Here is a 72089-nt window from a genome sequence, read left to right on the forward strand (position 1 = left end):
TATCTCTACTGGGAATAAAGTGAGTGTTATAAGTGTGGGAAAAAGGAAGTGCCCTAAATATATTGAGATATAATAACACTATTGAAAAATTTTTCAGATAAATATGTAGATAGGAAACTTTGCAAATTTTGTAATCATTGTTAACTATTCTGTATCCAAACACATTGAACATTAGGTAGTAATCAACATAGACATAAGACATTCTTAAATCCAGCATGGATTTGGTACTATAATATTACACATTAATTATTTTTAAACATCTTATGTAATTTTCTCCCATTTTGAATTATAGTCATTTAACTCTGCCTAGATTCTTTTGCAAAAAAAAAAAAAAAAAAAAAAAAAGTAAAGGTAAAATAAAAAGACAAAAGGACCTTAATTTGTTGTTCAGATCCTACCAATCCTGCCATTTAAAATGCTTTTCTTCTTTTATCTATATATCAAGTAAGAAAAACAAAATTGAAGTAAGATATATAAAAGACTTATTAGGGTTATAAACATATTACATATTTTGCTACTACTATTTTTATGAAGTTAAAAAAGCACCAATAAAATATGTTTCTGTTATTAACATTTTTAAAATGACTCTTTTTTTTTTTTTCCCTTTACCAGTCAGAATGAATTGTTTTCCTACTTCGGTTATATTTGGTCTTATGTTTCCCAGTGGCTATTTAATTCCTTAGTCAGGTATTTGATTTATATGAAATTGTTGTTTATGTCTCTAATGCCCTCATGTTATTAGGGATGAATGACTTGAAATAGCAAACAAATTAGGAAGATTTCTCAAGAGGTATTTAACTCTGGCAAAAACAAAATAATTAAAAATATTAAGGCAATCTATAAATTAAAAATATTAAGATGATTCTGAAAATTTATTTTGCTACCAAGCCAAATTGGATTCACCTTTTCATCCTGTAAGTATTAAAAAAAAAAAAAAAGAAGAAAGAAAGAAAATCAGAAGAGCCATTGCTCACCACACATAATAATGTTCACCAGACTGGAAATGCCTTGAATTCTGAAGTTAATTACAGTAGGATGTCAGTGTGGATAGGTTTATATTATGATTTTATCCATATCCACCACTGAGGATATCACTCTTTTCAGTAGGATGCTAATTATATAGCAACAAAATTATCACACACCACAGTCAGTATGCATAACAGATTTTTTAAATCTCCCAGATTTTTTTGTTCCCACCTCGATATGTATGTGCATTATAAATCTTATGTAATGAATGCAATAACCTTATGAGATAGGTATTATTATCCCCCTGTTACAGTAGAGGAAGTTGATGTACCAAGAGATTAGTAATCACCTTGTTCTCATTTTCTGTTTCTGTTTAAAATCTCTCCCTCAAACTAGTGGCTTAAAACAACCTTTTATTTTCCTCATGAATTTGTGGATCAGGAGATTAGAACAGTCTTGAGAGGGCAGTTCTCTCACAGATACAGGATGGGCAAATAACTAGGGCTGGAGAAACCACCCCAAACCCAAGGTGGCTTCTTCACTTACATGTCTGTTGCCTTGCTGCTGCATTGTCTCTTTCTCTTTCTATGGCATATCTGCCTCCAGGCCTTTCTACGTGACTTGCACTTGTTGAATTGTGGTGATCTTATTAATAAGAGTGTAGAGTGAGAAGCCAGTGAAGCCCACACGTACCACCATTCAAGGAAAGCATCAGAAAATATAAGGACATAGAAGTCTTTATAACTTACCTAAGTTTGTTACTTTTTACTCCTGTTTTTCTAGTGACTAACAAAATAAATTTCAAATCAAAATTTCAAATAGAAACTTATTTTAAGGCTATGAAAGTAGAGGCGTACTAAGAGAAACTATGCCTCACTCTGTAAACTTTTCTGAGGGGGATTATAAATAGCAATAGGCTTAAGGGAAAGGAAAAAAAAAAAAAAGCTTTATTCATAGGATCTGTGGGGAGGTAGAAAAAGTTAGAAAATGAGAATCCCCAGCAGTCTTTCTGGGAATTTAGCGTTTGGGGTTTTATTGCAGATTTCCCATATATGCAAAAAAAAATTTGAATCGATGTTAATCTTAGGAAACATTTAGAAGTCCTTTCCTTAGGGTATCCCATATCCTGTACTACAGGCATACCTCATAGATACTGCAGACCACAGCAATAAAACGAATATTATAATGAAGAGAGTCCAATGAACTTTTTGGTTTTTCCAGTGCATACAGAAGTTATTTTAGTGCTGTATTATAGTCCATAACGTTTGCAGTAGAATGATGTCTAAAAATATAGACATACCTTAATTAAAAATGCTTCATTAGATGGGTACCTGGGTGGCTCAGTTGGTTAAGCGGATGCCTTCACCACAGGTCACGATCCCAAGGTCCTGGGATGAGGGCCGTGTCATGCTACCTGCTCCCTCTGCTTGCCTCTCTGCCTACTTGTGCTATCTCTCTGTCAAATAAATAAAGAAAATATTTTAAAAGTGTTTTATTACAAAAAATGCTAACCATTATCTGAGCTTTCAGTGAACTATAATCACAGATCACCAGGACAAATATAATAATAATGATGATGATGATTGAAATATTGCATGAATTACCAAACTGTGCCACAGAGACGTGAAGTGAGCAAACGCTGTTGGAAAACTGTCACCAGTAAATTTACTCAAGGCAAGGTTGCCTCAAACCTTTACTTTGTAAGAAACAGTATCTGTGAAGCACAGTAAAATGGTGAGCAATAAAAGGAGGTATGCTTGTATTTTTAAGGAAAAAGAAAGATTGCATAATACACATGGAAGTACTTCTCTTACCTATTTTTATACTTTCAATTTCAGTATTTTTAACGATGTTACTAGTTTCAGGTGCACAATATAATGATTCAGCAATTCTCTACATTATTCAATGCTCATCAGGATAAGTGTACTCTTTAATCCCCTTACCTATTTCCTACCTCTCCTCTGAGAACCGTCAGTTTGCTCTCTGTAGTTAAAAGTCTGTCTCTTGGTTTGTCTCATTTTTCCTTTGTTCATTTGTTTTGTTTCTTAAATTCCACACATGAGTGAAATCATATGGTATTTGTCTTTCTCAGACTAACTGACTTCCCTTAGCATTATACCCTCTAGATCCACCTTTGTTCTTGCAAATGGCAAGATTTCATTCTTTTTTTTTTTATGGCTGAGTAATATTTTATTGTTTTTATTAATCAATGATATAATTGTAGTATTATTATCTTCTTCATCTACTCATCTATCAATGGACAGTTAGGCTGCTTCCATAATTTGGCTGTTGTAAATAATGCTGCAATAAACATAGGGGTGTATGTATCTTTTTGAATTAGTGTTTTCATATTCTTTGTGTAAATACCCAGATGTGGAATTACTGGATCAGATCGTAATTCTATTTTTAACTTTTTGGGGAACCTCCATACTGTTGTCCCCAGTGAGTGCACTAGTTTGCACTCCCATCAACACAGCATGAAGGTTCCTTGTTCTCCACATCCTTGCCAACACTTATTGTTTCTTGTGTTTTTGTTTTAGCCATTATGACAGGTGTGAGATGATATCCCATTGTGGTTTTGATTGCATTCCCCCTGATGATGAGTGATGTTGAGCATCTTTTCATATGTCTGTTGGCCATCTGCATATTTTCTTTGGAAGAATCTCTGTTCATGTGTTCTGCCCATTTAATTTGGATTATTTATTGTTTTAATGTTGAGTTGTGTAAGTTCTTAATATGTTTTAGATACTAACCCTTTGTCAGACATGTCATTTCCAAATATCTCCTCCCATTGAGGAGACTGTCTTTTTTTAGTTTTGTTGATTTTTTTCCTTTGCTTTGCAGAAGATTTTTATTTTGATTAGCCTATTCATTCACATGAATGAATGTTGTACTTTGTCAAATGTTTTTCCTGTATTTTTTGAAGTGATCATATTATGGTTTTTATCCTTTCTCTTGTTAATGTGATGTATCCCATTGACCAATTTGCGAATACTGAACCACCCTTGCATCCTACTTGATTGAGATGAATGATTTTATTCAACTATTGTTAGAATCAAATTTGTAGCAACATGGATGAACCGAGAAGACATGCTAAGTGAAATAAGCCAGACACAGAAAGAAAAATACTGCATAATATTACTTATACGTAGAGTCTAAAAAAGATCAGATTCTAAAAATATCAAAATCTAAAATAGTAATAGCAGAATGTTGATTACCAGTGGCTATGTTAATTAGCCTGATTCACAATGTATACATATAGAAAACCATCATGTTGTACACTTCATATATATATATATATATATATATATATATGTATACACACACACACACATATATATGTATATATACATATTGATTACTTGTTAATATACTTCGGTAAAACTAGAAACCCAAAGAATTATATGGTTCCACATGATTATCAAAAACACTGAATAAAAATTGTAACTCTTCTGGTAGATGTGTCGTAATGTTTTATTGTGATTTTAATGTGCCTTTCCCTTTTGAGTAATGATGAGGCCATTTTTGTAATTTAGACATTTGGTTTTCCTGTTTTACAAAATGTGCACTTAAGTCTTTAACTATTTTTCCTTCTAATTATTGATATTTATTTATTTATTTTGAAGTGAACATAACCTCAAGATTTTATTGCCTTCGTAATATAACAACATGTGAAGCTTAGAACTGGATCATTCGCCCATCCTCCTCTTATCTCCTTCCAGCTGGGCTCAACACATTTAAGCCTCAGCACAATCTTCTTCGTGTTTTAGCCTTTTTCCAAAAGATCGGCTTAGTCAGCCCACCATAGCCACTCTGCTTCCTGTCATAACACCACTTTCCCTGGGCATAAATAGAATCTTTGCCTTTCTTGTATTCTGTCATTCTGTGTGGTTGGTGCTTGCCACACTTCGTGTGGATAGTTCGGCAGGTTTTAGGAACATTCACATGTTTGCAAGAAAGCTTTCTGTGTGGGAAGCTAATTAGTGATATTTAGATATTTCTTTTTGATACCGGTCACTTGTTACATGTATTATAAGTATCTGATCCCATCATGTGGCTTTTCTTCTTTTTCTTTTATTAAGGTACTTGAATAAAATAATTTGTGAAGTTGGATCTGGTTCAATTTATAATTTTTTTCCCTTATGCTTAGTGCTTTTTGAAAAATCTTTGTCTACACAGGGGTCATGAAGATATTTTATTTCACTCCTAGAAGCTTTAATTTTTGCTTCTCTCATTTAGAGTTCTACTTCATTTGGAATATATGTTTTTGTATGGTAGAAGGTACGATTTAGGATTCATTCGGTTACATATGGTTAGCTAGCTGACTCAACACATTTATTCAACAGACTGTTCTCTTACTTCCCTGCAGAGCCGCATTTGTCAATGCCCTTTGGTGGATATACACGGGTCTGTTTTTGGACTTTTATTCTGTTCTATTGGTCTGTTTCCTAATGCTTGTGGTAAGGCATACTGTCTTTATTACTATATTTTAAAATAAGTTTTGATAACTGTTGGCTAAGTTCCCTAATTTTTTTTTTCTTCCTTGGTATTGTCTTGGCTCTTTTTGGTTCTTTACATTTTCATATAAATATAAGAAACTACCTAGCAATTTTTATTCAAGATTAATAATAATACTAGTATTAATTATTACTACCAATAGTAATTATACAGTCATTCCCCTATTGATAGATGTGAGGATGATTTTATTTTTCTTACCAAAAGAAACAAAACATTTTGCATGTTAAACACTACTGTTTTTGATCAATTTCTTAAGGCACATATCAAGAAGTGCAGTTATCTAGTCAAAAGAATGAGTACTTTGATATGATGTGTTTGATATATTTTGTTATCTGCTATCAAATAGCTTTACTCACGGCACCAATAGCAGGATGCAAGACAATAGTTATTTCTGTATTCACACCATCTGTATGTAACACTATAATAAGTTTAACACTTAATATACAAACATATAATACATCCTTGGCTATGCCTTATTTTACTTGTGTTTATTTTGAACATATAAATATATTTGTGTTTACCAGTTTTATTTATTTTCTTATAAATCAAACAAGAGTCAGAGAGAAACCCTGACTAAATTTGTGCTTGTTGGCAATGTCACTGGTATTGCTTTAGGAAAAATAACTATTGGCTGAACAGTAAGCTTTATGTGTAGCATTTTGTGTGGGTGGCTGCTTATGTACACTGAAGGAAATAAGTCTACTTTAGATCTTTTGAATTTGAGAAGCTTCCAGAGGAAAAAAAAATTAAAGAAGTTATAATAGAGCTTCCCTCAGCTGTTCAGCTTCTCTGTAGAGCTTGGGTCCCACTATTTGCCATGGAAGTGATGATTCTGACCCCAACATCTAGAGTAAAGGGGACCTATGGGAACATGGGTTGAGTAGTATTTACAGTGGGAAATCTTCCTCAGTACTAAGTGCAGTGTTCCATTTTTCTCAGTAGGGTTGGTGTCATCAATGAACATTTTCAATGTGGGGTAGCACAGAGACTTCCTCTATTTCCCTGAACCACAGCATAACCCAAGAAAGTTCCTGCCTAAGTGTAATAGATTTTGTTTCTCAATGTCATCTCAAGAGGGGCAAGTGCTAATGACCCACTTGTGCCCTCTCTATGACAATAGCTCTTCACATATTTTATTTATTTATTTATTTTTTTGGATAATAAGCACTGTGTCTATTATCTCTTCATGTAAGTTATTCACAAGCAGGTACTCTCATATATACTCTCCCCTGTGTCTAGACATGATTAGGAAAACTCATGAGTGCCCTGTAATTTTGGAACTCAGAACTGATCTCTGATAAAAAACAGAACTGAAATTCTAGCAGCTCATCTCTTTGCCTTGTAAATACATGTCATTTTTTTTTCTTAAGAGAAATAGTTGACTCTTTCTTGATTACTGAGTAATATGTCCTTTGTAAAAACTTGTGCAACACAGAAAGTATAACAGTGAAAGTTCAAAGTCACCATTTATCTGGAGATAAGTGCTATTAACATTGCAGAGTAAATCCTTCCAAGTTTTTTTAGCTAGATAGACAGATGCATACATACACATACAGTATACTAGTCTTTGGTAATCTATATTTTTCACTTAGTAAAATGTTGGGTCTAAATGTTGTGATTTCTCCATATCGATAAATATCACCCTGCATCTCTGTTTTTAACAAGTAATTTTATAGAATTCCCTATATAGATGTATCATACTTTATGTAACCAGCCATCTACTGAGGAAGATTTGGTTGGGCTAACTTATATCCTAATATACTAACATAGTTGAGCAAAGGCAGCAGATGGCTAGAGGAAAGGACACACATCCTCCAGAGCGTTGAGAGTGTTGGACACACACACAGCAGTAGCACAGGCCCGATTCTCTTAGATCTTCATGGGGCTTTAGAAAATAGATATTGCCAGCAGAGCTATCTATCTCACTTTGCATTTGAACAGTCACTCCCCCTGTTTCTTTTCTTTTCTTTAAGATTTTATTTATTTATTTCTCAGAGAGAGAGCGAGAGAGCGAGAGCAGACGCACACAAGCAAGGAGGGCAGCAGGCAGAGGGAGAAGCAGGGTCCCCACTGAGCAGGGATCCTGATGAAGACTCCATCCCAGGATCGGAAGATAAGGACATGAGCCCAAAGCAAACCCTTACCCGACTTTGCCACCCAGGCCTCCTGCTCTCACCATTTCCATCTCTCAGGGACAGCACTCAGAACAGTTCTCTAAGAAGGCTGAGTGAAATCTACTCACTCCCCTCTCTCTTCCTGTTACTTCTACAATAAACCACTGTAACTATAACCCATGCCATCTGGCTGGGCTTGTATTTTACAGAAACCAAGGAAACATCACAGAAGGACCTGGAGGAGTCATCTGCTTCTCATCAAATATTCTTATTGCTTTTTCGTTAAATATTCTTGTAATTTTTTGGAAGATTTTTCCCCTATCCTATTCTTGTAAAAATATTTTCAAACTTTCTGCTCTTCACCTTATACATGTCTACATTTTATTTTTAAATTTTGTTTTATTTTGGAAAGTTTAGATTTAGAGAAAAGTTGCAAAGATAGTAGAGAGTTCCCATATGCCTTTAATACTGTTAGATTTCCCTCTAATACTATCATCTTATATAACTACAGCACATTTGTCAAATGTACTAAGAATCTAACATTGATACATTACTGTTTTTGGATTTCAGCATTTTTCTGTTAATTTCATTTTTCTATTCTAATTCCTTCAAATATTTTTAACAGTACTTTCTTATTTTTTTCAGACTTCCCTGTTTTTCCTGGTGAAGGTTTTTTTTTGAAATTTTTTTAACATCTTATTTATTTATTTGACAGAGAAATCACAAGTAGGCAGTGAGGCAGGCAAAGAGAGAGGGGGAAGTGGGCTCCCTGCTAAGCAGAGAGCCCGATGTGGGGCTAGATCCCAGGACCCTGGGATCATGACCTGAGCTGAAGGCAGAGGCTTTAACTCACTGAGCCACCCAGGTGCCCCCTGGTGAAGGTTTTTATGTGTCAAATCTATTTCAGTGCATGTGTGCCTAACACACATACACACACACACACACACACACACACCTCACACAGTTCTGATTCAGTGGATCTATATAGTTATTTTTGATCCATTTAACATGTCATTGCTCTTCATAAAATAATCATTTTGAAAGTCTATTCCTATCTTTTGTCATAACAGATTTCTCAGCTCCATTAAACTGTAATAAAACATGGTTCTACCTGTTTGAGTAGCTATTGTGCTTTAAAGCTTATTAAGATATAGTTTCTTGCCCTGATATTTGATAAAATTCTGTATATAGACACCATCCCTGCTATTTCCAGTATGTCTCCTTTCTCTATTTTGATTCCTTACTTTCTTCTTCATACACATAATAGAGCTTTCTCAGGGTTGCCTCAGTGAGTTGTAAGCTGGACCCTCGAGGGCAAGGAGACACAAATCAGTGAGGCAGAGAGATGTGAAGAGGTAGGTAATACTTCCAAATTGGAATCTGCTATAATGCAAATTTTAATAGTGCTTAAATTATAATTTGGAATCAAATTAACATAACAGATTACAGTAAAATATTATTACAATATTAGAACAGACCTCAGTCTTAAGGATTGGCATGTCTGCATGCCAATAATTGAATTATGCTAATGTCTGATCCAGGAGCCAGGTGGCAATATGGGTTGGTAAAGAGTATTTCTACAAGTTTATGAAAGCTTGCGAACATATAAAGCAAAGATGATGTCAAACACATAAAAAATAGATAGCATAACTAAAAATGAAACATGGCAATTTGCAAGTTAATACAGGCCTCCCCCCAAAAATGTATGTGAAAGATATGAAAATGCCCCGAAGCATTTAGCAAGAATGCAACATTTTCCTAAATTAAACAGATCCAACACTAAGCTTGTAATTGTCAGGCAGCATAGCACATAATGCAACTGCAAACATTTGGGAAACATAGGGGGTACTAGTGACAATTTTACTTTTTACTGGGGTTGCACCAGCTCCAGAAAGAGTAAGCAGTGTCAGATGTTTGGGAATTGCTCTCCAATTTCCGTTCACATGGGGTCAATATTTAGATGTTTGAAGGTGATTTGAGGCAAGTGGACGATTTACTTCTTGTTAAGTTAGGGTATGGGGGAAATTTACTCAGGGTTTCTAGTCACTATATCCAGGCTCTTATTTTACTTCAGCACACAGGTAGGAATCCCGCCTCTGGCATGTACCCTCCCCTCACGCACAAATAGTAGTAGCAGAGCTACACACAAGTAGAGTCTTCATCACTCTTGCAAACAATGCATCCTACAAGGTAACATTATGCCCTCTTCTCAGGAAAACTCACTTTTTCCTAGAATGTCCCATTCATGCCCTCTCCAGGTACATGAGCCCTTCTCTTGCTTGGACCAGGTACCGTTTCCCACCAAAACCAGAGAAAGATGAGATGGTAGTCTCATTGATAATGAAGCAATGTTTGTTTCCAGTATTGCAAACAAAAGCTGCTAATGCCATCCTGAGGCAAGAAAACTTAGATTTTGGGTTCAAATTGATAAATTCATGTTTTGGTAGGACAGGAGAAAAAAACCTCTGACTTATAGGATATTATCCAGTGCTGGCAGGGGAAAGAGAGAGAGAGAGAGAGAGAGAAACAAGAGACCAAGACCAAGAAGCATTTGCAGATGGACTTGTTGAGAACACTGTATTAAGATAAGGATATTCTGAAGAGATAGGAGATTATGCTCAGAAAAGTAAAAAGTGTGACCCAGTTCAGTATCAAAACCCTGCAAGCCAGGGATTCATAGCTCTTAACTGTTCTATAGCAGCAAAAATATGTGGAAGTGAATTTCGATAGTGCAACAGAGGAAAAGACTCTAATATAAAGACTTTTGAGGAGTAGGGGAAGGTCTTTAGGATTTTTTTTTGTCTTCCAGCTAGAGCTGGGTGATGCATAAAATGCCTCTTTCTGAAGAAGAGCCTGGGGAAGGCATCTGCAGAGATTTGATAGAACTTGTTCTCATTTGAACATCACCCAAGACAGTTCCTGAATTTTCATCAGTATCTACGCTGATAAAAAGGGAGAAAAGTATAGCAATAGGTTCATGACACATTATTTTAAATACTTCCCATTGAATAATTTGAGAAGAATGGGAATTCTTTGTAATTATTTTATCAATACTGATGCACAGAAAGCCAATCTTAAACTGATGAACCATAAACAAATGTAAGATAGAAACTATTGAATAAATATTTATGATAGGATATATATTGAGGAAGTGTTGGCAGGGTGAAAATCTACAAACTGGGAATATAGAAGTGTACAAAAAATGCAAAACCTCTGTATTTAGGAATTACACAGTCTATAGAGGGGAGGTGTTGGGCAATGATTTCATGATGATTTCATGAGATTAAATAGTGTAGCAATGCTCAGTGAGAAGCAAGTATGTGGCAGAGGGAAAAAGGAGTCATTCTCAGTTCAGGGTTTGACTATAGTGAGAAGAGACTGCCAGGTGATGTTATTGCTACAAGTGTATAATTTATAATTTGTGTACCTATACACAACTTAATGAAAATAATTATATTTAATCCAACCTGGGTAATTAATTTTCAAATTATCTCTAATAAAATTTTTAATGTCTTCAGAGAGTGAAATTTCTAGGTAATGTGATGATACAGCGAACAGACATGCTTACCTGTATTTGATGTATATATATTCTAGAGCTAGGGAAGGTGGGATCTTCATTACCTCCTATAACAAATTGTTGCGATCACCCTTGGTCACTTCTGGATGAATCTTCTTTTTCATATTAAATTAAAACTTGTCAATAAATATTGAACCATAAACATAAAGTCACTATAAATCTAAAATTTAAATTTCAAAATGCTCCTAAGCCTTTGTATCATAAGGCAGTTTATGCATACACATATCCAAAAGATGTACACTTTCTTCAAATATCTTATTACTTGAGTTGTCAGTTCTGAATAAATTATGATAAACATGACCTATCTGTGTGAGAAGAGATATGGCCTAGTGTACGATGTGAAAAAGTTAACATCTGCAAATGAAATTTAGTGATCTGTGGATAATTGGAATTCATTGTTTAATGGTTATGTGTTCAAAGTTCTCATTCCCTTAGTTACCTAGCCTTTATCATTTTTTCAGCAACTTGATGGTTTAAGAAAGTTCTTTGCTTCTGTGAGAAACACAGTCAGCATCTCTTTCTTCCAGAATGACCATTACTAAGGCAAAGGGGATGCCCATCATCCTTTGTTTCATACTTTTCTCTTCAATATTATTTATTCAAGAACTACTCACTGAGTATCTGCTTTGATCCAAGCTCTGTCTTCTCTATTTCTGGTGGAATGACATATGAAGTATGTTCCTAAATCCTTGAAAAATTCACAGAAGTAGGACTTTCAGGAAAGTCAATAAATAAAAATATCAAAATTGAAATGTGAGCAATGTCATATGCAATTGTTTGGGTGGCAAAGGGGAAAAGACTAGCATTATATAAAGGAACAAGACAACTGCCACCAATAAAACCCCAATATTTGACTTGAGTTTCAAAGGATTAGTAGAAGCTCACTGGGAGAATATGTGTGAAAGTAGGAAACTACAATAATTCTGGCAGAAAAAAAATGGTATAAAAATAGAAAATATGTCTACAATTGAGGATATGAGAAGGACAGTAGCAGGAAAGTGAAAATGTAAGAGATTTCCTAGGGCCCTGATTCTAACAGTATCAAGATTGGAAATTTTATCATCTAGTATCTGTCATTGAGATATACACAAATTGGTTTCTCAATATAGCATCTGTTAAAACAATCATTTATTTCTCTAGAAGTTTCAAGAACTCAGATTGAATTGGGCTTTCTTGTTTTTCTTTGTGATTTTATTGGGATGTTCTAATCCTTATTCATTAATTCGTACCACTGATCATTCCCTTACTTTTCCTTTAGTATTTGCGACTCTCTCTCAGCAGCCCCCTTACCCTCAAACCTGCTAATATTTTACGCCTACATTTCTTACTAATGTATGTAATCATTACATTTCTCATCTATATTCCTTTATTTCAACTTCTTAATTTCTTTATTTTTGTAACTGCACATGATCTCCCTTAGCAGACTCATTCATTCCAGAGGCTTCAGATATTGATAAATTCTTTTCTTGACCAAACCTTGTTAGGCTCTTTTGACTCTCTTCTTGCCCCAGCCTGAACTCTCTTCTTGGCCTGCTGCCCTGTCCTTGGCCTGCTGTGGCCAGCCTTAGGAAAGAATCCTGTTAAGTAAGTTTAGGAAGAATCCCCTACTTTTGGTATCTGATCAAGTTCTTCATCCCCTACCCTTGATATCAAAGTCCCTGGCCTGCCTCTAGCAAGAATTGTGTTATCTAGTTAGCAGGAATCCTTTCCTCCTTTATATCTAATCAAGTTTCTCCTCCTAATTTTCTATCCACTGACCTCCTCAGTTTGCCCTCTGTCTGTAAATATCCAGCTATCTTTGCTATATTAAGAAGCAAATTCAATCTGTCTCCTTTATTGCAATAGTCTTAAATAAAGATTTGTTTTTAACAACTGTCAGAATTTTTTTTTTTAATACAGTTTGACCTCTATGTTAAGAGCTACCAGATCACTATCTCAGGACTGCATTATTACCTGCTTTCTTTCTGATGCATAGCATCTAAGCCAGTCACCAAATGTTTTATCGTGTAAGTCTGGATCTCTCAGATGGGTTCTGTAATTGTTAGAGATAACATCCTTTTCATATTCTAGGCCGGGTATTTCAGAATCATTCTGGGCATCATAATTTCACTGCCCTCTCCCCTCATACTTCAGTCCAGAGTTATGGACATCCTTCATAATCCATGTCCTCTGCATTCATTCAACCTTATCTTTCTATCTTCTGCTTTTGTCAGTCCATGTTGGAATCCTTCATTGGCTTATTAATTGATCAGTCCTTTCCTACTCTTTCTCCCTTTTAATCCTCCTGTAAAGTACCATCAATTCATTTGGCACAAAGTAAAACTTTAATCCAATTACATCATGCTCAAATATTTCTTTTGCTGCCCAGTGCCTACGAATCTACTTCTCAAAGATGGTATGTGAGCTTCTAGTGATACCTGAAGTAACAACATAGGTAATGAGCACATATTTTTAGACATATTACTAAAACACATCATGTTAATTTTCATTTGTGTATTATAACAATTATAATAACAAGATAAAATAATGTTACTTTTTGTGTGCACCATTATACTTTTTTAGTAATTCACCAACTTACTCTAGTAGTTGACAGTTCTTTAGTATAAAGCGGAAATTATAATGCAGTATGTGAGAAATAAATCCCTGGCTCAGAACAGAAGTTCTGCTTTCTTCATCTATGTACCCTTTGCCAAATTACATAATATCTTATGCTTTAAAGGTCCAATTTGTAGGATGAAAATAATTATGGAATATACCTGAGATGGTTGTTATAAAGTATGATTGAGATAATTTGTGTTGAAGAATAACCAGCAACTTAGTGTTTGGTAAAAAGTAGTGTCAGTTACTAATATTGTTATTAATAATTATCCACAATTTTGGATTCAAATTTACATTGTGACCTGTTTTTTTTTTTAATTTTCTTTCTCTTGTTGAACCATCTTTAACCAGTACAGAAAAATGAAATTTAAAATTCTAATGTTAAAAGAAGTGATGGAAAACAATACATTTTAGCATATAGAGAAAGCATTTGCCACAGAATCACACATGAATTTAAGAAAAGTATTTAATGATACTACCATAATTGTCAACCATGTTAAGACTAGGGCAATAAATTTGGGACTATCCTTCAGCTTGGTAAAGAGATAGATAGTTCCTATACACTACTTCTATTTCCTCATGAAACTTGTTGGTTTTCATATAGAAAAATTCTCACTTGTCTATTAAGTTGGAGGAAAAACTTCATCATTCAAGATGAAATATTCAGCCTCTGATGTAGTGCACATAATTAGGGCTGGTTTTGCAAATTAGCAGAAGTCCTCTGAACCAACTAAATTTCTTCTCACAAAGCAAATTCATGTCAAGAATATATATAGGAGGAGGAATAAATGTGATGATTGCAAAACTCAAATTAGGTAGTTAATGCTTCAATAAGAGTGAGTTGCATGCATTATGTTATCTGAAATACATGCTTATAAATTTGTATGAAAATCATAGAAAATATTTTAAACATTATGAAAACCTTTTAAATTACCTTTCTCTAAAACCATAATTCACAGCTGATCAAAGTAGAAGAAGAATCCTTTTCTAATATTTTGTGACTATTTCCAAATAATTTAATATGTCTGTGGAAGTGTAGATTCTGGACACTCCTAATGGCTGTAACAAAACACATGCTTGTTGAAAAATAATTTATATAATGTGGGGGAGATTTTCTAGACTCAAACTTTATCAGAAAAGTTGATTAAGTATTTTTAATGTTTTATTTTGAAATAATTTTACTTTCAGAAGAGATATAGAGACAGTACAGAGTTCCAATATGCTTTTCATCCAGCTTCCGCTAGTATTAACATATTTTAGAACCATGGTAAAAATATCAAAGCTAAGCAATTAACATCAGTATAGTACTGTTAACTAAACTACAATTCCTTGGATTTCCTCAGTTGTTCTACTGACTATCCAATTTAGGGCAAAAATTTGCATTTAGTTTTATTATCCTTAAGTTTTTTCCACTCTATATCAATTGAACAACACATTCTTCATTTCATCTTACTTCTCCAGACTTACTGCTTTTTCTTAATTTGCATGCAGGAAAACCCACTTTTTAAACTACTAAGCTATAGGGAAAAAAATGTATTAAGCTGTAATGATTATGATGAATAATACATACAGAGCTCTGTCTACCACTACAATACACATGCAGAGTTATTCTGTTGCCTCCTGTATCCCCTAATACTGTCCTGCTCTCAACTGACCTGTTTTCTGTTCCTTTGTGTAACCTTCTCTAGGTTAGATGAATGGAGCCATGCATCAGGTAGCGTTTAGATTTGGCTGCTTTCACTTAACCCAGTGCATTTAAGATTCATCCATGTTGTTGCCGAATCAGCAGTTTGTCCTTTTTTACTGCTGAATAATATTCCATTGTGTGAGTATAACAGGGTTCATTTATCCCCTCATTTTAAAAAGCCTCTGGCTTGTTTCTAGTTTGAGGTTAGTCATGAATATTTTTTTTTTTAAATCTATAGACTTCATGATGAGAAAACAAGCATTTTTACTAAAAATATCCCAAGAATCTTCACATCTTACCAGAGAAGTTCTACTAAAGGCTACAAGCGTATTTAAATAGTCTCAACATCAATAGTAATGAGGGAAATTAAAATTAAAACCACAATGAGATACTACCACATATCTCCTTACTATGAATTAAAAAAAAAAAAAACCAGAACACCTGACTTTCTTAAGTGAATAAATACAATTTACTTCTGTATATTGGTCATGAATATTGTAACCTTGTTAAACTTTCTTAAGCAAATAGGCCTCCTTCAAGGAAAAACTGGGTTTTCAGTTTGTTGCCGTTATGCTGAGCTCTGAGTGCATAGCCATGTTAAATCCAAGTAAGTGCATCAAGAACTGTTTCTTAGTTTATTATAGTTCTGTGGACCTCATGTATGTGAGGCAAATAATTGGCTTGTGGAGCTAATGTTTTGGGGGTCTATCTCTCAGAATGAAGTCTTAAAAGTTAGGGAGCCAGATATGGGTTCCAACCCCTTTACTTCACAGGGGGAAGCAGAGACTTTTGAGTTCCCCATTGATTGTATGGCACTGTACTGGGGAAGGGTTTATGATGATTGTGTGTCTCAGCCTTTCCTACCTATTTTGATGTTGGTATTTTCTCAGTTGCCTAATATGTAGGAGTCACTGAGCTGGTTTCTGGATTTCTTTCAGAGGGAATTGCTCTATGTAGTTGTTCATTTGATGTGTTGTGGGAGGAGGTGAGTTCAGGAGCCTCCTATGTTGTCATCTTGAACTGAAACCTCAGAAATTCTTCTAATGGGAGTTAAGAGAGTTGACCTTTGGTCCTGGTTCAACTATTACTGCATGATTGCAACCATATCACTAAATTTCTCAGCCCATTTTATTATCCATAAAATGGGATTTGTGGAACCATACAATGTCTAATGCTAAAAATTCTGTGATTTTGAATTATAGAGTTTGAATCTAAGGGAAAAAAAATTGTGGGATGAAGGTATCTATCACTGTGAATAGGAGTTAGCTAAAATAATAAAATTGGAGAAACATAAAGTGCAAACTTAAGAAAAGCACAATTATCCATTTTTTAAGGTTAAAGTAGCCTTGGGGCACACAGGTGGCTCAGTCAGTTAGGTGTCTGCCTTCGGCTCATGTCATGATCTCAGGTCCTGGGATTGAGCTCCCAGTCGGGCTCCCTGCTCAGCAGGGGGTCTGCTTCTCCCTCTCCATTTGCCCCTCTCCCCCATTTGTGTTCTCTTCTTTCTGTCTCTCAAGTAAATAAATAAAATCTTAAAAGAATAATAAATTTAAAGTAGCCTTTAGAAACTATCAATAGAATGTGTACAGATTGATCTTTGAATTAAATAAGAAACTGCATTGATAAAAGGACTTCTATTAAAAATTGTGTGAGTTGTGATCAAAATTAGATGATTTTTTAATTCAATTAACTCAGTAGAAGTAATAAAAGTAAGAGGTTACTACACAAATTATAAAAAGAGGCTGTTATACAGACTTGCATTAAAAAGTTTTGATCAGGGCGCCTGGGTGGCTCAGTGGGTTAGAGCCTCTGCCTTCAGCTCAGGTCATGGTCTTGGGGTCCTGGGATCGAGCCCCACGTCGGGCTCTCTGCTCAGCGGGGAGCCTGCTTCCTCCCTCTCTCTCTGCCTGCCTCTCTGCCTGCTTGTGACTTCTGTCTGTCAAATAAATAGATGAAATCTTAAAAAAAAAATTTTTTTTTATCAAATCAAAGTAAAATTGACCAAGAACAAAACTTAGGAATGCCCAATTGACACACAAGGCACTAGATTTCAAGAAATTTAACTGTGAGGGGATGGTATGCTAGATGTGAAACATGGGGCATATATGTCCCATTAGTGTGGTTGGAGTTACTCCAATATTTATTGATTGTGGTCAAATCATCCTACAATTTACTTAGAACCATATCCTGGCTATAAAGCTTTGGTATTACTGAAATCTCGACAGAGCTGAGATGGAAATTTTCTCACCTTTGTTGACTAAAGAGCTGAACTTGAAATGAATTTAATTGCATTCAAATTAAATTGTGCTACTTTTAGAGATACTCTTTTAATTTGTATCCAGCTCATTTGTGTGCTTGTTGTGTTACTTAAGTTTTTTTGATCATGTAGGAGAATAGTATTTTAGCTCTTGTTCTTAATTTGAAATACTGAAGATAATTTGATTTTAAGTTTGAAATACTGTGGCAGTATTTAAGAACATTTGGTTTGTTGGATTATGTGATTAATTGTGCATTAATTAGAAACAGGTAGTAATAATTATTCTCATTCTTGAATAAGGAAGGGCACTAAAATACCATAATAATTAAATGCCATAATAACTGCTAATACAGCCAACATAGAAACAATACTATATACAGGCTGGATGACTTCAGAAGGATTATAGTGCATATGAAAACCGTATAAAAAGATCATTCACTATAAGAAAGAAAGACCTATTTGAGATTCCCCCTTAAATAAATGTGAAGAGGATAAAGAATGTTTTTAACTACTTTTTAAATCATCTATATAATTTTATTTCTAAGACTAAATAAAAGATGATATCAACTATCAATGCGTATAACATTTAAATAATTATTATTAATGTCTCCTTAAGAAATTTATGACAAAGTTGTTTGAGGAGGTCATTTAGACAATGTTTGAGAGGACATTTGGTAGAAAGAAGATATATTTTAATTGAATTTTTCCTAATTATTTTTTAGTCTTTATCTTTCAGTGATGACCAAAGTTCGATTTTCACATGTAGTTTGTCAACTGGCATACTTTTAAGTATGCCAGTTTTTCTTTTACAGAAAGAAGTTACTGTTGATGGTAATGATGATGATGATAATCATGTTGATCTGTAGTATTACTAGTTTAGGTCTTAGACTTTTCCGACTTAAGGTTAATGACACCCTTCCTCTAAGATATATATCCATGTTGGCACAGTTTGCTTTGTTTAGCTAAAGGCAAATAGCCAACCCTAAACATAAGTAGGATGAACTGAGGAATTACAAATCATCATTCTCAGGAACTGAGACATTTGTAATGGGCCACATGCATAGTAGGTATACAATAAATATTAAGAGGATTTTTCTTGGTACCACCAGCCATCTTTTATTGTCATTAACTGGTAATTTTTATTCCCCCCAGGGGCAATTTCCTTTCATACTGTCTTTCAAAGACCTCCTTTCTTTCATACCTTCTTTCCTCTCTTATATAGCTGGCTATGTTATTTTGGTAAATGTCAGCAAAAGTTTCTTGTAAATTATATAAAAGTGTGTACGCATGTTTGCATGCACACACATGTGAAAGCCTGTAGGTTTGTGTATGAGAGATTTATTTGTCTGGTTTAGGATGCTTATTCTTGGGATTGATTGGCCTCAGAGAAACCTGCTCAGATGTCAAATGTATCTTTGAGACATATCCTTGAAAGTGGGTATATGACCTGCATAAGCAAGTATGTTGTTTCTTTTCTTCCTGAGTGTCACAAAGCCTCTCCTACTCAGGTGTTCTCTTTCCATCTCATCTCTCATTCTTATCTTTTCTTGCTTCAGCACACATGATTCTATCTCCATCCTTGATTTCTCAGTTCACTGTGTATCAACAATCTCAGGTTCTGCCTATGTCCAATCCCTTGCAATGATCTTGGAATGTGAGTGTTAATGCATGCATAAAAAGCCTGCATTGATGACTAGTAACAATGAAGTAGTAGAAGATCTTACCAATATTGTGAAATCTTCCATCATTTGCAGAAACAGAATAAAGGGGGAACGAAGGGGGGATGACACTGGTGACTAAGAAAAATTATTTTAATTTCATTGCAATCTTAAACTCTTTTCAGGATTTTTAGTTTAGAACTTTACTAATCTTGATGATTTGCACTTACAAATTATAATAGCAAGGAGGGAGATGACTGGTAATTGGACTGAGAATAGGAACACAATCCAAAAATTCCCATAAGCACTGTGAGATTTCTAATGATTCACTTAAAAATTGATATGCATTTTATAGTCAACTCTCTTCTATGTATAGCAATATTTGTTATGATGACATTCCTTTAAAATTGCTCCTTTAAAATTGCTCATTCCTTTAAAATTTGATAAAATTGTCATTCCAGAAAAATCCTGCCAAGTTATTCTTCTATATTTATGTACTCATCAACAAATCCCTCCAGCCTGAGGGAGGATTCACTTCCCAGTTTGAGAAACATGGGCTTATTCCTATTAAGACTTTAAGCAATACTCTTAAAGATGGTACTTTAAGTTTTACCTCAAATATATGAACACCCAAATGATAAAACTGTAGGCATCTTGGCAGGGAGACCCTACCAATGCACCCATTTACAAAGGAAGGTCTCATTATTTTATTCACTTTTTTCTAAATAACTGAATACCTTAAATCCATCATCAGGTATCCAAATAGTGCTAAGTATGCAATTGTGTGTGCATGGCTCTCCAAGAATGGTTAAAAACCACATTGCCAGAAAAAAAAATGTAAGTAATAAGACATTTCAAAAAGCAGCTCTGAGACCAGAAAGAAGTAAACAAATCATTCAGTAACAATGTCTAATATTCTATATGAAAATATGCATCTGTTAAAGAAAATTAGAGTTAAGTTTTAATATACAACCTTAAGTGAATATTAAATGGTATGTGCTAAAAGAAGGTAAAACCTGAATTAAAAATATATACTTTCATTCCTTTTAGGTAAACAACTTAAATAGAAGTAGCATTACAAAACTAGTATTACAACACTTTTGGTCATATGTTCATGTTTGAGTATGAGCCCTTTAAAATACAAAATGAGAGGAAATAAGATGCAGCATGTTTTTAGCTGACTTGGCTAAAGTTTAGCTGACTAGGATAAAGTTTAAGTGAAGCATAGATGCTATTGAACATGCAGATCTGAAACTTAGATGGTTCACATTTCAAAGGTGCATAATCCAACCAGATAGTGGCAAAGAGGTGGAAAAATTGAGCTTGTTACACTTACCATTCACCAACCTGTGTATAGAACTTTGTTATTTTGTGTTATCTATCTATCTATCTGTCTATCTATATCTAGATATCTATATATGTATCTATATATTCTTTGAAGCTAAGGATACATAACATTATGTTTAGTATTAACAGAAGAAAAATTGCTTTCCCCAACAAACTCATGATGGAAGGATGGAAGGATGATGGAAATCAATCCCAAAAATGAATTACCCTTTGCAGCTAAGCTTGCACTCCTAGTTACAGCATTGCTATTGATGGTGAATACACTGCTTATAGCTGGTCATCATCTCTATGCCACCAGCACGCTCTGCTTTGTTTGTCACCCACAAATGTTCTATTGATTTAGATATAAATAAGAAATTTGCAACTGTATCTTCTCTCTTGAGTTCCAGAATTAGTTATGAGTACATTTACTTAATCAGGAAGAGAAAGAAATTTGCTCATCTACAAGTTTATTCACGTGATCAGCGAATCAACCAGAGGGAACAATGCAAGTTCCCATCCTACCCCGCGGGTTATGGAAAACCTGATGCAGTATCTGGAGAGATTAGCATGTGGATCTTTGCTCTCTAGTCCTCAGTTCATTTTATTAATATGCGATTGAGGTGACGCTGGGTTGAGTACCACGACCTCATACTGAAACATGAAAAGAACAGGATATGCTCCTTTAATTCACAAGAGAAACAAAGGATGGAGGTTTTGTCCATTTGCCTTATGATATTCGAGGTGCCTACCTGGGAAGCAAAATAGACTGGTCTAGTTCTGGTGGTAATACTGAAAAATATTTACAAGCTGATATTTTGTTAGAAGTTTGCATCCATACTTTAGTCTTTTTAACAAGTGACCAGTGGGAATGAGAAAATGAAAATAAATCACAAAGTATATACTTTTGAGGACAATGAACCATGGTCTTCCTGGCCTTTCCTTCCTGAAAATAGTTTAAAGAATATAACTTTAAAAACTTCCCAGAGAAGTCATACCCAATAATCATTGAGATAAGATTTATTTATTACATTTTAATTTTTAAATTAATAAATATAAAATTGAGCTCCTGGTGCTTTCTGATTATCAGGTTTTACATTGACAAATCACACCTACTCTTCCATATTATGTCAAAAATGCATATATCAGCATGTTGATGTACCTGCTATGCCTCAGCTTGTCCACAGGAAAATATGTCATCATCTTTGCAAATTACAGATTAGGATCTTCCTTTCTTTCTTTCTTTCTTTCTTTCTTTCTTTCTTTCTTTCTTTCTTTCTTTTTTTTAAGATTTTATTTATTTATTTGGCAGAGAGAGATCACAAGTAGGCAGAGAGGCAGGCAGAGAGAATGGGGGAAGCAGGCTTCCTGCTGAGCAGAGAGCCGATGCGGGGCTCCATCCCAGGACCCTGAGATCCTGACCTGAGCCAAAGGCAGAGACTTAACCCACTGAGCCACCCAGGCGCCTGCAGGACCTTTCATTTTTGATGTGCAGAATGAGAAGAATTCTTTTTTTTTTTTTTAAGATTTTATTTACTTATTTGACAGACAGAGATCACAAGTAGGCAGAGAGGCAGGCAGAGAGAAAGGGGGAAACAGGCTCCCCGCTGAGCAGGGAGTCTGATGTGGGGCTTGATCCCAGGACCCCGAGATCATGACCTGAGCCAAAGGCAGAGGCTTAACCCACTGAGCCACCCAGGTGCCCCGAGAAGAATTCTTAAATACATTCATTATACTCTATCATGAATAATACTGATTATTTAGGTAGTAATTTCTGAAGAAGAATAATAAAAATATATAGAATTGTATTTTTCCAAGGAAGAAAATATGTTTTTTTTTCCCGATCGATTCTGTTGGTGAGATTGTGTGACAACTGCAATTTTTTGTGATACTTGCCAAAATGGAAGCTGAAGATCCTCTGTGTGTTTAAAGTATAAGAACTCAGAGGGCATTTGGCAATCATTTGTTGCTGGATAAATGTCCTCTTACATGGTAATCCTATTCCTAGTATTCCTAATTGATATAATTTAAATCTTTATGTTTCTTAATAAAATGAAGAACTGTTTATTTATATACTTTAAAAAATTCTTCAAATCAGACGATTATCTGTCAGATTATCTAGCAAAAATTTTAGTGCAGAGATTTTGTACCTAGAGTATATAGATGTGATGAAATTTACTGCTTGCAGAGTCAAAGGCCACCGGAAGCACTGACCTCAGATCTGTTTGGAATTCACCCCAGTTCTTTTTGAAAGGACTGAAAAGTTTCTGAAGTGGTTTCTGCCTTGAAGATATCAAACTTACTTTCCAAACTGTTTAGTATTTGATAATCACACAAACTGCTCATTTTCCCAAAACTTCATCTGCAAAAGAAAGAATACCTGGACATTTTATTGAATGTCTAATTTTTCAAAGCATATAGAATATAGTGTTGCCTGGGTGGCTCAGTCAGTTAAGCGTCTGACTTGATTTCAGCTCAGGTCATGATCTCAGGATCTTGAGTGTGATCCCTGAGTCAGATTCTGTGCTGAGTGTGGAGCCTGCTTAAGATTCTCTCTCTCCCTCTCTTCCTCTACCCCTCGCCTACCCCTTGCTCACAGTCTCTCTCTCTTAAAAAAAAAAAAAGTGGAATATAATTGAATATTATTTATTAATTCTGATTGATATTTTTTTCAGTGTGACATTCACAATAAATAGTGCTAAGTGCCAGTGCTACAAAAATGAAAATATACATACATATGTAGATGAATATATAGATACATACATATGTAGATGAATATATAGATACATAACTCTGTATTTAAGATATATAGTTTACTTGGGATGGATTTATAAACATAATTTTAGTAGAATATGTATGGAGTAATACAGAGGACTCTGAAGAGTGATGATCTAATGACCCAGGTTAATTATATTACACAAAAACACACATATGACACGTTATGCACACACCCTACACCCATTCATTCATTCATTCAATAATACAATCATACGTTGATAAAATATTTGGACAGTGTTGTGACTTCTCTGGTTGTTAACCTTATAAATAGCATTAAAATTCCTGCCACTTGAGTTGCAGGAAAAGAAATCCAACACAAGTCTGAATGAAGGTTCGTATTTTGGTTTTAAAGGCAGGAAAGCAAGCTGCACTGCCTTACCTGAGAGCAGGTGACTTGTTCTGGGAATCCTTTCTTTACTAGTTTCAGATAGATGTTGGCACAAACGTTCACTAGACATCTTTAGAATCTCTTTTACTTCTTGGGTAATTTGCAGATGTCTTTTAAAACAGTAATGATAGGGGAGCCTGGGTGGCTCAGTGGGTTAAAGCTGCTGCCTTCGGCTCAGGTCATGATCCTAGGTTCCTGGAATCGAGCTCCACATCGGGCTCTCTGCTCTGCGAGGAGCCTGCTTCCTCCTCCTCTCTCTCTGCCTGCCTCTCTGCCTACTTGTGATCTCTGTCTGTCAAATAAATAAATAAAATCTTTAAATAAATAAATAAATAAATAAAACAGTAATGATAAACGGGGGTGTGTTTTACAATTGGCTGCAGTGCCTTGGAATCCCCAGAAGTGGATATCCGTGCTTTTTTTATAAGCAGTTGAGCCTTTGTTAAACAATGTCTGTAGATGTCAGGGTCCTCCTGACTCAGTAACTTCTTCCATATTGTCATTATAATAAAAAATCCAGATTCGTAAACCCAAGGGCATAATAGGGAGTCTCTTCACAATATTGTTGAAAATGTCTGCAGAGGTTGAGTGAGGTCATTTTCTTGGGATCACTAATCCATGAGTCACAACTAGCCTCAAGTGTAGATTTAGATTATGGCAAGTTTTACTCGATAAGGATTTTTATAACTCATACCCTTTAAAATCTCTATAACTGTCACATAACCTGGATACAAGGATGGTGGAAAACAGTTTACAGCACTTTCCTTCTAGCAAAACCAGCAGAGGACAAAACACTTCCTTTTGTCACCATGATTTTATTAAGAACTCTCCAAGGGTGCTTGTAATGTTAGAAGTGGCACTTCTCATGGCATTTATTTTCTTGAACAATAAGAGATGAATATAAATTTTGGAACTAAATCTCTCAAAAACATTCTTTCTTAGTAAGTACACATTGCATTTTTTTTTTTCATTTATGTTGCAAGAGTACAGTTATCCGTCTAAAAGAACAATGTAGGAGATTGCAATGGACTAGAAGAGATTTATAGGATGAGCTCACTTTAAAAGGACTCAGGTTTATGAGTTTTCTTGAGAGATGGAGTGCTTCCCTTATTTACTCCAAGGGACAAAAACAATCAAATACTCTATGTTACTAGACCAAGATCACCAATGGGAAAACAGTAGCTATAGTAAAAGATGCACTTTACTGCATCAAATAAAATGTCCATATATAATGAAAAAAATTATGTCTTAGGAAATGAAATTAGAAGCCCCAAGGGACTCAGAAATAAATACAGTAGAAATTGAATATTGCATTACATAGACCTTTAATTAGCCTTTGTTCACCAAAAAGTATCTTGCAATAGCAGTTTTATTAAAACACATTAAAATAAAATTATATTCTAAACATAAAATATAATAATAAATGCTACATGTGACTATATCTCAAAATAACACACTTTACTGACCAAGAAATAATTTATGACCTTTTTTCCCTTTTTTCCCCCTTTTTTTTCTCTTAAAGAAAATAAAATATATGCATCCCTGAGTGGCAAACAGCCCATATAAATAAAGATATTTCATATGTATTTTTAGCCTCTTATGAAAGTCAGTTCTGGCCCACAGGAAATCTATGTACTGTTAATACTGCTGTATGTGAGAGTTAGAAATGGAACAAATCCTGTATAGTGGTTTTTAAAACTAAATTCTAGTTCTGATATTTATCACTTACTGGCCGTTTAAGGCCACTGCTCATTGATTTAACCTCTAAGGGAATTATTTTCCTTATCCATTAGAAAATGGCCTATAACAACCACTTACCTGAAAATGTACTGGTGTGAATACCTGAAAAAAAGAAAACTCTATAAAAATTTGCTACTGTGTTGACAAAAAGTATTTTATATTTTTTCAAATATATTTATAATTAAAATTTAGTTTAATTATTTTCCCCTATTCTTTCCTCCATAACACAGACAATAACACCATAAAGTTGCATTTATTGCTGTAGATTTATTTTATAAAGCAAATTGAAAATACTGCAAGCTGTATTATAGGTGGGGAAAATAAAGTAGTGACTAGTGACAATCATCCAGGTGATTCATATTAAAACAAAATAACTCTTTTGAGTTCCTTAAAGAGCTATGAAATAAATGGATTATTTTTTACTAAGAATTCTCTATTAATTACCTATTATTCATATATGTTTTTACATATTAATATAGAAATATATAGATGTAGAATACGGCTTTCAAAAGTTATGGTGGGAGGTCTGTCTTCATCTTGCATAACTAGTCAGCCATTATAGGCTTCCAGTCTTGCAAATTTTTTTGAGTCCAATACCTACCATCGCCCCTCCTCCAAATTCACTGTGGCTCTGATTTTTGGCCCAAGGTTCTCTTACATCAACAGCTGAAATAAATTTCTAACTTGACTTCCAGATTCTGGCCTGGATTTCTTCTTATTTAATTTACCCTTAGAGTTCGTGTTAAGCATGATTACTTAAAAAGTGTGCTTACCATAAATTAAAAAAAAAAAATGCATGTACTTTTACTTTCACTATATGACTTCAAAAAATTTCCTAAGTATTTACCTAATAAGGTGGAACTTACATATTTCTGTGCTCCACATACTTACCAATACTAGGTACTGAAGACCATCTAGTATTTGGCAACTTGATGAATATAAAATGATATCCTTTTATGATTTTAATACAAAGAGACCAATAACTAGAAGTGAAAAGAATTCCAATTTGGAAACAAAATAATTTTTTAAATGTAAATCATCTAAAAAATGCTTGTTTTAAAAAAATCTTCTGAGGACATTGAGGAAAATGTTTAATGGCCCTAAATCAGTTCCATTAAAAATGTACTTTTCCAGCCTCAGGTATAAAATTTTTTATTTGTATCCTGAATGCAAGTTATATGAATTGTTCCTTCAACATGCATGCTTGTCTGAATTAATGTTCTTTACAGGAACAACCTTATCCATTTCACTACCTGGTGAAATCCAGCACATCATTCACGACCAAGTTCATTGTAACGTTCCCTTCTGAGTTCTTGCTAACTGTCAATAACCCTCTTCCTGCAGCAGATTTTATAGTTCTGCAGCTGATATTAAGGAACACCTCATTCAGAACTAGTTGGTATATAATTCTATCACACTGAAATACAGGAGATGTACATCATTTCCATTTTCAATTTGTGAGTTTATTTTTTAAATTAGGAACAATGTGCTGTACATTCATCTGTGTATTTTTAACCCTTAGCCCAGTGTCAAGAATAGTGGGTGCTCAGGACCTTCTGAACTGGATTCCTTTTCATGTCAGTCTTTCTTACTGAACCAATATGTAGTTAGGCAAAATGGGCCCTGGATAAACCTGTAAAGCATGCTTAGTTTTCAGTAACCACAGGTCTGCTTAAAAGTATAAAGGTTAAAAATTGCTTGTGTAGTATTACTTTAATTTTTCTATTGAGTGCAGTTTCCATAATGTAATAAACCAAGGGGTATTTTAAAGACAAATCCCTAAAGTTACCAAATAATTTAAAAACCATCAAGCATACTTTACAAAAATGTATTGACTACATATATCTAGTTAAATAGTTGGTATGACTATATACAGAAGTATGTTTATATTGATCTAGCGCTGTTTTACATAGAGATGCACTTTGTTTTTCACCAAATCTAAGACCCAGTATATTCTAGGAAGCTCCATTGTTGATCTATAACTAGGAACAGTAAAAAAAAAAAAAAAAAAAAAAAAAAAGGATACACCGTTTTTTTAATACTTACCAAATAAGCTATGCTATGCTTACTTAAATATAGACTTGGCTCACTTGAATGCAAACACAAGACCAGGAAAATACAAGCATAATAAATTAGATAAGATATTTCTAAAATCTTTTCACATCTAGAATCAGATTCTTCTGAAATACTTTGCTACTGAGAGTTCTTGATGTAACTTTTTCTTCCACATAAGACTGTACCATCAAAGACACTGGTGTTGGAATACTTTAAAGGAATCATAAAGAACTAGTAGCCATCAGTTCCAAGTTTTTAAGCACATTTGCACTTACATACACCAAGAGAATTTTTGAGTTCTGTCTTGAGAATATTTCTAGATATATTCCTAAATCATAACCTCTTCCCTCCTTTTCATAATACTTGTCTCCCTGGGATGGGTGCTCTGCTATTGTCTTTAAGATTTTGCTGAAAGCTACTCATACTCATTCTGTAAGTCTTGATGCTGATAATTTTCAGACCTTGTGTGATCATTGATAGCTACTCTATGACTGCTGCTTTAGATAGCTACTCTATGACTTAGATAGCTCTCTATGACTCTATGACTGCTGCTGTACTTAAACAAAAGTACCCACTGCAAGATGCTGTTGACTACGAGATGTATCTTAGTTTGTGATCTTAATATATGAAAAAATATTTGACATAAAATCAGAGGAATATAGCATAATATTTATCAGCATCAATCTACAAGATTTCACTTTCACAATGTATACATATATCCTTATGTTGTACACTTTAAATATCTTATAATTTTATTTGGCAATTATGCCTCACTGAAGCTAAAAAATCCTCAGGATTTTATGTTTTACAATGGTTTAGGTATCTTTTAAAATGTTCTTTTTTTTTTTTTTCATTTTTAAACAACTGAAAGTTATGAAGCATATACACAAATCTTACTTTTAAAACAAAGTTTTATTCTTTCTTACATGAATTAACCGTAACCCTATTCTTGTTCCAAATTGTTTTTTAGTTCAGTTATTGCCACTGAAAGTTTAAAGTTTGAAAGTTAAGAATCATTTATTCCTTTAAAAGGAAATGCAGATTTCATTTCACAAAAACAAGCTATCCCCTTAATCAAAAAAATAAGTTCTAAGGATCTACTTCCCTGTAAATGGAATTGTTGAAACCTAAGATGAACATTCAGTAACTTTACCAGAAGGACATTTCCAAGAATTAGTCAAAATCAGAGCCCTCGAAGTACAATGAAATCCCTAAAGTAAGCCACGTATTAGTTATTTGAAGGTATCTGTAGATGGCGTCCAGGACTTCACAGGTCAGTGCATTCACAATAAAAACAGATATATAGTCCTAAAATGCTACTATAATTTTCATGATAAAAATATGTTTTCTTTGGCCATTTTGCAATTCTTTCATTATTAGAACAATTCAGTGTCCAGATGTGATAAACCTGTAAATCAAAGAGTAGTTCATTATAAGGCAGCTGAGGCAGCTAAAACCTAGAGCCCTGTAGATCATGTCACTAGTTTGTACTTCTCTGCATAACAAAGCCTTTGTTTCCAGGTCCAGCAAGCTTACTACATCTTTTTATTTTTCCAACTTAAGTGGGCATGATTCTCAACTATGTTACATGTATAATATCCTTTAATTTTTGGAAAAGTCAAATCTGTATCTACTTTGAGCTCGTTTTTGTTGAGGTAGTGGCTAGAGGAGTGGGGAGGGGGGTTCTTACATCTAGTCTAACCCCAAAGCTCATAGAAGTAAACTCCAGAGCCTCATTTGCATCTCCTGGCTTTTTGTAGTCCATGCCTCTCCTGCTGCTTCTCTAACATATCTTTGGGATATAGTGACCTCTCTGCTGCTTTGATGTCATCCTAAGGTGTTGAAATCTATTGTATCCTATGCCTGGATAAAAAATATAAATTTCTTTTTTTTGGGGGGGAGGAGTAGGAAGTAGAGGTTGGCATGCTGCTTTTATATCACTTTGCCCCAAAAAACCAGAACAAGAACATCTAATGGATCCTATGATCTTGCTGTTTTCATCCTCTTTCATCTCTCCTGAAACTAAGTATCTATCATTATCTCCTTAAAGATCTTCCAGGCTCATTTCTCATTTCTGCCCTCCCTTTATTTCTGTCCCTCATCTCCTTTCTTCCCTGCTCTTCATCTTCCTCTCTCCCTTGCTCCCTCCCTTCTTCTCTTTTAATTTTTTGAATGGACACACTTCTTCTTAAGAAAAATAATATACAGCCTATGAGCAAATGGAATGAGGGGGATGAGAAGAATAGGAAACTTTAAGAAAAATGAGCCCTGGTTTCTTTCATCCAATTATTAGCCTACTGTATCTGCTGGGGGTATTACATAACCCAGAGTTAGAGTCTGAGTGAGAAGATTTGGGAATGATTCATAAAATAATGAAATTTATTCAAATGGACAAAGCTAAGAATTTCACTTTTGTTCTTTAGTCTTAGGGAAACACTTATGTCCATGGACCTAAGAAAGTTGTGTTTGGGAATAGAAGATGTGAAAAACAAAGGGAGGAAAAATATAAATAAGTGAACAGGTTAAAAAATTGAGGAGAAGAGTTGAAAGAGTATTAAATAGAATATGGACATTATGTGGCTGAGGAATTTGTTATATCTGCAGAACTTCAGCCATACTTTCTTCTAAGCCCCAAACCAACTGTGAATCTAAGCCACAAATCCTTGTCTTTAACTCCTCCAGTATATTCTCCAGGTGGCCTGAACTCTAACCAGTAAATGTATTATTCAGTGTGTTTTGCCATGTGGAGAGCAGAATTTTGAAAAGTTCACATTTTCATTCTGATTATTCTTTTTGGACTCTTCTTCCTTTGAATCCATTGAGACAATGCCATGTAAATGTCATTCCAGACATTTTAAAAACAAATAATGGTAACTCAAGTTCATCCAGAAGACAGAAGCCAAAAGACAGGCATTGTGGAATTTAGGGGAATAAAATGGAAATAAATAGATGAGTACTCTCCCTTCAAAATTATGGTGGAATATATATATTTAGTTAGTTTAGTAATTCATTAAATATATATTTATAACCTACCATGTGCTTAGTATGTTTTCAGATGCTAAAACTTGGAAACTTGGTCCTAGAAGTCAGAATAATCTGGGTCAATATATTAGAAGCTATGTAAATGCATGTAAGTGGTTCCTCATCCATAAGATGACAATGAAATCTCCCACCTTAGAGTTCTTTGAAGATTAAAATAATACACTTAATGCTTAGCAGAGTGCCTGGTTTATAAGAGATGCCTCGCAATAATTAGGTTCCATCTGTCATATCATGACAGATGAAAGACACTCATTCATTCGTCAGGGATATATGAATGACCAGAGAGATCAGAAATGGCTCAGTAAAATAAACAGCTGAATCTCTTTGGTTATTTTTTTTAGATTTTTTAAGTCAACTGAACTTTATATTTATAAAATAGCTTTTTGGTTATTAGAAAATGATATATGCCCTGTATAAAAAGTCAAGTATTCATACAAAGTAATAATAATAGTAAAAGAGTCAAGTGTTCATATAAAGTAATAATAATAGTAAGAGCTAATATCGATTGAGGGTAAATTAAGTGCTTGCTTTCATGTCTAACCTTTGCTGCAGTACCATGTTTTAAAATTGATGCTGTTATTGTATCTTTCAGATGCTATACACACACGTGTATATATACACACATACACATAAAAAAAAACCCATATGTTTTATATGTATTTATATGTATATAACCACACACAAAAACATTTTCTTTTAAGGTTTTTTGGTTTAACACTGAATTTGAATTTATGGAAAAATATGATATTTAAAATATTGAATCTTCTCAAATGTATTTGTTGTATTTTTCAAATTTATCCATAATTTCTTTAGTATTATTCAACAGAGTTTTGTCTTTCTGAAATAGAAATCTTATAATAAAATCCTTTTAAAAGAAGACCTTACTTACAAGTTTTATTACTGGGTATCTTTACATCATGCCACGATGGAAGGTAGGTTTGGAAATAGAACATTCTAAACTAAAGAAACAAACAGAACCATGTGCAAATTCATAGAAACAAAAACATTACATAGAAACAAAAACATTACGGTATGGTCCTAGACCATACCACCAATTGATTACCATGGTTGCTGGACTGGCCAGTTGAAGGGAACATTTATTTTTTCCTTTATAGGGATGTGATATTATGATTTATAATAGATAATATTTGGCCTTTGTCCCTTTTCTGGCAAAAAAACCCTCCTAAAACACTTATAATTTCCTAAGTGAGAGAGCTTAAAAGTGTCTTTTTAATTATGTGAATGAGGTAACATTGGGAACACACCTGAATATGGGGGTTAGTGGCCAGTGGACCAACCATGTGAATGGAAGCTTGGAATTTTCACTAGTACCACATTTCTACCTCTCTAGGAAGGGTGGTGGAGCTACAGCTTGACTCAATCACCAGTGGCCAGTGATTTAATAAACCGTGCCATATAATGTAGCCTCCATAAAACCCCAAGGAATGGGGTTCTGAGAAGTTCAGGCTTAGTGAATACTTGTGGGAGTGGCGAGAGAATTGCATGCTTGGAGAGGTCACCAAAGCTCCAGGCCATCTTCCCATACCTTGCTCTATCATCCCTCTCTTTGACGTGGCTATTTCTGAATTATGCCTTTTTATTATAAACTGATGATATTTAATAAGTAAATGTTTCTCTAAGTTCTGTGACCCATTCTAGCAAATTAATCAAACCTGAGGTGGAAATTGTTGGAAAATAGCTAGTCAGGGAAAAGTATAGGTAATGGTCTGGACTTGGAACTGGCATCTGAAGTGGAGTGGGGCCAGTCTTGTGGGATTGAGCCCTTAATCTGTGATATCTGACATTATCACTAGGTAGATAATGTCAGAACTAATTTGAATTTTAGGGCATTCAGCTGGTGTCTGGGGAATTGTTTGGTGGTATGAAGGAACACCACACACCCACATATACCCACATGCACACACACATATAGAACTGGATACAGAACGCAAATCGGGAACTTTAGGGTTGTTTTTTTTTTTTTAATTGCCCATCAGAATGATCGGATTGCTCATGTAATCCTAGATTGCTGTAATAATTAAGCTGATTCCATTTTTGATGTTTAAATGTTGACAGCTTTTCAATCCCCATCCCTCCCTCTTCCCAGACTGCCCCACATCTCAGTAGCCAAAAAGGCTCTCACATCTCTAGCTCCTGCTAAAGGGTGAGAATTTCAAAAATAGTCTGTAGCCTGAGGTATAAAAAACCCACTCTGGCTTCATCCCTCATCACAATAGCACCAAACCACCCCAACCTTTGCTCCCTTCTTCCACATCCCTGCTTGAGTTCTTCCCTAGCCGGGACTTCTTGCTGGTTGTGAGTACTAGATAAATGTACTTTATTCATAGTCATTGGGCTTTGTGTTGTGACATCTGTCTCCGCATCCAAGTACATTCCTGTCTGAGCAGTCATTTCTGCCTCTAGGTGAACTGATCAAACGTTGCTGATGTTAGAGGAGACAGTTAGTTAGGCTTTCACAGGATGCCTGGAAACCAGCAAAGAGGGAGTCAAGACCTGTTATCAGGAAAGTCAGCAACCGTCCTGGCAGCATGCCACAAACAGGCTACAGGAAGCTAGCTCAAACCACACAGGTGCAAGACAAAGATGGTTAGAGGCCCTGACCACGTAAGGAAGAAAAGGTGTGAAACCCAGCACCGAAAGAAATACCCACCTCAAGTAATAAATATCCCACCTCTTAGTTAACAACCGTCAATAAAAGATAGAGAAACTCCAGGTGCAACTCTCCCTTGAACTCTCCCGCTCTCACAGCTCCAGAGTGTACTCCCTCTGTAATAAACCCTTCACTTGCACTGCTCAACCACTGTCTAGTCTTTCCTTGAATTCTTGCAATGAGATTAAGAGCATTTGGCACTGACCCAAGGATGGCTGGGTAAGGCCTCAGGGCCAGAGGTCACCCCATTTCTCCCAGCAACACTTATAACACAAAAAGGGTAGTTGTTTCCTTTACCTCTGGATCCTGCTTTCATATGACAGAGTGGGAGCCAGTGGAGTATGAGGCAAACTGATACATTACACATCCAAATTGAGCCCAATCTTGGAAGCTCCATCTGTGAAGCACTCTTCCCATGTTTACTGGCTGGATGCTGATAGCACAGGTGTGTGGATGTGTTGATAACAGAGCTTCGGTAAACCTGGTTCTCCAAAATATGGTATTGAGCACAGCCCATTTCCTGCCTCTGCCACCAGTCCTTGGACTCTATCAATTTAAGCCTCTAAGAGTTTGGAGTTTATCTATTACAATAGTAGAAACTGTCCCCAGCTGATGATCATTCAACTTATGATTTTTTTGACTTGATGATGTGGCAAATCTGATACATATCAGTAGAAACCATACTTCAGATTTTGAATATTGATCTTTTCCTAGGCTACTGATAGGTGGTAACTTCCTCTCTCCTGATCCTGGGTGGGGCAGCAGCCATGGCTTGAGGTCCGTCATGTGATCACCAGGGTGAACAACAGATATGGTTACAATCGTTCTGTGTTTCAAAACAGTATTCAATAAATTACATGAGATATCTAACACTATTATAAAATAGGGTTTCTGTTAGATGATTTGCCCAACTGTAGGCTAATGTGAGCATGTTTAAGTAGTTTAAGGTAAGTTATGATATATGGTAAGTTAGGAATATTAAATGCATTTTTGACTTATATTTTCTACTTATGATGTAATCCCACCTTAACGCAAAGAAGATCTCTATACTGTTTATTCTGTGTTGTGATATGAATTATCATAATTTATCTAAGACAGTTATTTTGCATCTACATTTTACTGGGAACTTTCCGACATTAACAACAGAGCCCAAGGTCCCCAACTCAAGACAAGACTTGCAAGTAAGAAATATCAAATCAGGTTAAGCTATTTTAACTATTTGAAAGGATGTTTTTAGCACAAAATTATTTATGGATTATAGTCAAATTTATTTTTACTTGAATTATTTAAATCTTTAAAATTTAGACAGATACATTAATTGACTTTGAATATTTAAACCTATATTGAGAATACCAAGTGTCCTAAGCATGCCATCACAAATCATAGTCATGATGATTTCCAATGCCCACCCGGCCATTGTATTGATGGAAAAGTACAGAAAGAGTGACAATTGACAAGGAGATTGAGATCTTTCAAGAAGCAAACATTAATGACCATCTGTTCCTTTGGGATTAATTATTTTTCTATAAATGTTAATAGATTTAACAAAAGTATTCTTTATCAGAACACATGCACATAACAGGAAGAATGATAGTAAGAATAGGAAGACTAACAATAGGAAAAATAGTAACCAGGCGAGAATAATCTGTTTTACTGTATCTTGTTTCATGTTGAGTTTAAATGTAAACAACTAAGATAATTAAATTAATAATGCGTGAAAGTGTAGTTTAACAGAATTTTGTTTTGCTTTGTTTTCTGTTTAAAGATACATCCTGATGACTTTCTAATGTTTGTTTCCTGTTACATGACTTTGGGGTTATTTCCTGAAATGAGAGAGAACAAGTTGTAAAGACTTGATACTGAATACTTACTTGCTTATTCTCATATCACTAATTGTAATAGAACCTCATTTTTTAAAAAAGGGAATTTGAACAATGTTCAAATGAAGGGAGAAGAATGTAGTGGTAAGGTTTGAACTGGCACAAAATGTCTAAAGAGCTTGTGTTTGACTTGCCAAAAACTTCCTCTTATGTCTTACAAATTGTACTTTCAATTCCTGTGTTCCTTTTCTTTGTAGAGAACCTCTTCCAATTCTAAAGTTCTTTGATCCCTCAGATAATCTTTATTATCAGAAATAAATGAATAAATGTAGAAAAGTTTTACTGTTTTTCTAAGATTCACTTTCAGCTCTTTCTCTCTTTAATATTCCTCAAGAATGGTGAAATGAAGAATAATATTAAATGACTATTGTAAAGATGATAGTATACACAATGAAGCTGAAATTTTAAGAAATCCTTTAAAAAGAAACTAGATGCAGGCTTTTAAAGATAAGCACTTAAGATTCTTAAAACTGTAAGTAATATTGTATATGACTATGTATGAAATCTGGCATTATTTTAGCACATCTTTTGTGCTAAAAGACTTCAATGTGCAATGATGGCTCCTGGTAATAAATTCTGGGATAAATATAATTCTGGATACTTATATTTTTATCTTGCCAATGTCAACAAAAGTGGGAGAAATATTAGTAAGGCATTTTTTAATTGTTTTCCAAAAATCCCTTACTCAAAAATAAAACACTGCTAGAGGAATTTGAAAATAAAAAGTTTTCTTTTAAATTTAAAATGTAAGAATATATCTAAACCAAGAAAAATATGATAAAGTTATTCTGACCCATTCTCAGTCCAAACCTATTTCTAATCCAAAAGACTTCTTATTTTTTCAAGGTTAGCATAAATATGCATGAAATATGCAAAAGATCTTGATATTTCACAGATTTTGACCTTTTTGAGTTTGCCTTATGCATTTATTCCCACATCTTGCCATTTAACTTCATTTTCTCTTATCTTCAGTCCACATATTTACTGGCCATTTAAATTAGTTACCAACACCTCTCCATCAGAGGGTATTTATGTCTTTTTCTATAACTGACTTTGTAACTTCTTTTCCCCTTCTAGAATAAATTGTTAGTGATTCTCTGAGGATGCTTTTCTGTCTGGAGCATGCAGAAAACAATGTGTTAATGCTCCAAACCACGGAATATAGAACAGCCTTTCCTACACTCCAATATTATCCTGAAGTTGTGGTTGTCATATTGTTTTGTTTTTATTTTGCTTTTGGCTTTTTGTTTGTTGGTTTAACCAAGTCCTTTAGTATCAGGAAAAAAAAAATCTGTTTAAGTTTGGCCCTGTCACTTACCATTTTACAAAGTCAGGGAATTACAGGTTTTAAGAATTTCACAAAACCTTTCTTTATGAAAGCATAACAAAGGAAATAATCACAGCATAAGGTGTAATAGAACTCTGCTACAAATATAGGTAGCTATTATTTGTCATATGCTTATTCAATGATGTTATCATTAGAATTATTCCTCAATCAACAAGTTACATTACTAGGATTAATAACAAAAAAAAAAAACCTTAAAAGTCTGTAACATTGTAGTTTTAGAATGTACTTGGGAGCAGAAAACTGAAAATTTCACATGGGTGGTTAATGAATCCAACCATGGAAAACTCAGACAAAACTGGGTACTCTGAAGGAGACAGATGTCTTTAATCTTACATAATTAATATGTGTTTTTATGGTTTTGGTCATTGGCTTGTAAACCTGAACATTTTATTTCTGTGATATTCTTATTAATTTCATCCTCTTCCAAAGAACAATACCACTATCATGTTCAAATGGTCAAGATCCATATCAGTTTGAAGATATATCCTTACTAAAGTGCCAAAGAGGATACTTTCTTATTAATAAGCAGTAAATATGATTTTGTCACTCAAAAGAAAGACAGGAAGGAAGGAAGAAAGGAAAGGAGAAGGATGACAATGGGAAACTAACATGTGGTGAATATTTTATCTGTTTTGCTAGGCACTTCCACTTATATTACGTCATCCTCTCAGTAACCCTATTTCCCATGGTAATAATATATACTGAATTCACAATAAACCTGTGAAGCTTCAGAATAGCATTCCAGATAGTGAATCACAAGGGTGTCTTGCCTCATAAAACTGGTTTGTGATAGAGCCAAGTTCCCCTGCCTGTAAAGGCAATGCCATTTCCCCACATCATGTTGATAGGGAGACCTTGTCCTATCAGTCTTATTTCTGGAAATAAGTCTAAGGTAAATAATCAGTTATTATAGGAGTAACTCTTTCAGTGAAAATACTGTGGATGAAATTATCTTAATGTAATATGTTTATCTCTGTGTAGATAGTATTTCCTCACACCATTTTTAAATGATTTATTAAATAATTTTTAAAACTCATAGAAGACCCAAATATATGATTTTCAAATTATAGTAACACTCTTCACTCATGTTTTACGATTACTTCACATGGACAATATCATTTAAAAATTAAATAGATTTCTTGAATGACTAAGGACTTTTTGATAGTTTGTAAGAAAGAACACTAGATGAAGGTGGTAAAATACACACTATGTAAGTAGTCACCATGTTATACTATTTTTCAGGCGTTTAAAAATCCTGGAAAATATAAATTATTCTTTCCAATATTTTGAAAAATCATAAAAAAACTATTCTTTTCTGCAAGGGGGAATTGCATGAGATGGCCCTTGCTTTGTTCTAACACTATTACTTTCAAATTCCATATTAATCATTAGTAATATATTCCTGCATGCTCTTTTTCTGTATTCTCATATACAGCATTTTTTAGTCCATCATGAACTATGTTATTAAATTTAAGATATTTAAGGGACACCTGGTGGCTCAGTCAGTTAAGCATCTGCCTTCAGCTCTGGTCATGATCCAAGAGTCTTGGGATAGTGTCCAACATGAGGCTCCCTGCTGAGCAGGGAGCCTGCTTCTGCCTCTGCCTACCACTCTCCCTGACTATGCTCTCTCTCTCTCTGACAAATAAATAAATAAAATCTTTGAAAAAAATTCAGATATTTAAGAATAAAACAGTATGTTTGTGTGTGTTTTCAGTCCATGTGTATATATTAATGCATGATCAGACTGATAATAGGAGATAACATAAATTAATATTGAATTACTCCATTCATCTAACAAATTTTAATTTAGCTCTATAATATGCCATTTACTAGACTCATTAATTCATTCATACCAGAGGTCAGAATGGTGAATTAGATATTGGAGTCCTTGCTATATGAAGCTTAAAATCTAGCCTGGAAGGTGGTTGTGAAAGAAAAATCTGCACCAATACAAATAAAATCACAAATTTGATGTATTGTAAATACCATAAAGAAAAGGTGACTAACAGTTTGCTCAAGATAGACCTGGTTTATTTCTCGTGTGTGTGTGTGTGTGTGTGTGTGTGTGTGTGTGTGTGTTTATGAAAGAGTAACTCCTTTCATTTTAAAAATGTCTTGGTTTGACACTCTATATAGTCATGGTATAATAGTCATGGTAATTACTGTTGAAACATCCTTTTACTAGTGGGATGAGTCTTAATCATGATATATTTTTGTTGATACAGCATTATCTTCTGCTTGCTAGTATTTTTTTTTTTAATTTTTGCATCAGTGGTATGATTGCTAGGAATTATTTTGTGTGTGTGTGTGTGTGTAGTTTTAAATAAGGTATCAGCATTGTTGGACTTGCTTTCTCTATGCCTTTTCATATCTTTCTGATTCTTTGGATTTTAAACTTGACAATATTTAGCTATAAAATTATTTGGGGGATGCTCTTCAATAATATTACCTCTTTGTTTTCTATGGAAATACCTCTTAGAGTTTCCTTCCTTGGGTAATAATTGGTAAATTATAGTTTCCTTGAGAGTTATCAATTGCATTCAGATTTTCAAAAATATTTAAGTAAAGGTATGAAACTAATGTCCTAAGAGTTTTAAATTTTTTTCTTATGATGGTTATTATTCTTCCATTTCATGAAAATTTTGGAAAAATTTTGTGTTTTTCTACTTTTGTTTAAATTAGTTTAGCTGGTGGTTTGCATATGGTTTATTACTTATTTTTCTGAGTGTTTTGTTTTCTACTCATAAAATATATATTTTATACTTATGATATATTATATGTTATATTTTTCTGTATTATGTGAGGATTTTTTTCTGAGCACCACTGTGTAATCTGATTGTTAACTTTTAAATACGTAGAAATTTGAAGGTGTCATGAATCAAGTCATTGACTTCCCCTCTACAAAGCAACAACTGCTTACTTCACTCTTTAGAAGTTCTCTTTTCCAGGTGACATTGAAAATGTAACAAGACTTCACTTTGATAAATTTAGGTACCAAGAAAATCCATAATGTAATTCAGCAGCAGTGCTCAATAAATGGGAAATAGTATTTCCAAGCCAGACACTAAAAGTAAAACTTGCTTTGGAAATGCTAAGTCACATTTAAGCCTAAAAGATATGGTGAAATGTGATCCACTATATCATGATTTTCAATTTAAAATTTAGTCATGCTTATTCCTTCACAGTCTTTCATAATATATGGAATTAACCAGGATAGTAAAATAGAAGTCAATTTTGATGATCCGTTCTTCTTAGTCATCAATACTCATTCTATCAGTAAAACTTCCACTTTTCTCCTCTCATTAAATTTGAAGTAAATACACATGCCTTTCCTCCAATGTCATTTCCTTGGTATAAGTCACCATAATTTCTGGCCTGAATAGTTGCAGTAGACTCTTAGTTTATATCCCTGAATTCACATTTGTACTTCTCAAAAGATTTGTGGACAATAGCCAGTATGATCTTTATAAATACAAGTCTGATAATATCACTCCAAATTAAAATATTTCAATGGTAAAACTCAGAGAAGATCACATAGGAGAAAACCTAGGAGACGTTGGGTGAGACTATGACTTTTTAGACACAACACAAAAGTCATAGATTTATGACAGATGTAACTAACAAGCTGGGCTTCTTTAATTTAAAACTTCTATAAGAGACAATGTCAAGAGAATGAGAGGAAAAGCCACATACTAGGAAAAAAAAATAAGCAAACTATATGTCCGGTAAAGACCTGTCACAAAATATACAAAGAATTCTTAAAATTCCACAATTAGAAAACAAACAACCTGATTTGAAAGTAGGTCAAAGTCTGTCCTTGCAGATGCAAGTAATGGTTCTTTATGTTTTCAGTTATATGACATTCTGAAAAAGGCAAAACTGTGAAGATCGCAAAAGGTCAGTGATTGCTGATGGTTGGGGATGGGGCTGGGGAGCGAAATAGAGCACAGGATTTTTTTAAGGCAGTGAAAACACTCTGTATGATTTCCATAATAATCAATACATATTATTATACATATGTCCAAACTCAGAATGTACAATACCAATAGTGAACAGTAATGTAAACTGTAGATCTGGATAATTATGATGGGTCAGTGTAGGTTCATCAGTTAATAACAAATACACCACTGTGATGAGGGATGTTAATTATTGGGGAAGCTGCATGTGTGAGGAAAGGTTATTATGGGAAATCTCTGTACCTTCCTCCCAATCTTGTTATAAATCTAAAGCTGCTCTTCAAAACTGGTAAACAATATAGACTCTCAGTGGCTTTACATTCTCTTAGATACAAATCTGAAATAATCATCGTGGAATGCAAGGACTCATGATGAACAGAATTCCATCTGTGTATCTAATTTCTCCTTATTCCACCTTTGATCTCTCTTACTTTGGTCATTTTATCAAGTTTCACATATGCCAAACTCTTTTTCCATCTGAAAATTGTGTGCATTTGGTTCATTCTGCCTAGAATAGTCCTATATTTATCTTTTTCTCCTTTACTAGATATCAGTCTTTGTGTAATTTTTCTCAGAGAGGTACATTATAAACATTGAATCTGTAGTTGATTTTCTTCTTTCATATGATTTACCATGAATTGTAATTACATATTTGGTGATATATTTATGTCTTCACTGTAGTATTAGTCCCCGTTGTCAAGAACTGTGTCTGTTTGTCCACCAAAGCATAACTAGCATATTTAGCATAATGAGTAGCCCATAGTCACTCAGAAATGTTAGTTTTGACTGACTGATTTCACTGTTAAGTAAATTTCTTTTGCATCATTATATTATCTTGTCCTTATAGAAATCATAGCTGACAGGTTATTATTCATATGTTGCAGATAAGAAAGCAGAATATTAAAAAGCAAAAAAAAAGAATATTAAAAAGCATTCTAATTCTAAAGTAATATAAATTCAGAAAGTAAAACATGTTCAAATTCCCATTCCCATTTACTTAATATTTGTTTATTTTTATTCTTATGAAGATATATTAAATTGGGCAAATCAAGAAATCCATGGTGTTCAATGGTTGAGTTATCCAAAAATTATTATGTTAAACAGTATGGAGATTCCTCAAAAAGTTAAAAATTGAAATATCATACTATTCAGTAATTCCATTACTGGGTATTTACCCAAAGCAAATAAGAACACTAATTTGAAAAAAAAATAAATGGACTCCTATGTTTATGGCAGTATTATTTATACTAGCTGAGCTATGGAAGCCACTTAAGTGTGCAGACAGAAGAATGAACCAAAAAAAGGTAGTATGTATACACAACGAAATATTACTCAGCCTAGAAAAAAATGAGAGACTGTGGACTCTGAGATACAAACTGAGGATTTGGGAGGGGAGAGGGCTGAGGGGCTGGGTGAGCCTGGTGGTAGGTATTAAGGAGGGCACATATTGCATGGAGCACTGGATGTGGTGCATAAACAATGAATCTTGGAACACTGAAAAAAAATAAAATTAAATAAAAAAAAAAAAAGAATAAGATCTTGCCATTTGTGACAATATGGATGGACCTGGATAGTATGATGTTAAGTGAAGTATGACAGACAGGAAAATACAAATATGGTATGATTTCATTTGTATGTGGAATCTAAAAAACAAAACAAGTGAACCAATAAAAAACAGACCCATAATGAGCAGAGAACAAAAGTGGTTGCCAGAGAGGAAGGGAGTGAGAGAATGGGTAAAATGGATGAAGTGGAGTGAGGGGTACAAGCCTCTAGTTATGGAATGAATAAGTCATGGGGATAAAACATGTTACAGCATTGGAATTATAGGGAGTGATTAGAGACAGGTAGTAGCTACAGTTGTGAGCACAGCATAATGTACAGTTGTCAAATCCCTATGTTGTACACCTGAAACTAATATCATATTGTGAGTCAACTGTATTTTAATTTAAAAAATATATATATTTTAGGAACAAATCCTAATTTTTATCATAAGTGGCAAAAATACTAACTTTTGAAAACTCAGTTTTAATTGCTATGTATTTCTTATACTGCTAGCTACTTCATAACTATATCGATACAAATTTTTGAAAGTATACAAAATATTTATGTGTAGATAGCTGGGCAAAGAAAGTAAAACTTTGGAAAAAAGGATAATAATAGGATATTTATAAGATAAATATCAAGTTATATACAAAATGCATACTAGAAGTGATCTGAAGATTAAAACAGAATTCACAAGAAATACAAAACTGGGCTATGAGAGAAATGGCTCTCATGGGTCACCACAAGGAAGACAATATGCCAGTTAATGAGTAACATTAATAACAGTTCTACAGTGAAAATAATAATGAGTTTCATGGTGATATATACTCAGCATCCCTCAATATAGGCTGATGGATAAGAGTAAAAATTAAGTTTCTGTGGAACAAAATGATATATCCTAAATGAACCCTCTGTGCAGAGCCATCATTGGTATTTTAGTTCAATTTTCTTATCTGAGCAGACACAAAATGGCAAGTTAAATGCATACAACCTTACAGTGATCCTTCTAGCTATCTTATCCCAAGCTACTGGTCTCTTTTTTCCTGAGAGAAAAGTCTCACGTATCAGATTTAAATAGTTAGCTTTAGTCTTGGAATGCTGAAAAAATAAAATAAAATAAAATAAAAAATATTAAAATTCTGACAAAAAATAGTTACCTTTGATTTCAAGTTAATGATTTTGTTTCCTTTATATACTATAACAAGTGCATGAACAGCTAGCAATAAATAGATCAGAATTACCCTGAGGTGGTCCATATGACAAATACAAGATTACTTCGGACTCATTCAACACACAGCTCCTTTCCCAGTTTTAAGATGTTCAAAGGACTCCTCAGTGGTGGTTTTCACCATTGGATATAGCCTGCCATGTTTAACTTACTTCCGATAAGCTACAATTCTAAAAGAATATTTGATACACTATTACTTTCATCTAACATTATCCTTATGTAGAGATGACCCTGTAGTTTTTAGATAAGAAAGTTTTATTATACTGGAAGGTCAAAAGTACAGTATTTAACCTAAAGCGATGTAGTCTTATCTTTTTTCTGAATTCGCAAAGTTTGTTAGGAGAGCTCCACAATATGTAGCAGTTAAATTCATAGGCTCCATTTAAAGCCAGATGCAGTTTTATTAAATGACTAACTTGAGAAAACCCGACTAGAATAGAGAATTTAATAGTTAAGATTAGATGATATCATGTGTTAACTGAAAAAGCTATAAATTAAATGACTCAGGAGCTTCATTATTCTTTGTATCAAGGGCTCAGAGGCTAATGATCTCATGTATCTAGAAGGAAACAGGCAGGGAAAGAAAGAACAGTTCTTTACAATGTTGTCACTTGGAAGCAGTGTGATATAATCATTAAGTAGTTATTTATTGATGAGAAATGTTAAAAACTCTAGTCTAATTTATGTACATGGTCTCAAAGTCAGATTGATAAAAGGTCTGGTTTTATGAATTACTTCCTCAAGTCAGATTGCTGAAACTTGAGGTGTTTTGGTTTGAATTATATCAAAACATCCCTATAACTATCATAATACAGACTGAAAGCTGTTTCTGATAAAAGTTGTATTTTTTAGAACATTTGGCTAGAACTTGTCATGATGGATTGAATGTATTTTAAATTGAATGTTATGTAAGCCTTTAATAAAGATGTGAATGAAAATCATTTAGGAACAAGAAACTAAGCTAAAGTTAATTTTAGCTTTCCTCCATCATTTTAAATTATTGTTTCCTAGAGTGAGAGCTATCAAACCAGAAAGGCTTTTCCAATGTTTTGTGTAAATGACAAATAGCAGTGTTTCCAAATATGTTTGCAAATAATTACAAACAATAAAGACAACTTCCTGTAATCCTAAAACCAATGAAGAAGAAGGAAAAAAAAAAAAACTATTTTCAGCCACATGTGGGTAGAAATAGATGTTTTTCTGTCACAGAAGAAAAAATAAATGATTGACAATAGATTCAATTTATGAACATATGCATGGAAAATGTGTGATAACTCAGTAATTAAATCGTAGACAATAGCACATTCCCAAGTGTAAGGTAACGCATGTTATCAACAGCTTGGTGAAATCATCCAGCTTGACACATCATCCAGAAGATGATAAAATTGGGAAGGATAAATTAATTTTTCCAGCTGCACACACAGAGAATAAGGAGCAAAATAAGGGAATTTTATTATTTAATAATTACTGATATTTTTCATTTTTAATTAAACAATGTAGTTACCTGTTCTTTCTGAGAATAATAAATAAATTAAAAACAGGATATCAGGTTTTTTTCTGGTTATCTATATTGGCAGAATACTTCCATGGCTGGGATATTAATTTATTTCATTAGCCAAGATGATTTGAAAGAGGCTTCACAGTGGACTTAACTGGTTTTGACTATTGAGTGTACCATTTATTATCAGAGAAAATTAAAGCAAGTTACTTAACTCTCTCCTCCGCTCCATCTATAGTTTTCTTATCTTAATGTGAAGATATCAGGGTTATTCTCAGAATAAGATATCACATATAAAAAACTTTATTGCATACTAGTTACTCATTGTTAAATTAATCTTTTTCCCATTTCTATATACATAAATATTCCAGTGACAGAATTATGCAATAAGATTTGTTATAAAAATAAGATTCATTTTTGTTTATTCTATCTACTGTGAGCTAGTTTCTGTGTATATTTACATTACTAGGTCTCTGATAAAATAAAACAAAACAAAAGAAACAAACAACAATAAAAAGAAAAACCTAAGTGATAAAAACTAAGTGATAGTTCTTATTTGGACATCATTCATACAGGTGTTATCTGCATATGAATAGCTCCTGTCCTAGTATTCCCTTTGCAGCTTTCACACATACACTTAACCAGCTGATATATATATATATATATACACATATACATACATATGTGTATGTATATGTGTATATATATATATATTAGAAAGCTGGTGGTCTTTGATATATACAAGCTACAGGTTGAACTTCTGTGTTACCAGTTTCTATTGTGCAAATATTTTAACATAATTTTGCTTATCACATATTCCTTTAAACTTTGTCTTTATTTATAGAAAATGCCTTTTCCCCCCCATATTATTAAGTTAAGTCCACTTCTTGTTAATTGAACACATCACACATACTTCTATTGACAGTGAGTCCCTTTATCACATTAATCTATGCTGATTTTATTTATCTCCTCTCTTTTTTGTCACCTCTGAACTCATCAGCAAACCCTCTATTGTACCTTTGAAATATATAGTCTTCACTTTCACTCCTCCTCCCGGGTTAACACTTCTGTTCAAATCATCATCAGCACTGTCTTACGAGAGCCTCCTAGTCACATTCCTTGAGACAAGTTCCTTGCACTTCTAAGGTCTATCCTCTGCACAATGGCCCAAGCTATCCTTTTAAAAATGTAACACATTATGTCACTTCTCTACATAAAATACTTCAATGGCTTCTCTCTCTCTCTCTCTCTTTTTTTTCCCTGAATTAAAGTCAAACTCTTTACCAGTTGCTGAAGTAAATAAACCCAATTTTTGGACAAATTCTTTTGATTCTAATGCTCCCTTTGATGAAATGAGACAATTTGTGCAGTTTTGCTTTTAACAAAACCATAAAAAAGACAATCCAATGATATTAATGAGAGGTAACAAAACAAATAAAATCAATAGTTAATTCTAAAGCATATATTCAATACATCAGTATAAAACAATAATGCCAAATAGAAGTCATATCATGTCATTCTTCAAACTGCTAATTTTTTTGAAAATTAAAAAAAAAATCATATCTTTTAAATTACAACTAATACTTCTGGGCTTACTTTTCTTTTTTTTTTAAGGTATCGTAAATTCTGGCTGATTTTTAAGTCTCCTTTGTAGGCCACTGTTCTATAACTCTCTATATGGAATATTTCAGGTTAAGACTCAATATTTATTAGAAATAAAAATACCACAATTTTATGTTTTTAGTGGTACCAGAGCAGAAGAATTGAATAACAAAATTTCTCATTCCATTTTCACTCTCCATTTTACAAAAACCATAGGAGGGAGACCCAAAAAATCGACCCTTAAGTATGAAAATAAACATAGATTTTAAATATAATCACCATGTGCTTCTAAAAACCAAGCTCTAAGTTTGGAGTTTATGTGTGAGGCTGCTGCGTTTTTCAACAGTATGGATGAAACTCTTATCATTTCAGCATAGTGAGGTCTACCAATCCAAAATAAATACTGATATTATTAGATGTGAAGAAATCATTGAATATAAACACACTGATGAGATGCTCATCAGTGCAGAAAAATAGAACATTAAAGAAAATATGCACATAAGAAAATATTTTGTAATTTGCATATATGCAAAGTGCTATAGAACAGTATTTTCCATGTATTGCTGCTCTCTTGTCAACTTCTAGCTAAAATCATTTTTGCAACTCAAGTCGTTTTGTCAGTCTGTATTGAAATATATCATGTCAAATAATTCACCTTTAAAAGGAGTCTTTAAGTATTCATATTCTTGCACCAATGGAGAGTTGCTTTTTTTTTTTCTATCTGCATGTAATTAAATCACATAGTTAAGTAAAACTCCCTATGCCAGTAATCTGAACAGTTTTACTTATATATTTTTTTTCTTTAGTGTATATGGGGAGATAGGAGATTTGTAAAAGCAATGCTATTGCTTACAGAAAATAATATCTCATTACTGATTCTCTCAATGGCTATAAATTCTTTCTGACATGAAAATCCCTGAGGTTAAAATCCTATTTAAAGTTCACATTTGAGTTTATAATGGTTCTGCTTCTGTGCTGATTTAGATTTAATCAGAACATTAAATAAAAAGAACACATAACCTTTTATATCTAAAACAGATTATATAATATTTGTAATTAATAAGCATCACTACATGGATAAATGGCATTCTGCATGACAATTTTATAGCATCATTAGTATCAATAGTAAATGTCAAAGTACCCAAATGTCAAAGCATTTTCTTTACCTTACAAATACTCTTCTTATAACAAATGGTGTAGCACCTGTGAATTCATGATAAAGTCATCCTGGGATCTGAGAAGGAGTTCACAAGCACATGATAAAGAAATTAAATCATCACCCCAAGTTACATGGGAGCTCCCCAAATACTATTTTTCAGACAGTTGATTTTTTAGTTCAGCTGGTAATGTCAATTTAGGGTCATGTAAAGTATTACAATGTTTAACTATTTTTCCAGTCAAATATAAGTCTGACTTAACAATTTGCTGAGCATGGATTCAAATCAAACTACTAGGCTATGATGGTTTTAGCTAATAGTTTTCTTGAATGAGTGATCGGTTGGAAAAGAGACCTAACCACTCTATGTTTAAAACTTGATCATTGTACATTATTTCACATCATTTCAATAACTGAAACTTGATTACTCTAGTGTATGTCTCTGTACATTCTCCAGTTTTGGCCATTTCTGTCATTCTTCTCAAATATTCCTGCCAAAAGGAAACATTGGTGTTTCCCGTGCCATTCTCTCCTCAATCTCAAAAGTTGTTCTACTATTCCCAACCTAGCAATCTCTCCTTTGAGGATCTTTCATGGCATACCAACCCTTAACATCACATAGAACTTCATAGTCTTTCTTCAGTCCTCCCTCTCTTCCTTCGTCCCTTCTATTTGTCCTTCCAGAGATTTTGAATTATCACTGAGTGTTAGGCACAGTGCCAGATACTAATAATAAAACTTTGAATGAGATACAGTTTGTTTTCTTTTTCTTTTCTTTCTTTCTTTTTTCAAATGAAATCATTTAATTTAATGCCACAAGCATGAGCCCATTATACCTGGAAACAAAAGTTAAATGCCACAGCTAAATCCAGCAGACAAACTTGAAATGATTGCAGTGAGAGCAGATGGATGTGGGCTGGACGGTGATTTCTGTTTTCAATATTATAGCCTTCACCCTGTTCCTTGCCATCATTTTTGGGAAGATTCTTATTCACATTAAATTAATTTTCTCAGTCAGTTAAGCATCTGACTTCTGCTGGGGTCATGATCTCAGGGTCCTGGGATCTAGCCCCAAGTCATCTGAGTCCACACTCAGTGGAGAGTCTGCTTCTCCTTCTCCCTCTGTCTCTGCCCCTCTCCCTGCTCATGTGTGCTCTATCGCTCTATCTCATATAAATAAATTCTTTTTAAAAAAGTGGATTTCTCTAATCCTTGTTTCCAGCCCCTGTGATTACTTTACATCTAATCACTTGTCACTTCACTTCTTCTTTTTCCCCCTGGCTATGATCCACATTATGGTTTAGAAGCTCATTTTTTGCTTAATTCTTTCTTCAAAGTTCATCTTAGCTACTCCTTTTCTATAAAAGTTATTGAATTTCAGTTCTTAAACCCTATAGTATTTTCTATTTTATCAGAACATACCTAATACATACCTATACCATAATACATGCCTATATGTATTAAATAACTTACCATTAAATGTCTACTTTGTACCAGGAAAAGTTTACTTGCATTGTTGGATTATGCTCACTGTGAACTTCTTATATGTAGATTCATCTAAATAACCTTTGAATCTGGAGTTCTGCTTAACAGAGCATCTTGTTAGCTATTCAGTTATTTCTTAAAATAAATCTATCTTGTTTAAAACAATGGTAATGGTGTTATTGATAGTATTGAGTAAGGGACAGGTGGGGCTAGGTAGGGAGGAGTAGATAGGGATCTCTGGGATCAGACTCACAGAAATCCCAAAAATGTGGAGGTGTCAGGAAACCAGGGGATAAGGAAACACTTCAGCTCACCTTACCCTAGGTAACTGAGGGGGAGATTTTCTGTATGACAATCTCCTGTGTTCAACAGAAAATAAGCAGACCCTAAAAAGAAGTAAGCCATTAAAGATGTTATCACTAGTCTTTAATCAGTGGTGCCACCAGTAGAGAAGTCAAAAAGATTGAAGTTCTCGGTTAACTTTCTATGAAAGATCAACCCTAAAAGCCCTCGGTGGCAACCCTGAGAGCTCACACCTAAGACATTTTTTTTTCTGTATCCTTGCTTAATAAAACTCCTAATGCTTTACTCATTCTCCTTTGTCCACAAGATTCATTCTTCGACTCTGTGAGATAAGAACCTAGCTCCCCCACTTCAGTATCACCCATTAAGTTTGTTAATATGCCTAGAATGGTCCAAATTATCCTAAAACAAGATTTTATCACTTGCATCAAGCAAAATAAAGTCCCATGGGGGGAAAAAAAAATCAATGTTATCTTTGTCATATGTATCTCAAACTTATATAATGAAATGGATATGAAATCTAATATAACATATCTATCATAGTTATTTACAGTTACCAAGAGAGGCAGCATGATAATGTTGGGAAGAAGAATATTTGACTTTTAAATTTCTGCTGCCAGGTGTTCCAGATCAATGAATATTTGCTATGACAGGGTGCTGAGACCCTGAATAACCTTTGTCCCTCACATGAGTCTGTAGAACTTCTAAGTCTGACAGAATTCTAGCAGATTTTTAATCTGGTCCTCTCTTCTTAAAGCCCTCTGTGGTGGTTGACTCTATCTTATCATCCCTGAAAATAACAAGCCTCCTTTCCTTTGTTCTTCAAAATAGATATAATAAACTACTCACAAAGAAAATAAATAAAGCATTTAAAAAGTTTATTTCTAAGGAAGGAAATAGCTACCACCAAAGTTCAGGAAATGGAAAATAAATGCCATTATATTGCTACTTCAACCAGACACAAATGCTTAAATATCTGACAACCAATCCAAAGAATTGTAATGTACTTCCCTTGTAAAAGTCGTAGGAGATAAGTTGCTGCAAAAAATAAAAACAGAAACTATGTATATTATATATATATATATATATATATATACACACATATATATATAAATATATATATATATATTTATATATATATATATATATTTCTAAGGTTTAAAAAAAGGTTAAAGAAAACAATAGGCCTGATTCTAGGTCTTTTTCTATGGATTTAAAAAAATATATGCAAGCTTTATTTTTCCATCTTTAAAATGATTACTGTTCACATGTTACAAATTAATGTGGGCTCATTTTCTGCTTTCTACATTTATGTTTCATTTTATTATACAATTAATCATTAAAATATTTGTACCTGGCCATGCAAAAGAAAGATTCTATATCTGACATATTTGAAAGCACCTACATCCAGGCTTCTCCCAGTTCATGCTTTACTTTGAGCATAGACTATCACAAGCAAAATTAAGCTAGCCTCCTCAAGTAGTCCCCAGTGGGCACAGGATTAAGACTGTGCTCTGTCCTCTGTCTCATTCCTTTGGCTGGAATTCCAGATACTGCTTTCCTTTATGGTGAAATCAGTAGGGTTTTGAAAAAACTCTGAAATGATGCTGAATGGGGGAGAAAACAAAAGACTATATAAATATTCAACATGTTAGGTATCCAACCAACTAAAGAGGCTGAATGTTAGTTCCCCAAGTAGATACAGAGATAATTATATAAATAGACTTTTCAACTAATTCCATAATACAGCATTGTTCATATGAGAAATTATAGTCTGGGCTCCAAGCAACCGACTACTACTCACTACTAAATAATAAAGAAGTGTGAAGTGTTGTATGTTGGATAGTGTCTAGTCATCATGATGGATTTATAAAGCTCCTGAAAACTAATAGTAGGTGGATATTAGCAATACATAGAGCTTTTTAAAAAGTTAAGACTTAAAGGTAGGTTTTTTGTTTTGTTTTGTTTTGTTTTTCTTTTCATTTTTAATGTTCTCTGAAGACACTTTTCCAATGGGTGGGAGTATATGTAGATTTAAATCAACTGATTGCTATTAAAACAGTATGTACTACATGCACTTGAAGTTTCTGCTCAGTGATGAGAGGTGGAAATAATGTGTGTCCACCCTTACAATAACAACAAAGCAGCTGTAGAATCTGGGAGTTCATGAATATTTTTGAGCTCATCAGGGAGCTAAGGTTGCAGGACAACTGACTAGCTTGTAATCTAAATGACAGCTGATGACCTGAAGGGAGATATAGGATGTGAACCTTTGCTTCCTTAGGGCAGAAACAGATCCAGACCAATAAGGAAAATTCAGCAAGAATGGCTAACAACTTGTTGGAAACTGCCAGGCTAGGGAAAGAGTGTGGTTGAACCTAGGGGCAGCAAATATAAAAGATGTTTGTACCATTTTGCAGGCTTTTTCCTAAATCACCCCTGGCAAGATTCCTGGGAAAGCTACCTTGATCAGGTGACTGAGGAAAGGGAGCCACAGCTACCATGGAAGGGAAACTAAATTCTATCCAAACCCTTCTTCATCTCCCTCTTGCTGAGAAACTCTTTTCCACGAGTCTCTCTGTTTCCCTGGATCTTGCAAGTAGAGGCACAAATAGCTTTTTGTCCTAGATTATTTGTCCAATAATATCTGTATAGGGAACAGCCTTGGAAGATAGAGATACTATCTCCCTCAGGAACAGAAAGCTGGTATGTTTGCTGTCAATGTAACAAAGATACAGTTTCTAATGGGGCAAAGGTTAGGGAGGTTTGTTTGCAGCTCCTTATAAATGATGACAGCTTTCCAGGTTTTAAGTTCCTTACCTGTGACACCTCCCCCTAAAGTATTGCCTTATGGGATTTGGGAGGAGGGGAGCAAAGGAAATTACTGAGAACATAAAGTTCTTGCCGTTTGCTTTGTTATGAGCAGAAGTCTTTGTCTTTGACCCAGGAATCCTGCATTTTCTGCCAGCATACATGGAAGTAAGGAAATATAACTTCTTAGCTTTATGTAGGGTATAATTTTAGATTTTTTAGTTCTTGACACATCCTTAGGGAACAAAATCCTTAAGCTATGGAGTAAAAGAAACATACTTTGTTCTCCTTAGGAGTCTGGTAAAAACACACTCCAGTGAAAACAAATCAGGCTCTTTTAGCCCTGAAGGGGATCAGGGAGACATGGTGGGCCCAGAACTTTAGCTCAGGAAGGTTCAGAACTGCTGAGAAGGTCACCACCTTAATACCTGGGATCGTAGGGCCTGCCTAAGTCTGAGGCTTAATCCTAACAACAGAGAATCACTACCACCTCCAAACTAACAAGGAGCAAATTACAGGTAAGAGCTCAATATTGCTCTGAGAATTGCAACACTAGGGACAATGCTCCTTGATGCATAGAATAAAGAAAGGACTTAAAGCCGAAGATGGAGATGATTGAAAAAAATTCTCTGGCAAATGTACCCATACCCTAAATTCATAGTAAACAGAGGAATTTAAAATCTGTGTTGTACTGAGGATAACCATTGTAGCAATAAACCCAAAACCTAGCCACATTTCTTACCACATCAACTATAGGCCCTCACACTAAAACCACTGATGGAGGAATGATGTGCCCTCTTTTAAGAATAAAACCTTTTTACCTTAGTCTTTCTTTCCTACATAAGATGTCCATCTTTAAAGAAATAAAAAAAAAAAAAGCAAAACATGTTAGGCGAGAAAGCCCACTTCCAAAAGACAACGAATCAGCACAATGACTCATATGTGAAAAGATTTTGGAACTAAACAGGGAATTTTAAGTAACTATGATTAATGTGTTAAAGGCTCAAATAGAAAAGAAGGGAAGCATGAAATATCAGATGCCTAGTTTTGGCATAGAGATGAAAACTATAAGAATGAAAATAACAGAAATGCTAAAAAACAATAAGCACAGTAACAGAAGTTAAAAAAAAAAAAAAAGGGCTTTCAATGGCTCCTTAGTTGGCTTGATCCAACCAATGACAAAGTCTGTCAAACCTAAGAAAGGTCAGTAGATACTAACCAGATTGAAATAAAATCAAAAAAAAAAAAAAAAAAAGAAGAAGAAGAAGAAAGAAAGAAATAGAATCAAGAAGAAAGGTAATATAACAATAACAAACAACCTAATAGGTGTGAAACAATATTAAACATCTGTGTAAGTGAGATCCAAGAAGGACAAAAGACAGAATGAGGCAGAAATATTTGTTATAAAAGATAAGAATTTGCCAAAATTAGTGACAGAGAATTCTCACAAATAAAATAAGCTTAAGAACATCTGGAGAGATCAACAACAAAATATACCTAATTTTACCATATTCTATTTGCTTTAACAAAAGACTGACAAAATCTTATAGACACAGAGGGAAAAGTATATTGCAAATAGGCAACAAAAACAGTAACAAGTGGGCATCTCATTAAAAAGCAGGTAAACCACAAAACCATGGCATGATGTCTTCAAAATACTGAAAGGAGGAAAAAAAAAACCCAGAATATCAAGCAAAAGTAACTCTCAAAAATGAAGGAGAAATCAAAACGGTCCTGGACCACCAAAATCTGAGAAAACTCCCACTACAAGGATGTTTACAGAAAGTTTTCCCTGAAAAGGCAGTATGAAACTGGGACAGAATCTTGGATCAACATGAAAAAATGGAGAGCACTAGAAATAAAGATAAAAACTTATTTTATTAATTTTAATCACTCTTAAAGATAAGTGAGGATTTAAGGCAAAATCATGACCAATTTTTTGCAAGTCTGCAGGGATAAAAAAGTAAAAATTTATGAAAATAAAAATTTATGACAAAACTGGCATAATACTTAGGGATATAGTATTGTAAGGTCTTTATATCAAGGGATATAATATTATTTTAAGACAGACACTGATTAAATGAAATTAATTATGTTCTGAACCCTAGGGCAATCATTAAAAACATTTTTTAAATAAGTGTACATAGTAAGTCTATAGTAGAGATAAATTTGAATCATAAAAAATGCTCAAGCTATGAAAAGGCATAAGAAGAAAATAAAATGTAAGAACAGATGGAACAAGTAAAAACAATTACCAAGATGGGTTGATTTCAGTACAATCACATCAACATGCACATTGCATTACAGTAGTATAAACATACCAATTAAACAGGGATTGACAGATTTTATTAAAAAAGTGGGGGGGAGCAAGACCCAATTATACTATCTAAAAGAAATCTGACTTAAAGGTAAAGATAGGTCAAAATAAAAGGATGAAGGGAAATACTTGAGTAGTAAAAATCATAAATACAGAAAGTAAAATGGTGGTTTGCCAGGGCCTGGGAAAGGGTGGAGGGGAAGTCATTGTTTAATGGGTATAGAGTTTCAGTTTTACAAGATGAAAAGAATTATGCAGCTTGTTGGGAGTGATGGTTGTGCCACGTTATGAACATGCTTAATATCACTTAACTGTTCCCTTAAAAATAGCGAAGATGGTATATTTTTAAGGGAACAATTCAGTGATATTAAGCACGTTCATAACGTGGCACAACCATCACCCCCATCCATCTCCATATACATATATATGTATATATTATACATATACATACATACATACACATTATATATATACATAGTGTATATATATCTATATATACACATACATATACATATATATACTATACTATATATATATGTCTACCACAATAAAATATCAAAGCATACCTTACCAACATTAACCACAAGAAAGCTGAGGTACCTACATTAATATCAGAAAAAAAAGTAGACTTCTGAACAATGAGGGTTATCAAGGATGAAAGCAAGCATTAAATAACAACATAAGGGTCAAGTCCCTAGGAAGTCATAGCAATTCTAAATAGCCATGTACCTAACAAAAGAACTTTAAAAATATATGAAGCAAAAACTGTTAGAACTGGAAGGTGAAATTCCCAAACCCACAGTGTTAGCTAGAGCCTTCAACACTGTTCTAAAAAAAAAGTTAAAAAATAAAAAATAATAGGATATATTTTGAAAATACCAAAGTTAGACTATAAATCTATAACAAATATCTGAAAAATCTTAAAATATTTGTGAATTTAACAACACTCCCAAATAATCTTTGGTACAAAATGCAAGTGTCAAGGGAATTAAAAAAAATAAAAAATAAAATAAAAAATAATCAACAGAAACATTTTTGAGCTAAATGAAAATAAAAACACACAGTGTTGACATTGGTAAGATACAGCTTTATCAGTGCTTACGTGTAAATTTATAGCACAAGTGCTAAGATCAAAAACATAATGATCTCAAATTAGTGATCTGAACTTGTAAGAAACTGGGAAAATAACAAATTTGGCAGAAAGCAAAGGTGGTTCAATATTTAAAACCAATTTTTATAATCATTTTAACATACTAAAGAAAAAACTATCATCTCAAGAATATAAAAATAATTTGACAAAACAATATGCATTCATGATAAAAACTGTGCAAATTTAGAATAGAGGGGAGTCTGCATTTAATATAATAATGGCAAAAAGATAGAATGATTTCTCAACAGTAAACAAGATAATAATGCCCTCCCTCATTGCATAGCTACATCATCACACTGGAATTCCTAGTCCATGCAATAAAGGCAAGATAAAATGAATACAGATTGGAATGGAAAACATAAATCTGTTTCTATTAACAGAAAGCATGACTATCAGAAAAGCCCAATATTTAGGTTAATATAACCATATCATGACCCTAGTGAACATGGAGATTTGAATTATCACTGCTTTCAAGAATTGTCACAATAGTGATATCTCATCTTTATTGGAAACTTGGATAACGACAAGAATCTGCTTTCTGCTTCTGAAAAACAAGTGTTATATATGAACTATGAAAAGCACAATCTTCAGAATTTGAGGTGAGGAATGGAGTAAAACAAGGAGATCCTTGTACAACCTAATGATAAGGAAAAATCTTATCTTCTCAGAAGCTTTAATTTATCCCTTAGCAATCCCAACCACAAAATTAGGAAGTGTCCTTTAAGACTGTCCTCAAGTCCAGGTCAGGCTCTCACAAACTGAATATTTTCAGTTATTAGGAACTTGTCTGACACTTCTGTGGTTTGATTGGTCTTGCAATGGTTTGATCTAAGATATAATGAGCAAAATGACTGTAAATTATCAGCAGTTGAAAGCTGTTCTATATAAGGGTGACTTTCCTTATATGTCCATTTAAAAGGCATATTTACTGGAGGACTTTAAAAATAGATTCATGTCACTTGTCTGCTCAGATTTGATACTATTATAACCGGGAGAAGCATATATCCTTTATCGCAAAATAGTACTTAATCTTTAGATTTGAGATATTACAAGAAATAATAGTCAATACATAAGGCAGCTTAATGGATTCATTTTTATTTGTGGTAGACCTAATTCAGAAGCACAGACGTGGAACTAAAATCTATTAATTTTCATTTAGTCATCATCTTTTGGTTAGCCTACTTTTGTTTACATCTATAACTCAAAACATGCTCATATGTTTCATTCTACCTTAAATGTATCCAAGATAAAGCACAAGTACGGAGTGTTTCTGACTTATTCCACTGAAGGTGCCCTTCAACCTCATCTTCCCTGCTTGTCATCCTCTATTCATGCTGGCTGCCTCACAGTCTTTATTCATAACCTTTCTTCCATCTTTACCTTGCTGGGGCTCAACTAGCATTTCCTCAAAGAGACATCTTCTGACATTCTGATTTAAAGTATGTAACTCCCTCTTCCAGTTATTCCTTCTTATCATAATTGGTCATTAAATATTCATCAATCTCTTACTAAGCAACAGTATCCCTTTCTAGATTGAGAATTCCATTCTGATAAAATAATTGTGTCTGTGGTTAATCATTTCTTATGTATGGTCTAGCAAAATTGCTGGTGCATGCAAGATGCCAACCTCAACACCTGCTTCTGCCTAATCTTCCTTATTTTAGGAAAAAGAATCAGGCCAAAAGATGTGTCTCCTCCCTTTCTTTCTCACCTTTTTGCCAAACTATTGGCAATTCCTGAAAGCTCTACCTTCAAATATGCACTGCCTTAAAATATGCACTATAAATTATTCATCTGAGTACTTTTCACTTCCTTTTCCACCAGCATGGTAATCCAGCCCTTCATCATCATTGCCTGGGTTACTGCAATAACCCTCTAAATAGACTATCTGCTCCCTGCTGGCTCCTCGTCTCTAGAAACTTCTTCCAGGAATAAGAATGAATCTCTAAATATGTAAATATGATCATGTTGCCCCTTTCCTCAAATCTCTCCAGTGTTCTCCCATCATACTGAGAACAACCCAATGCCTACCCAAAGGTTAATAAAGCTTTTAGTGATCTGCTTTCTAATCTTGTTCATCCCTTACAATTCTTGGTTTTGCACTCCCACTCCAACATGCTGTGCTAGGCACCATGACTCATGTGCTCATCAAGTCTTTACTTCATTGTAACATCATCAGTCAAGACTTGCTTGTCCATCCTTTCTAAGTCATTCCATAATACTTTTTTTCCAGCTTATTGAGATATTATTGACATATAAAATATATAACTGCAAGGTGTACAATAGGATGATTTGATTTTCCACAATCATGTTCTACCTGCAGACTGCTTTTTCTTTTTTTTTTTATTCAACTCCATCCTCTCTGTCATTTAAGTATTTATTGTTTTGTTTGTGCCTTTTTTCACTAGAATATAAGCTTTTAAGAGTATAGATTTTGTTGTTTTGTTTTGTTCAAATTCATAAAGAATTTTCAAGCAACCATTAGGTTCTTAGTAAATCCTGTTGAATGATTAAATAAATGTTCAACAAGTACTCCTTTAAATATAAATAAATAAATCAACAAATGAAATAATGCATGGATGATTAAATTAAAAGTGACAAATTGAGGTTGCACAAGGAGACTTTCTCTTTGGCAGATAATAAGCTCTATCCAGGGAAGAGCAAACTTTCAGGCTGAATGTTGCAGTGTATTAAATATGCATCTGCACATCAAGTTTTGTTCATATGTATTTGTTATATTAGCCCACATGGTCTTTAATGATATCATGTATTTGCTTGATTAAAGAAGACCCTAAATTTGTATAGGCTATAATATCCTGGCTAATATTTTTTGCCAAGCATTCAAAATTTTCCAGAATCTAACTGTAATCTTTCATATCTCTTTTGAATCATCCAAAATGTTAAAAATCATGCTGATACCAAGCATACATCTTAGTTTCTAATATCATTCTCCAGTAAAAGAAAACTGGAGCTCTTTTTGAAATGACTGATAGGGCCTGGACAGGGACTGTGTAAGATGATCCTAGAGTGTCCTGCCAGATTAGAAAGGAAGAATGTGTTTGATAAAAAGTCACCATAATAAAAGAATTTGTCAAAGGGGGCACAGAAACCAACTAAAAGACTTCTAAAAACCCAAAACTTTAACAATTTTTACAACAAAACAAATTAAGTAGAATTAGATTACAACCCAAAGTATAAAATAAATATCCTTGAGTCCATACTGACAGAAATAAATAATTGAATAAGTAAATCAATGGAGGGGGGGAGAGACAAATCTCCTGTACAGAATTCTAAAATATTTGTATACTTCCTCTGCCTTCAAGGTGGTAGAGCATAACTCGGAAGGGGGAATCAAAAGAGGAGAAAATAGTTCCTTTACAGTGGAGGGAAATGACAAACACTACATCAACCAGGTGATCAAGGTCAAAAGCAACAGAGATAAGCCATGTTATAAGCATGTACCTTAATATGATATAATGACAATGACACTTTACTTCTGTGGTCTTGTTTCTCCCAACCCACACCCCAGTCTAGTCATGGGAGAAACAGAAGACAGAGAGGAACTGTCTACAAAATATCTGACCAATAGTCCTCAGAAACTGTCAAGGTCATCAAAAACAAGGAATGTCTGAGAAACGGCCATGGTACAAAGTAGGCCAAAGAGTTATGATAACTAATTGTAATGTAGTGTCCTAGATGAGACTCTGGAACAGAAAAGACATTAGGTAAATCTAAAGAAATATAAATAAAATATGAACTTTAGTTAATAACAACATATCAACATTAGTTCCTTCATTGTGACAAACGTAGCATGCTAATAATGTAATATATTAATAAAAGGAGAAAACAGGTGTGAGTATAATGGATATATACTATATTTGTGACTTTCTATAAATCAAGAAGAAGAATAATTATTGAAAAACATTATTCTGAGGGCAGTTAGGTGGCTCAGTGGGTTAAGCCTCTGCCTTCGGCTCCGGTCATGGTCTCAGGGTCTTGGGATCCAGGCCTGCATCGGGCTCTCTGCTCAGCAGGGAGCCTGCTTCCGCCTCTCTCTGCCTGCCTCTCTGCCTACTTGTGATCTCTCTCTCTCTGTCAAATAAATAAATAAATAAAATCATTAAAAAAACTTATTCTGAGCCTATAGCTGGTACCTGATAAAATGTTAGAAGGAATCTGGGACTAAACATGGACCCAGAGTCCATCATTTTATCCATAAACTTCCCTAGCTACCTGGAAATTTTTAATAAATCATTTCTAAGCATTTCTATTTAATGTAGACATTTTCTTTGATTTGTATTTGCCCATGTCAATCCCAAGGGTGTTCCCTAATGAAAGAATACTAGGTAACAGCCTTCTAAAAGTTATATGACATCTTGAAAGCTTAGAAATTTAATCTTGGAATAACTCATACTTGAGGGAATACACCTAAGTTATATTATCTTGGTGCTATTCATGTTTTGAATATTTCTAATCACATATTTCTTTTCCTGCCATATTTTTACTCAGAAATTTTTGAAAAATCTGTTAATGTTTCTTACTACGTTTGTGAGAGGTGAAATAAAATGGAGTCACTTATGTCAAACAGTTTTAAAATGGAGCTGGGAGGCCGTTAAGGAGGCGGGCCTTGTCTCACCCTGTGCAACCATAAACTTATAAACTGGACCGAACTGCAATTACTCCAAGTCTACACAAACAACTGCAGTTTGCTACAGTAACAGATTTTTGCATGGTGACCAATTATATTCAGCCAAAATTAGTTTTCTGCCACCAACACAAACCAAAATTCCTGATAAACAATGTGTACAAGCATTCCCTTTTGTCTTAAACTTTCGGTTCCCTAGCAGAACACAATTTGGGTTGTTACCAAAATTTGTGCTTCTACTGACACCCCCAAATAAATGCTTTTATTTCAGTCCTGCCTCTTTTCTCCAGGGACATTTCCAAGTAGAAAGATTTAATATCCTACTTAGTTTGGGGGAGTTTGCTTATCATTCAAACTATGCATATAGTTAAAACTTATTTTGTGAAATCCAGTATCTTCTACTGCTGAACTCTGTGATTTGTGTCACAGGCATGAGCTCTCCGAAATTCGTTTTTGTTCTTCACAGCTTTGTGTCATCTGTTTTACTTTGGCCGTGGAGACCTAACTACATCATAGCATTTGACCAAGGAAATAACCTATTCCTTTTTATTCATGCTTTAGAAAATTGCTTTGTTTCTTTTTTTTTTTTTAATTTTATTTATTTATTTGACAGACAGACATCACAAGTAGGCGGAGAGGCAGGCAGAGAGAGAGGAGGATGCAGGCTCCCCGCTGAGCGGAGAGCCCGATGCGGTGCTCGATCCCAGAACCCTGAGATCATTACCTGAGCGGAAGGCAAAGGCTTAACCCACTGAGCCACCCAGGCACCCCGAAAATTACTTTGTTTCTTGTATTGGCATGAGTGGAGAGTGCCTACAAGATAATATTGAATCAGACTCAAAGCCAGTGGGTTTGGGTCATTAGCTTATGTGCCAAGTAACAGCTTCACATTTGGCCTGAAATCAAAGACATTTTTTAAAACTCCTAGTGCCAAATGTCTTTAATAAGCTATCCTCTTCCTCATCATCAGTACTGCTTTGCCACTTCAGATATGCCACTTTGATAAGCCTTCAATTTCATGTTATACATCAAAGAGTTTGGCTCTGAGGGGGGTAATTAGTCATAATAAATATAACTTTAATATGAGTATAACTTTTTATTGACTTACAATAAATACAAGTTAAATATAATTCAAGGGGTATTAACTTTAAGGGTTTTGCAGTTAACTCCTTTAATAAGGTTTACATCATCTAGAGCCTAGAATTTATTTGCAGTGCAGGCTTTCTATTATTTAATATATGTTTATATAATTATTGAAGACAACAAGAAACACATTTTTAGATAATATTCACAAGACTCACATGAGCATTTGTATTTTCTGAAAGAATTTCCTACATAGATTTATGCATTTGTTTTCATCTGTAGACAGACCTACTTGAAAATGCAAGTCCATTAATTTTTAAGATTGAGAAGTTTATTTTTCTTTCCTATGTCAAGAACTTCTTAATATAAAAAGACTGACAATTGGCATAATAATGTACAAAACTTGGCAAACAATATATTAATCTGTTTGGCAATGTACCAAATTACACCTAAACCTCTGTGCCAGCATGTTAATGCCTTTGTGCTTGTAGTGATCTCTTTTAATTTGTCATAGTGGCAGAAACAAATCTGTTAGCAAACAGTAATGTTTCAACTCTGTTCCATCTGTCTCCTAACCCACTGATAAGGACTCATTCATCCTGACCAGTTCCATTGTTTTTGCAATGTTACATTATGGTGTTTTTCTGTACATCAGAGGATGCATCACAGGATCACTTTTAATGTAACTAAAATTTTCAGTATTCGTTTCATTATAGTTGTCAGTGGCTAGTCCCCTAGATTATGACTGACTTATATAGAAGTTCAAAGACTGGGCGCCTGGGTGGCTCAGTAGGTTAAAGCCTCTGCCTTCAGCTCAGGTCATGATCTCAGGGTCCAGGGATCGAGTTCCACACTGGGCTCTCTGCTCAGCAGGGAGCCTGCTTCCTCCTCCTTCTCTGCCTGCCTCTCTGCCTACTTGTGATCTCTCTGTCAAATAAATAAATAAAATCTTAAAAAAAATAAAAAAGAATAAGTTCAAAGACCTTCATGTCCTAAAGAACTCTCCATAGATTAAATGCCATTCGATGACTTTACATGTATTACTAGAAACTTTATTAAATAGTTGGATGGTCCTAATAAAAGAGTTGAGACACTTGTACTTTTTAAAATTTATTTTTATACGTAAGCAATAGTTAAAACATATGGTACTTTTTTTTCCCCTAAAAGATTATTTAGTTATCCTTTCTGTCATTCATCACCAGCATCACTTAAGTTTCTATAGTGCCTTAGGGCTGACAGTTTTGCGTGATATTTTAATCATTTGGTCCTTACAAAGGATATATAGCCAGGTGGCAAAGTAGTAACTGTGCTCAAACTGCCTTAATTCCAGTTTTGTTTTGTATATGTGTGTGTGTTTTTTAACTACATGTTGCTTCTTTTCAGAAAAAAAAATCTTTGAAATATGTGACATATATCATTCTCATATCTAGTTTATATTTGGAGGGATTCATGGGCAACTGAAATAAGTTGTCAGAAAAAGACTTATGTACTTGTCTAATAATATGTGACAGCAAGGCCATTATGCTTATCCATCTCAACTTAGCTCTCTACTGACTAAATCGTTGCTGCTGGAATTATATACATATGAGGGCATACCTGATGCATTACATATTTAGAAGCCATGACATGCAAATGTATTCTGACTCAGCAAATTCGAATTCATACTAATTTATAGATCGATGCTTGACCAATGTAGCTACAAATCAGAATCGATTGTAGAGTTTTGTAAAATACGTATTGATCAGGTACAGACCTGTAAACCTTTAAGGAGGAATTGTGCAGTGAAAGAGAGAGAGACAAAATAGTGTCAAAGCAAAAATTGTAGCAAAGTTAAACAGTTAAGGAAGACTTCATTCAAAACTATTGCATGAGGGTAAAGAGATTAACTCAACTTCACTGAAATGAAAGGCAAGAGATTTTTCTTAAGAGCTGAAATGGAGATTTGTAGAGAACCTGTGTTAGCTCATACATTGGCTCATACTTCACTGAAATGAAAGGCAAGAGATTTTTCTTAAGAGCTGAAATGGAGATTTGTAGAGAACCTGTGTTAGCTCATACATTGGCTCATACATTGGAAGGTAAACTTCCTCATATATTCATAAAGAAGATAGTTTTACAACTTGGAACAAAGTTAGGCTCCTACCTTCCCGCTGAGACTGGCCAATAGGGACATCTTCCTTGATTATTGCATCTAAATGAGATGGTTTTGGTTGCTGAAAAAGACATTCTTGGGTTTTGTAAAACTATCAGGAGGCTTTTGAAAAGGATTTGCATCTTAAAAGGACAGAGGCAGAACTTATAAATTGTTTTGTTTTGTTGTTTTTAATGCTCTAAGAAAAGGAAGGTCATGACTTCTGCTCAGCAAGAAACTTATCTAAGATTTAATAACCTAAGAGAAATGTTAAGGTTGTCTTGGATAGATAGATTTAAAAAGGGAGAATAATTAAGCAAAAAATAAATATGGCCTTTTCTCTTTTTCTTAAAGTTTTCATTTGAATTAGTTAACTTACAGTATAATATTAGTTTCAAGTATACAATATAGTGATTCAACACTTGCATATAGCATCTGGTGCTCATCACAAGGGCAGTCCTTAATCCCTTAATCATGTTTAACCCATCCCCCCCACCCCACCTTCCCTCTGGTAACCGTCAGTTTGTTCTCTATAGTGAAGAGTCTGTTTCTTGGCTTGCCTCTCTCTGTAATGATCTTTCCTTAAAGATGACTTGACTTCATAGGAACTCTTGACGTTAGTTTGCCACCACCTAATAGCTCCTAATTTAATTTCTGAGGCTTGAAATCCCATAGAGTATCTTTTTCTTTTTTTTCTTTCTGCTTTTCTTTCCTCCCTAGGGAAATCCAAATACTCCGTAAAGGGGAAATAGCAATATCAGATCCTATTGGTCATTATTTCTTCTATTAAGTAAACTGATTAGATCATTTCTTGAGAAGAGCATATGATTTGAAAGAATGAAGTTTACTATTTGGGCGCCTGGGTGGCTCAGTGGGTTAAGCCACTGCCTTCAACTAGGGTCATGATCTCAGGGTCCTGGGCCCCAAGTTCCAGCTCTCTGATCAGCAGGGAGCCTTCTTCCCTCTCTCTGCCTGTTTCTCTGCCTACTTGTGATCTCTCTCTCTGTCAAATAAATAAATAAATAAAATCTTTAAAAAACCAAAAAGAATGAAACTTAACTGTTTAGGTAAGACTGAACTTTGTAATGCAGAATGGGGTGTCTAAGAATGAAGTGAAGATATCCCATTGACAGATTTTAGTTTTGCACATATATTCCTAATATTTAGGATGATTCTGCTGGTTCTAGCTATTTTACCACATAGAAATTGTTAGTGAGTTATCTCAGAGATGAAGTTTTTGCATCCTAAACCCCTTAATCATAGACACTGTGAGAGACCCCCTTTATCAAAGTATAAAATCTCCATTTCCTTTTTGCATTTCCTATAGTTCTTATCCTGTGGTTCATTGGATATTTGATTCATTCAGTTCTTTCACTTATCCATCCATTTGGTATCTACTGGATGTAAAATCACAATGCCAAACAAGGCAGAATCCCTACTTTCAGCATCCTTACAAAAACACATTTGTAAACGCAAAATCAATGGCATAATGTGATAATTCTATTACCAGTTATGGAGAGTGCTCTCCCAGTGATAGAAGATTGCTTTTTTTTTTTTTTTTTTTAATTTCAGAATTGGCTTTCCTAAAAATTCAAACTGGGGTAGACCCTTAGGACTAAAGAAATATAGAGTAGTAATTTAAAGAAACAGACCACTTTTTTTTTTTTTTTTTTTTTTAAAAGGACATGAGTTATGAGTCATTAGGGATTCCATAGTAGCACATCTTGGCAGAATATTTGTCTTCAACCTTTTTTACTTCAACGTGTTTAATCCCGTCCTCTAGTGTTTTCATTATCAGTTAGAAATTTCAGAAGGATTTGCAGAAAGAAGATAGAGAAACCCTGAACAAGACAGGGGAAAGAGCTCAAGCTTTGCATTTACCTCGTCTTGGTTACATTGCTGAGTCTACCTCTTTTACGCACATGCTCTTGGATGACAATTTAATCTGAGCGTAAAAGGGGACGGTTCTAGTTCTTGCCTCGCGGGACTATGAAGATGAAATTTTTATATGTAAAGGCCTCAGCAAGGTGATTGGCTACTGTCAGAGCTTGGTAAAAGTTGAATGTTGTACTTACCACCATTAAATAACTGCAAGTTCTCCAGGCTGTGATGTGGAATTTTGTGGAATATCTGGTGCAAGCCGTAACACATTGTTGCTAAATTACAGTTTCACCTTAAGGCTGATCTACCAATGAGGAAGCCACTTTCAGGAGTGTGATTAATACAAGTTTATATGGGGAAAAAGAATAATTATTTCAAAACTTTAATTTGGTATTATCTCCTTCAAAATATTAATTTTGAACTATCAATTTAAATATGTTTAAATTCTGTAGGGATTATAACTCAGTGAGTACCATAAGCATTATAAAGAAAATAAATAATATCGGGCACCTGGGTGGCTCAGTGGTTAAAGCCTCTGCCTTCAGCTCAGGTCATGATCTCAGGGTCCTTGGATCGAGTCCCGCATCGGGCTCTCTGCTCAGCAGGGAGCCTGCCTCCTCCTCCTCTCTCTCTCTGCCTGACTCTCTGCCTACTTGTGATATGTCTGTCAAATAAATAAAAAATAATAAATAAATAAAAAGAAAATAAATAATATAAAGGCCCAGGAAAGAGAAATCTAGCCAAAATCACTTAAAATTAAAGATTATGATTTTACTTTAAACAACTTTTAGAGTAAGTTTTATTCCGGCAATATTTACTAAAATTCCCGAGTCCTTATTTTCTTAATTAAAGTAGTAGATTTCAAATTGTTTAGACACTACTATTTCATACATTGTGAGACTATAATCTTAATTTCTATGGAATTTAATAAATTTACCACTTACAATAAATTAAAAGTCAGAATCGCCAAGTAATGGACTAGTTAATAAGTCTCACCAGCTGAGCAATTTGCTACTAATAAGTGACCCACTAAATCTGAATGAACCACATTTGTACATCATTGCTATCTTAATGGTACTGTCAATACCAGGGATTTTTATGGCAATATTAACCTGCTTCTCCTCTAAAGCTATATATAGGGGCTTTCCAAAGTGATTTTACATTTATTTATTATCTGGGCAGAGTAAAATATGATTAAATATGCTGTCATATGTAATCAGGTATTTTGAAATACATTAGCCCCCCTTATCCATGATTTCACTTTCCACATTTTCAATTTACACATTATAGTGGTCAATCACTCTCCAGAAGGAGATGATTTTCATGATGTCTGGTCAGAAGGGCAGTTGTAACCTAATGCTCCATCACAGTGTCTATGTCATTCCCCTCACTTCATCTCATCTTGTACATGTTTTATCATCACACATCATCACAATAACAGTGAGCACAGTACAATAAGGTATTTTGAGAGAGAGAGAAACCACATTCACATAACTTTTATTACAGTAATTTTTATAATTATCCTATTATCAGTAATTGTTGTTAATTTCTTACTCTACCTAATTTCTAAATTGAGATAGAAGTACCCCTGAAACAAATAATACATTATATGTTAATAAAAATTTAAAAAAAAACTGAGAGAGATGCATGTGGAGCCTGGCGAACTCTCTGGAGAGGAACAGATGGTACCTGGAATATTAAGCTGAAGTGGCTAGAATTTGCAAAGCAAATTACTGGAGAAGAGAAGGGTGTACCAGATATCTGTAAAGGACCCCCTGGAGTGTTTAGCTAGTATTTATCCATTCATTTGGTCCTGCCTATGAGGAAGATAACCAGATGTGGGGAAAAGAACCACCCAAAAGGAGCAATTGAAAGGGGCACCTGGGTGGCTCAGTAGGTTAAGTGTCTGACTTTGACTCAGGTTGTGATCCCATGGTCAGGCTCCCTCATCAGGCTCCCACACTGGGCTCTTGCTCAGCAAGGAGCCGCCTTCTTCCTCTGCCTTTGCTGCTCCCCTTGCTTGTGTTCTCTCTCTCTCTTTCAAGTAAATAAATAAAATATTTTTTTAAAAAGAAAAGAAAAAAGAGCAATGGAAAAGTGAAAAATTTCTCTGAACTCAAGGAGGATTGGAACAGTCTATGTTACCTCCACCACCAGAGTGGAAAGTCTTAGGATTCATGGAGCATCAGGGAGGATCATCGGTACAGCATAATGATCCTCAAGATTCATGCATTTATCACAGAGTCATAAAATACATGGAAATCAAATTGAATAGAGCTAAAGAAGGAACACATAAATCTACACCTGGAGGCAGAGATTTTGATACTCTTCTCAATGGTTGATAAAACAAGTGCACTGAAAATTAATAAGGATTTGAAAACTTAAACAACAGTCTAAACCAACCCCAACATTGATGTACAATTTTCTTAACGAATTTTTGTCTATGTTCATGAGGGCTATTTATCTGTAGGTTGGTTGGGTTTTGTATGTGTGTGTGCTGGCTTTATCTTGTTTTGGTATTGAAGTAATCCTGGCTTCATAAAAATGAATTGGGAAGTTTTATCTTTTTTTTTTTTTTTGAAGTAATTTTATAGAATTTGTGTTCATTCATGTTTAAGCATTGGGTAGAATTCTCCAATGAAACCATCTGGGCCTGGGCATTTAGTTTGTGGGAGTTTTAAAATTATTAATTCAATTTCCTTTCATTGTGTTAGAAGGCAATTCAAATTATCTATTTTATGCTGGGAGAGCTGTGAGAATTTGTCTTTTTCAAGGAAAAAGTGAATTTGGAAGTGAACCATTTTGTCTAAGTTGTAAAATTTATGTTTACAGAGTTGTTTCTAGTACTTCTTTAATGTCCTTCTGATGTCTGCAAAGTCTGTTGTGATTGCCACGGCTTCATTTCTGATATTGGTCATTTGTGCCTTTTTTCTTGTCAGTCATGCTAGAGATTTGTCAGTTTGGTCTTTTCAAAGAACTCTTTCATTGATTTTTGTCCTATTATCAATCTGGAATTTCAATTATTTTTTTGCTATTGTCTTTTCTCTACTTCTTCTGCTTTCTTTGGGTTATTTTCCTATTTTTTTTTTTCCCTAGCTTCCTTTGGTGGAAAACTTAGATTATGGATTTAAGGCATTTCCTATTTTCTAATGCATGTATTTAGTGCTATTAATTTTCCTCTAAGCTCTGCTTTTGCTCTGTCCCAAAAGTTTTCAAATATTGTATATTTATATTCATTATATTCATGTATGATTTTAACTGTTTTAAATTTATGATTTTATTTCATCCTGTTATAAATCCCATGAGTACTTGGAAGTAATGTGTGTTATTTGGTTTTGGGGTAGAGTGGACTATAAATGTTGATTTGATCCTATTGATCAATGATATTACTGAGTTCTTTTATATCCTAGATGGTTTTTTATATAACTGTCCTATCAATTATTGGCTGAGAGGTATTAAAATATCTAATGATCATTATGGATTTGTCTGTTTCTCCATTCAATTCTATTAGCTGCACACACACACACACACACACACATATACATATATATATATATATATATATATTTTTTTTTTTTTTTTTTAATTTGACAGAGAGTGAGAGCATAAGCAGGGGGAACAGCAGAGGGGGGGTAGAAACAGAGTCCCCACTAAGCAGGCAGCCTGATGTGGGGCTGGATCCCAGGACCCTTAGATCATGACCTGAGCCAAAGGCGGACGCTTAACCATCTGTGCCACCCAGGCACCCTGCTTCACATATTTTTAATCTCTCTCTCTCTCTCTCTTTTTTTTTTTTTTTTTTTTGGTAGATAAACATTTTGAATTGCTATGATTTCTTTGTGATTAATTCTTTGTCATTATGTAATGGCCCTCTTTGTATATGGTAACTTCTTTTGTTCTGAAGTTTACTTAATTTGAAATTAATATAGGCACTCCTCCTTTCTTTTAATGTTTGCACAATATGAATTTTTTCCATCCTTTTATTTTCTAACTACCAATGTAATTATATTTGAAGTCAGTTTCTTATATACAAAATATAGTTAGGTCATTTTTTTGTTTTGTTTTGTTTTTGTTTTTTTGTTTGTTTGTTTGTTTTAATCTACTTTGCCAGTCTTTGGTTTTTGAGTTGCATATTTAAGCCATTTACATTTAATATAATTATTGATATGCTAGGCCTGTCTCGGACATTTTATTTTTGTTTTCTCTATTTGTCATGTCTCTGTTTCCTTTTCTCTTTTCCGTTACTTGAATGTTTTTGAGAATTCCATTTTGATTTCTTTTAAGTCTTTTTGAGTGTATCTCATTGTTTAACATTCCTATGGTTATTCTACCAATTAGATTGTATATACATTACTTATGACAGTCTCCTGCTGTTGCCATTTTACCATGTTGAGTACTTTAGCTCCCCATGTTATTTTATTCTCTTCCATTTGTAATACACTTGTCTTAACTATTTTCTTTATATACATTTAGAACTACACCAAACAATATTATAAATTTTTCTTCACTCTTAACATATGGTTTTTAAAAATCAAGAGAAAAAGAAAAAAAGAACAACGAAAATGTATGTTTTTGTATACTGTGCTTTTTATTCCTTCTTAATATTCCAATTTTCTTTTTTTAATTGTTCTTTTTCTTAGAAAACTTTAGCTATTTTTAGGATAGATCTGCAATTAAACAATTCTCTTAGTTTTACTTTATTTGAGAATGTCTTAATTTCCCCTGTATTACTGAGGGATATTTTTATTTTTACCATGTATAGAATTATAGAGTGGAGTGGGTTTGCTTTTTGTTAATTTGCTTGTTTTTAACGAGGACTGGAAATACATTGTTGCTATTTCCTCTTATCTCAGTAGTTTTTAATGAAAAATTCTTTGCCATCTAATTGTACTTCCTGCTACAGATAAGATGATTTTTTTTTTTTCCTGGCAGCTTTCAAGGCTTTTTCTTTCTCTCATTTTCAGAATTTTTTTTAAGATTTTATTTATTTATTTGACAGACAGAGATCACAAGTAGGCAGAGAGAGAGAGAGCTCCCTGCTGAGCAGAGAGCCCGGTGTGGGGCTTGATCCCAGGACCCTGGGATCATGACCTGAGCCGAAGGAAGAGGCTTTAACCCACTGACCTGACCCACGCAGGTGCCCCTCGTTTTCAGAAGTTTAAATATCAAATGTTTTAGTATTGATTTCTTTCAAAATTTGGATTTTGCTCAGCTTATTTATCTATTTATTGCATCTATGATAGGTTTTTCTAAACATTTTAGAAAAATTTTATTACATTCTTCATATGCTGAGGGTACTTTTTTCTAATCAAAAAAGATGGGGCACCTGGGTGGCTCAGTGGTTTAAAGCCTCTGCCTTTGGCTCAGGTCATGGTCCCAGGTCCTGGGATCGAGCCCCACATCAGGCTCTCTGCTAGGTGGGGAGCCTGCTTCCTCCTCTCTCTCTGTGCCTGCCTCTCTGCCTACTTGTGTTCTCTGTCTGTTAAATAAATAAATAAATAAATCTGGAAAAAAAACCCCACAAAAAACAGAAAACAAAACAAACAAAGAAAACAAAAAAGATTGTAAAATGTCCTTCGGTTATTTTGGTAAATTATTATCTATGAGGAGAATACAACATGGAAGCCAGAGTATAGGATTTATGACCATACAGACCCAGACTCAAATTACACCCCTTCATCTTAGAATCATACAACATTGTTTGCAACAACATTGTTTGCTCACTTATTGAAACTGTAGGTTTACTCATTTAGCAAATCTGGGGGAGATTTTGGCCATTATTACCTCATTATTACCTCAGGTACTATTTTAGCCCTTCAGTTGTCTCCCTTTAGTAGGATATCAGTTATGTCAAAGTTAATATTTTGTTATAGCTCACAGATCCATGGGTATCCATTTACTCTTTTTCAGTTTATTTTCCCTGTTATTTAGATTGTGTAACTATAGTTCCATCTTCCAACTCACTGAATCTTTCTTCTGTCTCCTCAGTTCTGTTACTGAACCCATCTGCTGAATTTTGTATTTTCAGCTCTCAAATTTTCATTTGGCTCTTCTTAACATCTTCTGTTTCCTTGCCAAGACTTTCTATTTTTACATTTGTTTCAAGCATGTTCTCAATTGCTCACTGAAGCATATTTAACATGGCTACTTTAAAATCCTTATCAAATAAATCTAGCATTTCAGTCATTCCATGTTGGCATCTATTGATTGTCTTTTTCATTCAATTTCAAATCTTCCTGGTTCTTTCTGTTGAGATCTAGGCATTGTGGTATTATGTTATCAGGCTGGACTTTATATATACTTCTATTTTAATGATTTCCCCTGATACCACTCTGGCAGAGGAAAGGAAAGCATTGCTATCATATTACTTCCAGTTGAATATCATAGTCCAGGTTCCCACTTGGCCTCCATTGTCATTCAATGTGAGGGGGCTCCTCCTTACTGCTGGCAGGGGTTGGGTGTCTAGTTCCCATGTTGTCTCTATGGTAGAAGTGGCTTTGTTAATATTGGATGATGATACGAGTCCTGACTCTCTACTGTTTTTGCTCTGACAAAGCCCAAGTACGGGTGTGTGGGAAGAAGTATCTCATTATCACCAAAAGAAGAAGTCCAGACTTTCCTTGTGGTCTCCATTGATATCATTTACATAAGGCTCATTGTCACTCAGAGGAAATGAAATTCTCCACTCCCTG

Source organism: Lontra canadensis, unplaced genomic scaffold (assembly GCF_010015895.1).
Source record: "Lontra canadensis isolate GAN:19392208 unplaced genomic scaffold, GSC_riverotter_1.0 scaffold119, whole genome shotgun sequence".
NCBI classification, from domain to species: Eukaryota; Metazoa; Chordata; class Mammalia; order Carnivora; family Mustelidae; genus Lontra; species Lontra canadensis.